The sequence below is a fragment of the Salmo trutta genome, chromosome 16 (assembly GCF_901001165.1).
Source record: "Salmo trutta chromosome 16, fSalTru1.1, whole genome shotgun sequence".
In the NCBI taxonomy this organism is placed as follows: domain Eukaryota; kingdom Metazoa; phylum Chordata; class Actinopteri; order Salmoniformes; family Salmonidae; genus Salmo; species Salmo trutta.
In genome coordinates this window covers 32,419,088-32,491,176 of record NC_042972.1, presented here as the reverse complement: position 1 = coordinate 32,491,176, position 72,089 = coordinate 32,419,088, and the positions used below count along the sequence as shown (strand labels likewise).

The window sequence follows — 72,089 nt, the reverse complement described above, 5'->3', positions numbered from 1 at the left end:
CATGACTACATGGAACTCTATTCCACATCAAGTAACTGACGCAAGCAGTAAAATTAGATACAAAAAAAAAACATTGGCACAGACACATGCATACACACACACACACACACACACACACACACGATAACATATGCACTATACATTCACATTCACAACATTAGTACTGTTGATATGTGGCAGTGGTGGAGTAGGGGCCTGAGGGCACACAGTGTGTTGTGAAATCTGTGAATGTAGTGTAATGTTTTTAAAGTTGTGTAAACTGCCTTAATTTTGCTGGACCCTAGGAAGAGTAGCTGCTGCCAAAGCAGCAGCTAATGGGGATCCATACTAAATACAAATACAAATCTTGTGACTAGGGTCATAACCTGGCCTTGCGTATGATCTTCACAAGGGGCATCACTTAACTAATTAATCACCATTGATTTAAGTAACAACTCTTAATTTACACAATAAGGCCTTTGACTTGAGCATGGTTTTGGTGTGAGGCAATAGGCATCATTTTATTAATTAATTAATTAGTTAATTTATTTCACCTTAATTTAACCAGGTAGGCCAGTTGAGAACAAGTTCTTATTTACAACTGCGACCTGGCCAAGATAAAGCAAAGCAGTGCAACACAAGCAACAACACAGAGTTACACTTGGAATAAACAAACATACAGTCAATAACACAATAGAAAAAAATATATATACAGTGTGTGCAAATGAAGTAAAATTAGGGTGGTAAGGCAATAAATAGGCTGTAGTGGCAAAATAATTACAATTTAGCAAATAAACACTGGAGTGATAGATGTGCACATGATGAATGTGCAAGTAGAGATACTGGGGTGCAAAGGAGCAAAATAAATAAATAGATAACAATATGGGGATGAGGTAGTTGGGTGGGCTATTTACACGTGAGCTATGTACAGGTGCAATGATTTGTAAGCTGCTCTGACTGCTGATGCTTAAAATTAGAGAGGGAGACATGAGTCTCCAGCTTCAGTGATTTTTTTGCAATTCGTTCCAGTCATTGGCAGCAGAGAACTGGAAGGAGAGGCGGCCAAAGGAGGAATTGGCTTTAGGGATGACCAGGGAAATATACCTGCTGGAGTGCGTGCTACGGGTGGGTGCTGCTATGGTGACCAGTGAGCTGAGATAAGGCGGGGCTTTACCAAGAAAAGACTTATAGATGATCTGGAGCCAGTGGGTTTGGCAACAAATATGAAGCGAGGGCCAGCCAACAAGGGCATACAGGTAGGTCACAGTGCTGGGTAGTATATGGGCTTTGGTGACAAAACGGATGGCACTGTGATAGATAGACTGCATCCAATTTGCTGAGTAGAGTGTTGGAGGCTATTTTGTAAATGACATCACCGAAGTCAAGGATCGGTAGGATAGTCAGTTTTACGAGGGTATGTTTGGCAGCATGAGTGAAGGATGCATTGTTGCGAAATAGGAAGCCAATTCTAGATTTAATTTTGGATTGGAGATGCTTAATATGAGTCTGGAAGGAGAGTTTACAGTTTAACCAGACACCTAGGTATTTGTAGTTGTCCACATATTCTAAGTCAGAACCGCCCAGAGTAGTGATGCTGCGTGTCCGTGCGTGTGGACATGCGTGCATGCCTCCACGCGCATCTGTGTGTTTGTGTTGTGTGTGTGTGTGGGATGCTGAGAAGCGCGGTAGACAGTTATCATGCTGAAGTAATGGATGTCCAATACAGGCGATAAGCAGAATCGCAGCAACCCAATAAGGACTATACAGCCCAGCCATTAAGTACAGCAGAGCGGCCAAACACAGTGGACAGATGGGAGTGATCCTGGCATAGTCATGTAGTGAGTTCTCCACCCCGACAGTGTAATTAATACAAATTATTAATATCCAACGGAGGCCACCGTGGGGTTAGGACCACCGGTAGCCTATAGGCCTACAGTACTTGTTTTCCCAAGATATTCAAAGTGACTTTTAAATACATTCATTGTCTTCCATCACAGGCTTTATCACAGGATTCCATGCTCGCCAGAGAGGTAGAATGACAGGACAGTGTGCTACGTTGGTGAGCCTGGAGAAATTGAGATGATTGTGTTATGGGTCAGCTGGTGTGCTTCCTGGGTTAATTGAATCAGACATGCCCTATGTGCCAAGCGAAGGAGAATTCAGTACATGTTTTCCGACCCCTATACTCATTCATTATCTGCATTACTTGACCACGGATGGCACCTAACCTCGTATTAGGAAAATACTATTTCCATTTCAACTGCCTGCCATTAAATGTGTTTCATCTGTTTTGGGTTGCTTCTGTCAGTGACATTCACATTGGATTGGCAATGAAAGGGAGAGAGAGAGAGAAGAGCAGCAGGGAGTCCCAGTCCTTTTTGGTTGAAGTGTTCATTATCATACTATATTGGGTTGTTTGTTTCTAGGAGACAACGTTCATCTCCTCCTGAACGACACATTGAGATGCAAGCCGCTGTAAAACTGTTCTTGGACTTCACAGTCAATATTGTATTGGGGCCTGCAGGAAGCATATCACCACTGCCATGAAGTGGCAAATGCCAGATGGGCTGGACCACTTTTTAGGTTGGGTGGGCTGGTCGAAATTGAATATTTTTTTTAATATAAAAATAAAACAATGAAAACTGTGACATGGCCAGCTGCCCATGGGCCTGTTAAGATTATTATTATTTTTAGCGCAATTTCTTCGTTATTCTAATCTATAACGAGCCTTTGGCTGTTTGATGGGCCCGGTTTTCTTATAGGTTGAGCTGAGGTCACACAAACACATTCAATGTCAAACTCAACATCAGCAAAGAGACCTGCTCCAACTCTGTCATCAGTTAGACAGCCAAGATCCCGGATCGTAAAAAAGTAGAAGAGTACATTGTCACCTCACTGAATTTTTATTTTTTTTGGCTTAAACCATGATTTGCTTTAATCCCTGCCTATAGGTCTCTGGGTAGTAGTCTCTGGGTAGTTGTCTCTGGGTAGTAGTCTCTGGGTAGTAGACTCTGGGTAGTAGTCTTTGGGTAGTAGTCTCTGGGTAGTAGTCTCTGGGTAGTAGTCTCTGGGTTGTAGTCTCTGGGTAGTAGTCTCTGGGTAGTAGTCTCTGGGTAGTAGTCTCTGGGTAGTAGTCTCTGGGTTGTAGTCTCTGGGTAGTAGTCTCTGGGTAGTAGTCTCTGGGTAGTAGTCTCTGGGTAGTAGTCTCTGGGTAGTCGCCTACAACTGCAATGTTTTTTTTTACTGTTGGCAACTAGCAGCAGTGGTGTGTATTCATGGATGCCAAAGGAAGCCAGGCATCCCCAAATATTTGACCAATAAAAACATATATTATTATCTTATATATTATGTTATCTTTCATCTCTTTGTGTTTTCATAATTTTCCTTCAATTCGCAAGTGGCTGGATCTCCCCGGAGAAATCACCCGAGCAAGGGAGACAGAGTATGTGTAGCCCATGTATTGGATGCTGTCTGGACCAAAAGAGTATGACATGTTGCCACCATAGCATTTGATTGACTGGTGCCAAGAAGCGTTTGGCCTCCCTTGATAATTTTTTAAAATAAAATAATTACCCCAACAGTATCGGAATGCCGTAATAAAGCCATGCAGGCTGTGAATAAAGAGCAGATCGATACCTGGGCTCCCATCCATCTGCCTGAGGCGATCAACAGAAGAGAGTGCCACTGTCTGGCATCTATATCACAATTTCTCCATTAGACTAAACTCATCTTTTATCTTCAGTAGCACTAAACCTACATTAAACACAAACTCAGTCATTTGATTCATGTCATTGGTGCAAATGAACCTTCATCTATCTTTCACTATTCCTCCTAAGGGCTTTTCACACTACTGAGCCGAGCCAAGCCAAACCAAGCTGTACTGAGCTGGCCTGGTTACGCATCTACCATATTTGCTGAAACCATGCTGAAAAGGACAATTGTGTGAGAAGAAAATTTCCAAGCCAGCAAAGTTTGGTTTCGGTCAGCCCTATAGTGTGAAAAGAGTAATAGACCTTCCATAGTAGCCTAGCGGTGTTGCTGTTGTGTTCAGAGTGCCATAAACATTCTATAACATGAAAGAGCCCAAAACCTTATAAGTAGCTATAACTTTATTTTATCCCCCTTTAAAGTTGTTGCTGCAAGGCCTAATCCCTCGTCATCTCAACACAGCTCATGTCTACTTGTCATGGCCTCTTTGTTTGGAAACATCATGAGCTAATAGGATAAGATAGAGCCAAGGTCTCTGCCCCCCAGAAACACGAATGGACAGAGAAAGAGAGAGAGCACCGCCAGTGACTCTCCTCTTCTTCCCTTCAGCCCCCCTTTTCTTTTTTTTCTTTTTTCTTTTAGGTCGGCGGAATTTACGAGTCCATTACGAGCCTGCGTGCAGTGCCTACAACGATCAGCACTCTGCTAATCTCTTTATCTGCCACCGCAAGGAACGGTCCGCGCAGGACAACAGATACACTGCCCGGGAGACAAACGGCCTATCGAATTCCCATTTCAGCTGAACACACAAGTACACAAACACTCTTTCTGCAATTTGATACATCTCAGCAGTTTAAACACCTTAACCACTCTCTTTTGAATAGATTTCCATCTACTTAGGGGATCAATTTAAACCATTTGTTACTCTTGCAATCGTCCTTATTGTATCAGCCGCGGGGGCAGGATCTCATTTGTGGGCAACAAAGCGTTATGAGTGCTAAATGACATACAACGCCACAGTATAGGAACTGAAGGCCCTACTCCCTTGGCTGGGGAAGACTGGTCCTCCTCACCACATGGAGTGAACAACAGAACCAGTGAGAAGAAATACAACACTAATAGGAAATGTTTATCAAACTGTGAAGGCGTTATTTACTACATGAATCCAGCAGCCCCACACTGAGTTGTATCATGCCAAATGGAGTCATCACATTATCCACAGGGACTATTTTCTCTTCTCTCTCTGATCCATCTGCTACTGGGGTGTACTGGGGAGTCACAGCTGCAGGTCTGCCATTAGCCCCACTGTTGCCGGCCAGCCAGTCTTACATATGCTGCTTTTAGGCTGCTTTACACTAACGCAGCAGGAGTGGCATTACTGTGAGCCTCCATAATGTCTGGTAGTGGCAGAACTAGCCTGTGTTTCACATGCAAACTCCTTTATGGCACTCTGTGTGGTTATGGGGGAGAGAACCTTAAGGTCTAAACTGCCTGCTGAACCAGTCATTAGAGGGATCTGCAGGCTATACTACACACGAATGGAATGAATATTACAGAAACTGCTGTGACTATTATAGTAAAGCAACTCTTACGTGTGGAGCAGTGGAGGCTGCTGAGGGGAGGACGGCTCATAATAATGGCTGGAACGGAGCGAATGGAATGGCATCAAACACATGGAATCCACGTGTTTAATGTATTTGATACCATTCCACCTATTCCGCTCCAGCCATTACCACGAGCCCATCCTCCCCAATGTTTTTTTATTCTTCTCCTCTGTCCAAGGCTGATCGCCGCTGACCGTGTGTTTGTGTTTGCTGACCGTGTGTTTGTGTTTTATGGTGCCATGACTGTTTAAATAAGCATGTGACGAATCGATGTGAGTGATTGGCAGGACATGTGTAGGCATGTGTTCGTGCTGCGCTGTGTCGACTCACTGCACTCCTGCCTGCCTGACTGCTCCCATGGGGCACTCTCTGAAAAGATCTGGTTCATACCCTGCATACATTTTCATTTACTCTACCTCTCCCTTCATCAGTGAGACGTCAGTCATGATGTGGGGCATGTCCAATGTCAGCAAGGATACCCTTCAGTTTATCTGAAAACGTGGCACTAGATGATAACACTCTGAATCCTACCCTATGCCCAATGGTCTTCTCTAAGGTATGGTACATGGCATACAAATGATCCCAACCAGATGTATGGATGTTGGCATTGCAAAAGGAAATCATGCCTGTCCACCTCATGACTTACTTTACTTAAGCCCTTGACTTCTATGGAGCACAGGCTGTTGATAAATGTCCTCCGTCTCACTCGGTTTAGGACAAGTTTTTTCAGGTCACACCAGTTGAGGCCTCTCTCAGTCATTTCTGCTTGGACGTCTTTCTTCCATGTGTTTCTGGGTAGCCCTCCTCACGAGATAGGTGTATATGAGACAGGGAGATAGGTTAGCTCCCACTATTGTAGCACTTAGCTAACAGTTCCCATAGGGGATTTAATTAGAGGTGGACCTCTGTCTCTGGCGTAGAGATAATGACTGAAGAGTTAACATTTAACATTTAAGTCATTTAGCAGACGCTCTTATCCAGAGCGACTTACAAATTGGTGCGTTCACCTTATGATATCCAGTGGAACAACCACTTTACAATAGTGCATCTAAATCTTTTAGGGGGGGGGGAGTTACTATACAGGAGTTACTATACAGGAGTAGACCATTGTGGTTCAGCAAACCAACAAGCCAACTTTCAAAGGCATGCATATAATGGGAAACCTCACTAACACCAGTGTTATGTCACTGACACTTTGACAGGATATCATTCCATTCCTAGAAACCTCAAATTGACTCACCGTTGGTTACACACAGTGGTCTCCCTTTACGGCCCTTTGCACACTCTTGGCATTCTTTCAACCAGCGTCACCTGGAAGGCCAAAATTCACCCAACTTATTGTGGGAAGCTTGTGGAAGGCTACCCGAAACATTTGACCCAAGTTAAACAATTTAAAGGCAATGCTACCAAATACTAATTGAGTGTATGTATGTAAACTTCTGACCAACTGGAAGTGTGATGTGATGAAAGAAATTAAAGCTGAAATGAATAATTCTCTGTACTATTATTCTGACATTTCACATTCTTAAAATAAAGTGGTAATCCTAACTGACCTTACTAGGATTAAACGTCAGGAATTGTGAAAAACTGAGTTTAAATGGTTTTGGCTAAGGTGTATGTAAACTTCCGATTTCAACTGTATACAGTTGTATAACTTGGGTCAAATGTTTCGGGTAGCCTTCCACAAGCTTCCCACAATAAGTTGGGTGAATTTTGGCCTTCCTCCTGACAGAGCTGGTGTAACTGAGTCAGGTTTGTAGGCCTCCTTGCTCGCACACACTTTTTCAGTTCTGCCCACAAATGTTCTATAGGATTGAAATCAGGGCTTTGTGATGGCCACTCCAATACCTTGACTTTGTTGTCCTTAAGCCATTTTGCCACAACTTTGGAAGTAAGACCCATTTGTGACCAAGCTTTAACTTCCTGACTGATGTCTTGAGATGTTGCTTCAATATATCCACATAATTTTCCTACCTCATGATGCCATCTATTTTGTGAAGTGCACCAGTCCCTCCTGCAGCAAAGCACCCCCACAACATGATGCTGCCACCCCCGTGCTTCACGGTTGGATGGTGTTCTTCGGGTTGCAAGCCTCCCCCTTTTTCCTCCAAACATAACGATGGTCATTACAGCCAAACAGTTCTATTTTCGTTTCATCAGACCAGAGGACATTTCACCAAAAAGTACGATCTTTGTCCCCATGTGCAGTTGCAAACCGTAGTCCGGCTTCTTTATGGCGGTTTTGGAGCAGTGTCTTCTTCCTTGCTGAGCGGCCTTTCAGGTTATGTCGATATAGGACTCGTTTTACTGTGGATATAGATACTTTTGTACCAGTTTCCTCCAGCATCTTCACAGGGTCCTTTGCTGTTGTTCTGGGATTGATTTGCACTTTTCGCACCAAAGTACTGTAACGCCCTGGCCATAGAGAGGGGTTATTGTTCTTTATTTTGGTTAGGCCAGGGTGTTACATTGGGTGGGCGTTCTATGTTCTTTTTTCTAGGTTGGTTTGTTTCGTTGATTTTGGCCATGTGGCTTCCTATCAGGCACAGCTGTAGTTTGTTGTTGCTGATTGGGAGTCACACATAAGTAGCCTGTTTTTCCTTTGGGTTTTGTGGGTGATTGTTTTCTGTTTCGTTCATTTTTGACCAGACAGGACTGTTTGCTGTTGTTGCTGTTTAGTGTTTTGTTTATAGTGGTTCATTTCATTAAATATTCACAATGAATACACATCCTCCGCTGCACCTTGGTTTTATTACGACAGCCCTTACAGAATCACCCACCAAAAAACGGACCAAACAGCGGAGGAAGGAGCAGCGCAAGGAGAAGAACCAGGAGAGGCACCAGAAGAGGAGCTATCGGGAGTCGTGGAATTGGGAGGAATTGCTGGACGGTAAAGGACCATGGGCTCAAGCTGGGGAGTATCGCCGCCCGCAGTGGGAGATCAAGGCGGCGATAGCTGAGAGGCGCTGGTATGAAGCGAGGGAGCGCAACAGGCACGAGAGGCAGCCCCAAAAAAATTTTGTGGGGGGCACACGGGGAGTGTGGCAGACTCCCCGTGCCAACTCCCCGTGCTTACGTGAAGCAGCGTGGTACTGGTAAGGCACTGTATTATGCTGTGAAGAGCACGGTGTCTCCAGTGCGCGTTCATAGCCCGGTGCGCTATAGGCCAGCCCCCCGCAAGTGCCATGCGAGTGCAGGCATCGAGCCAGGACGGATTGTGCCAGCTCAGCGCGTCTGGTCTCCGGTGCACCTTTTTTCGGTTCAGGTTATCCTGCACCGGCTCTGCGCACTGTGTCTCCAGGGCGCTGGGAGGGCCCAGTTTGCCCAATGCCTGCGCTCCGCCCGTGCCGGGCCAAAGTGAGCATTCAGCCTGGAGTGTGGGTAAAGAGCCTACGTACCAGAACTCCAGTGCTCCCCTACAGCCCGGTTTATCCTGTGCCTCCTCCTCGGACCAGGCCTCCAGTGGGTCTCCCCATCCTGGTCAGTCCTGTGCCTCCTCCACGGACCAGGCCTCCAGGGGTCTCCCCATCCTGGTCAAGCCTGTGCCTCCTCCACAGACCAGGCCTCCAGTGGGTCTCCCAAGCCTGGTGAGTCCAGTGCCTGCGCCCAGAGCCAGGCCTCCTTCATGTCTCCCCAGCCTGGTGAGTCCTGGGCCAGAGCCGCCAGAGCCACCCGCCAGTCCGGAGCCGCCAGAGCCGCCCGCCTGTCCGGAGCCGCCAGAGCCGCCCGCCTGTCCGGAGCCGCCAGAACCGCCCGCCTGTCCGGAGCTGCCAGAGCTGCCCGCCAGCCCAGTGAGTCCTGTTCCTGCGCCCAGGGCCAGGCCTCCTTCATGTCTCCCCAGCCTGGTGAGTCCTGTGCCTGTGCCCAAGGCCAGGCCTCCTTCATGTCTCCCCATTCTGGTGAATCCTGGGTCAGTGCTGCCGGAGCCGCTCGCCAGCCCGGAGCCGCCGGAGCCGCCAGGGTCGCCTGCCAGCCGGGCGCAGCCAGGGTCGCCCGCCAACCGGGCGCAACCAGAATCGCCTGCCAGCCGGGCGCAGCCAGGGTCGCCCGCCAACCGGGCGCAGCCAGGGTCGCCCGCCAGCCGGGCGCAGCCAGGGTCGCCACCTAAGTGGGCGACGCCGAGGGTGGAGCGGAGGCCACGTCCCGCACCTGAGCCGCCGCCGTAAGAAGGCCCACCCGGACCCTCCCCTTCAGTGTCAGGTTTTGCGGCCGGAGTCCGCACCTTTAGGGGGGGGGTACTGTAACGCCCTGGCCATAGAGAGGGGTTATTGTTCTTTATTTTGGTTAGGCCAGGGTGTTACATTGGGTGGGCGTTCTATGTTCTTTTTTCTAGGTTGGTTTGTTTCGTTGATTTTGGCCGTGTGGCTTCCAATCAGGCACAGCTGTAGAGTGTTGTTGCTGATTGGGAGTCACACATAAGTAGCCTGTTTTTCCTTTGGGTTTTGTGGGTGATTGTTTTCTGTTTTGTTCATTTTTGACCAGACAGGACTGTTTGCTGTCATTGCTGTTTAGTGTTTTGTTTATAGTGGTTCATTTTATTAAATATTCAAAATGAATACACATCCGCCGCTGCACCTTGGTTTTATTACGACGACGGCCGTTACAAGTACATTCATCTCTAGGAGACAGAACGCGTCTCCTTCCTGAGCGGTATGACGGCTGCGTGGTCCCATGGTATTTATACTTGTGTACTATTGTTTGTACAGATCAACATGGTACCTTCATTTTAACCAGGGATATTTGTTGTGTGTGTATAGTTGATGATGCCTGTGACCTTAGTGACCATGGGGAGAGGAAGTAAAGTGGAGATGTTGGGCTGTAACCCAGGCAGCAGAGCACCACAGACTCATTCACTCACTCACTGACTCATTTACTAACACACACCCAACACAAACACACACCCAACACAAACACACACACACTTTGACCTTTCTTAGGTCTAGGCTCTTTATTTATCTTTCCAAACACACGCACGCACACACACAGGCACACGCACGCACACACACACACACATAACCACACATGCACAAGCACACACACTTTGACCTTTCTTTGTCCATTGTTTATTGTTCAGGGGTTGAAATTACATGCATACCATGCTGTTTTTTGGTTGCTATTTTAGTGTCCTGACTTCCGCCGAAGTCGGTCCCTCTCCTTGTTCGGGCGGCGTTCGGCGTCACGTCACTGGCCTTCTAGCCATCGCCGATCCACTTTTCATTTTCCATTTGTTTTGTCCTTGTCTTAGACACCTGGTTTCAATCCCCCAATTACTTGTTCATTATTTGTTCCCCCATGTTTGTTTGTGAGTGATTGTTTATTGTATTGCGGTCTGTAATTGTGGCCTGGGATTTATTGGCGTGTTTGTTATTTATTGTTGAGTAAAATTGCTTACATTACTCATATCTGCTGTCCTGCACCTGACTCATCCACACCAGCTACACACAGACGCATTACATTTACTGCATCATTTTCCATGAGGCTATTTTGTTTGCTTTCCATGATTTAAGTGCAGGAATGTTTCAAATCAGGTTTTCAAATAACATTCATTAGCAATTCAAAGAATGCGCCTGAAAGATATAGGTCTATGTTTTCACCATAACCATAATCTATGAGGGCAAGCATTGTTAATAGATCAGTAAATGATTGCCTCTCTATGGTTTCTTGTTTCTTTAACAAAGCTCCTTCAAATCAAGTGTCATTCTTATCTGTGACAGATTATTTCACCCCGATACCATGTTTCCTATCTGTCAAGGGGTCCACTGTGATTCAATAAAGTTTGATTTATCAGTTACTGTTGAATTACAGCTGATGTAAACCACATCAACTACTTGTTATATGGGTTTTTAATAACAGAAGTAGTGATTGTGTTAACACTGTAAGTGATTACTTGTTATTATCTTACTTTTATAACCAGCTATTTTTTGTGACACTTCACATAACTTAGAAATTAAACTGTATATATCATAGACTGAGCGACCCAATACATAACTGCTCTGGCCATAACTATCAGTCGTACAAAGCTATTGGTTCAGAAGGTGTGAAAGAAAATATGTTTATAAGTTTGGAAACCATACCCTCCCTCTTTCCCTGCCCAATTTTGCTGAAAGACCTTAAAACAGTGACAGGAAAGAGTAAATCAAGAGGACACACACACCCACGCGCACAGCACAGGGATTCTCCCACTTTATCATATACAGTGCCCTCCATTATTATTGGGACGGTGAAGCCTGTTTTTCTTCTTTTGGCTATATACTCAAAGTGTGGATTTGAAATCAAACAACGACTATGAAGTTAAAGTGCCGACTGCTAGCTTTAATTTGAGGGTATTTTCCGTTTAGCACTTGTTGTACATAGTCCCCCCATTTTAGAGGATCAAAAGTATACAGACAAATTCACTTATATGAATTAAAGTAGTAAAAAGTTAAGCATTTGGTCCCATATTCATTGCAGGCAAAGACTACATCAAACTTGTGACTCTACAGACCTGTTGGATGCATTTGCTGTTTGTTTTGGTTGTGTTTCAGATTTTGTGCATAATAGAAACAAATGGTAAATAATGTATTGTGTCATTTTGTAGTCACTTGTATTTTAAATAAGAATATAATATATTTCTAAACGCTTCTACATTCATGTGGATGCTACCATGATTACGGATAATCCTGAATGAATCGTGACTAATGAAAGTTACAGATGCACAGATATCATAGCCCCAAGACATGCTAACTTCTCACCATTAAAAACAGGGAAGTAAGCATTTTTGGGGGGGTATGATATTTGTTCTTCTATAACTTTCTCTGTTCACGATTGTTCACGATCCATTCAGGATAATCTGTAATAATGGTAGCATCCACATTAATGTAGAAGTGTTTAGACACATATTCTATAATTATTTACAATAAAAGTGACTCCAAAATATGACAATACATTAGTTGACTATTTGAATCAGATGTGTAGTGCTAGGGCAAAAACCAAAATGTGCAACCCTTGGGGTCCCGAGGACTACGTTTGGGAAACCCTGGGTTAGCATGTCTTGGAGGTATGATCTTTGACCCTCTGTACCTTTCTCACTCATCATTATTCACGATTCCTTCTGGATTCCTTAATTTAAAAAAAATCATGGTAGCAACCACATTAATGTAGTGTTTAGAAACATATTCTATTCGATTACAAACAATACACCATAATGACAAAGCAAAAACATATTTCGTTTTTTGCACATTTACAAAAAAAAAACTGAAATATGACATTTACATAAGTATTCAGACTCTTTACTCAGTACTTTGTTGAAGCACCTATGGCAGTGATTACAGCCTCGAGTCTTCTTGGGTATGACTACAAGCTTGGCACACCTGTATTTGGGGAGTGTGTGCTTAGGGTCGTTGTCTTCTTGGAAGGTGAACATTCGCCCCAGTCTGAGGTCCTGGAAGAGTGACCAGCCACTCCTCAGTAAAACGCACATTTTTAATGAATTAATTTATTTTATTTCACCTTTATTTAACCAGGTAGGCCAGTTGAGAACAAGTTCTCATTTACAACTGCGACGTGGCCAAGATAAAGCAAAGCAGTCCGACACAAACAACAGCACAGAGTTACACATGGAATAAACAAACGTACAGTCAATAACACAATAGAAAAAAATCTATATACAGTGTGTGCAAATGAGGCTGCTATGGTGACCAGTGAGCTGAGATAAGGCAGGGCTTTACCAAGAAAAGACTTATAGATGACCGGGAGCCAGTGGGTTTGGCGACGAATATGAAGCGAGGGCCAGCCAACGAGAGCATACAGGTCGCAGTGGTGGGTAGTATATGGGGCTTTGGTGACAAAACGGATGGCACTGTGATAGACTGCATCCAATTTGCTGAGTAGAGTGTTGGGGGCTATTTTATAAATGACATCGCCAAAGTCAAGATTCGGTAGGATAGTCAGTTTTACGAGGGTATGTTTGGCAGCATGAGTGAAGGATGCCTTGTTGTGAAATAGGAAGCCAATTCTAGATTTAATTTTGGATTGGAGATGCTTAATGTGAGTCTGGAAGGAGAGTTTACAGTCTAACCAGACACCTAGGTATTTGTAATTGTCCACATATTCTAAGTCAGAACCGTCCAGAGTAGTGATGCTAGACGGGCGGGCAGGTACGGGCAGCGATCGGTTGAAGAGCATGCATTTAGTTTTACTTGCATTTAAAAGCAGTTGGAGGCCCCGGAAGGAGAGTTGTATGGCATTGAAGCTCATCTGGAGGTTAGTTAACGCAGTGTCCAAAGAAGGGACAGAAGTATACAGAATAGTGTTGTCTGCGTAGAGGTGGATCAGAGAATCACCAGCTGCAAGAGCGATATCATTGATGTATACAGAGAAATGAGTCGGCCCGAGAATTGAACCCTGTGGCACCCCCATAGAGACTGCCAGAGGTCCAGACAACAGGCCCTCCGATTTGACACACTGAACTCTGTCTGAGAAGTAGTTGGTGAACCAGGCGAGGCAGTCATTTGAGAAACCAAGGCTGTTGAGTCTGCTGATAAGAATGTAGTGATTGACAGAGTCAAAAGCCTTGGCCAGGTCGATGAATACGGCTGCACGGTATTGTCTTTTATCGATGGCGGTTATGATATCGTTTAGGACCTTGAGTGTGGCTGAGATGCGCCCATGACCAGCTCAGAAACCAGATTGCATTGCGGAGAAGGTACGGTGGGATTCGAAATGGTCGGTGATCTGTTTGTTAACTTGACCTTCAAAGACCTGAGAAAGGAAGGGTAGGATAGATATAGGTCTGTAACAGTTTGGGTCTAGTGTCTACCCCTTTGAAGAGGGGGATGACCATGGCAGCTTTCCAATCTTTGGGGATGTCAGACGATACGAAAGAGAGGTTGAACAGGCTAGTAATAGGGGTTGCAACAATTGCAGCGGATAATTTTAGAAAGAGATGGTCCAGATTGTCTAGCCCAGCTGATTTGTAGGGGTCCAGATTTTGCAACTCTTTCAGAACATCAGCTATTTGGATTTGGGTGAAGGAGAAATGGGGGAGGTTTGGGCAAGTTGCTGTGGGGGGTGCAGGGCTGTTGACCGGGGAAGGGGTAGCCAGGTGGAAAGCATGGCCAGCCATAGAAAAATGTTTATTGAAATTCTCAATTATAGTGGATTTATCGGTGGTGACAGTGTTTCCTAGCCTCAGTGCAATGGGCAGCTGGGAGGAGGTGCTCTTATTCTCCATGGACTTTACAGTGTCCCAGAACTTTTTTGAGTTTGTGATACAGGATGCAAATTTCTGTTTGAAAAAGCTAGCCTTTGCTTTCCTAACTGCCTGTGTATATTTGTTCTTAACTTCCCTGAAAAGTTGCATATCGCGGGGGCTAAAACAAACTTATGAAGGAGGCTTCTAATGTTAACATGCACAAAACCAAGGCTTTTACGGTTACAGAAGTCAACAAATGAGAGCACCTGGGCAATGGGAGTGGAGCTAGGCACTGCAGGGCCTGGATTAACCTCTACATCACCAAAGGAACAGAGAAGGAGTAGGATAAGGGTGGGGCTAAAGGCTATATGAACTGGTCGTCTTGTGCGTTTGGAACAGAGTTCCAAGGTCTGGGTGTAGCTGGTGCAGAGGAGTCAGGCACAGGACAGCAGAGATGACTAATAAAAGTAACTTTACTCAAAATTACCAAATACATGTAGTAAAACCAAGCCCATACAAAAGGACCGAAATACATAAAACAAACACGCACAAAAACTCAGGCGAAAAAAATAGGGTTAAATAATGAACATGTAATTGGGGAATTGAAACCAGGTGTGTAAAACAAAGACAAAACAAATGGAAAATGAAAAGTGGCTAGAAGTCCGCTGACGTCGACCACCGAACGCCGCCCGAACAAGGAGAGGGACCGACTTCGGCAGAAGTCGTGACACAGATCCATACCACATTGGGTGAGGTGGGTTGCAGGAGAGTATGTTGAAACTGACGTTAAAAATATATAGTATACATATAATATATAAAAAATATATACGAAATATATATGAAGGAAAAATATATATCTATACACGGGACACGACCGCCCACTTGGAGTTTGCCAAAAGGCACCTAAAGTCTCTCAGACCATGAGAAACAAGATTCTCTGATCTGATGAAACCAAGATTGAACTCTTGGTCTGAATGCCAAGCATCACGGCTGGAGGAAACCTGTCACGGTGAAGCATGGTGGTGTCAGTCTCTCAGTCCCTGCCGTTGAAAACATCCCCACAGCATGATACTGCCACCACCATGCTTCACTGAATGCTCAGTTTGGCCGGGCGGCCAGCTCTAGGAAGAGTCTTGGTGGTTCCAAATGTATTACATTTAAGAATGATGGAGGCCACTGTTTTCTTGTGGATCTTCAATGTTTCCCACATTTATTGGTACAATTCCCTAGGTCTGTGCGTCAACACAATTCTGTCTCGCAGTTCTACGGACATTTCCTTTGACATCATGGCTTGGTTTTTGCTCTGACATGCACTGTCAACTGTGGGACCTTATATAGACAGGTGGGTACCTTTCCAAATCATATCCAATCAATTGAATTTACCACAGGTGGACTCCAATCAAGTTGTAGAAACATCTCAAGGATTATCAATGGAAGCAGGAAGCACCTGAGATCAATTTTGAGTCTCATAGCAAAGGGTCTGAATACTTATAAATAAGGTATTTCTGTTTTGAATTTTTAATACATTTGCAAAAATGCCTAAAAAACTGTTTTCACTTTGTCATTGTGTGTCAGGAATCCCACTTCCTGAGTCTGTTTCTGCCTGAGATGACTGTTTTTGGTTTGAGTGTTGTCTAAGGTTCCTGAACGCACCCTGTCTGGTTGCCAGGCAACGAAGTTAGGCGGGAGATCTATTTATTACCCGCACCTGCATCTCATCAACCTTCTGCACACCTGGTCCTGATCTTCACCTCTTCTTAAACCCTGAGCTGACATCCATTCCCTGCCAGATCGTTAGCAACGAACAGTATGTTGTGCCAGTGTATCAGCCTCATGTTTCCTGAGCTAGTTTTGTTGTTTTGTGCTTGTTACTGGTTTCTCACTCCCGTTTACTCTGTCTACAGTCATTCTCCCGGAACATTCAACTCCCTTGCCTGGCCATCGGTGGATACAGTGACTTCATTGGATCTACCCATTTACTCTCATCAACTCACCTCCGCTGCGGCTCCGTCTCCTGGATCACTCAAATTACACATCAAGACTACCAATAAATACTCACCTTCATTTTACTCACCTTGTCCTGGTCTGCTTCTGGGTTCTGTCTTAGAGAATTGTGACATTGTGGGGTGTTGTGTGTAGATTGATGAGAGACATTTTTTTATTTAATCCATTTTAGAATAAGGCTGCAATGTAACAAAATGTGGAAAAAGTCAAGGGGTCTGAATACTTTCTGAATGCACTTTATAAGTTAATTTGTCCCAATACTTTTGCTCCCCTAAAATGGTTGGACTATGTACAGAAAGTGCTGTAATTTCTAAACGATTCAATATGGATAAAATTAAAGCTGACAGTCTGCGCTTTCACTTCTTAGTCAGTGTTGGATTTCAAATCCAAAGTTTTGAAGTATAGAGAATAAAAAATGCTTCACCTTCTCAATAATTATGGAGGGCACTGATAGTGGAATGCTTCAGTATCAGACCATTGTGCATGGTATGATAGAGCCAAACCACAGCACCGAGCAGCATGCTTATGTACCTCTTCGATGCATGGCCTGACAGCCAACTGTGTGAAGGAGTGATTTTGCTGGCTCTTGGTTTGACTGTGCTGTCATTGTTTTTGAATGGCTCTAAATAACAGCTGTTCCTACGAGAGGGTGGTCATTGTAATATCATCCATGGGATTGTTCTATGAGGCTGCTTCACGGAAAGTCCTCCATGCTCCTACAGCAAACAACTGAAAAGCATCCATGTTTAGTCTAATGTTAAAATCCCCTGTAACATACTGTGCACAAATAAATGGCATTTGGTTGGGTCAGTAATTCCCTTTAATGAATGTTACAACCAGGAGAACAAGGCATTGTAATAAAGGGAAGTTATTGACTGGGTTCACATCCTCCCCGTTCATTCATTTTCTTTCTTTCTATTGTCTTTCTTTTCTTATTTTTTCCTTTCTTTTGTTCCTTCTTTTGTTCTTTCTTTCTCTGAGACACACACTTTTCCTCACTCTCTGGTTATAAATGCTGATTTGCAAGTGGACATAATTACTGCATGTGGTGTAGCAGCCACATGAATGGGTCCATCCATTAATCATCCTCCTCCTCCCACAACAACCTGCTCTGTAACACCACAGCTGGCTGCACACAGCACAGGTGTTAGACAACACTGGCCTCAGATCAGTCTGTGGAGCTGGCACATTGACTAGAACACCTCACATTCCAGCCCTGAGATCATCACTGGCCTATTAACCCTCTTTCACATCCGTTCCCCTTCAGGAGGGGGCAAAGATTGCTGTGTGTGTTCGTGTGTGTGTTAGAGAGAGTGTGTGTGTGGAGGAAACCCCCCCATCTCAGAGCCCAAAACATATTTTCATGTGCCCCACATCTGCAGTCACTTGTTATCAGGAGATCCATTTTTCTCTCACACCACAGAGCAGGGCTGCTCGCTGAGCCCACCTCCCTCCCCTTTATTGACTCAATATGAAAACACTCTTCTTGGACAAACAAATGGGGTCAGAGGTAATGGTACTTAATGTTTTTCCATCATCAGAAAACAATCTGGCTGCTAGTAGGCTACACTACAGCCTGAGTTGGGGGACTGTTGAAAACAGTTGTCATGCCTATTGAAATTAAGGGATTAGCTTTAAATTATATGGACTGGTCATAATGCATGATGCCCCTGATTGAAAAGTACAAATAGGATAATTCTGCAGAAATACAGTTGTGGTAGAATTCAAGTATGTTTAATCAATGTGTAATAGGATCAGAGTGGGTGACTTATTTTAGGCAGGTCTAACTTGGTGGAACCCAGTGTGGTGCCTCTAGTTTGAGCCTGGGAGCACTAGACTGGACTGTAGATCGTTTTTTTTTTTACCAGTCAGGTCTACAGTTGCATGTTTTCCTTCTGTGTCTCTTCTTGTAATGCTGCCAGTGCCAGCAATGAGACTTATTTAGGTATTTTGCATGTTGAATTATATCTGCAGTAATCCCCAAGCCGGCTTTAATGTGCCCAGATTTTTTGACCATTCAATGTTTTGAGAGAGAGCAAGAGGAAGATGGCACCCCATGGTCCTTTCTCAGGCAGAGGCAGTTTATACAATATCCTCCCATGTGCACTGTCACAGCAAGGAGGGATGTCCTGGGGGTTGGAAACGCTGTAATCCTGGCATTCTGAGTTTTCTCTTTGGTGGTCCTGGACAGAAATCTACATGCCTTCTGTGCGGGTTTAGCCTCTCTCTGAACTGCATGTGACAGTGAGATTGCTAGGATTACCTCTGCAGCTGAACATGACTGAGTATTTGTGTGTGTGTGTGTGTGTGTGTGTGTGTGTGTGTGTGTGTGTGTGTGTGTGTGTGTGTGTGTGTGTGTGTGTGTGTGTGTGTGTGTGTGTGTGTGTGTGTGCGTGCGTGCATGTGCGTGTGTCCATGATTCACACCTTGAGAGATACAGAGAGAGGTAAAGTCAGTTCAGTACTCATGGATTATAATAGCTGCTGTGGTGTTACAGTAAGACTAACCTGACATTACAGGCGTAAAAGAAACGCCTGAGTGGGGTCCCCACATCCGGTTTCCAGGTGAAAAGGTTTCTATCTACACCGCTGAGGGTGCATTAGGACAAGGCAGTTGAAAGATGGTACATTCACGATAAATATGCCAAATGTGGTTTATAAGTAGGCCTACTGTATAGAAATGTGTACCACAATAGGAAATAGGGAGTTCTCCTAAACACAACGCTTCCTTGTTGTAATGGAATATAAATGATTTTTGGTGTATCCTATCCTGTGACGTTACATCGTCATCATTTGAGTTTTAACACTCCAAAGGGTTAAATGTGCTCATTTTGTCCATTAGTTGCTAAGGAAGTGAAGCCTCCTTGTGCAGGAAACAGGGAGAGCAATTTCCTGTTATGCAGAAATGTTTTAAGCAGTCGCTGTCCTCCAATCAGACTTCTGTCCTCCAATCAGACTTCAGATGTATAGGCAGGAAACAATGTTCAAATGGCAGCAGTCTCTGGGATCCCACACATTCTGTTTTCAGCTGGACGTCTCAGAGCCTCATGTGGAAAAGAAAACCATCCATTTTCCACACACAAAACGTTCATCAGCTTGGACAACATGAAATCCATCAGTGGTTTTTATATCATGCATGTTGTCAATTCCAGTTTGTCAATACATTTAACATAGGCTATCTGTCTGATGAGGGCTCAGTTGTTTTTATATCATGCATGTTGTCAATTCCAGTTTGTCAGTGCATTTAACATAGGCTATCTGTCTGATGAGGGCCAAAAGGCAATGCGTTCTGGGTCAATGAGTCTTACAATTTCCTTGGGTTACAGTAGCCTACCCCATATTTGGAATGCAAAATGAAAAGATACTCATTGTGTATGCCTCTTCATGCAATGGCCATGTGCTTTTCTATTTAAATGAACCGCTCTCATTAGAAGGCTACTCAATTAAAATAATACATTCAACTTTCTTCCTCGATGTGTGTTGTTTTAAGGGCAAGTCAGTCCTCCTCAGGAAACGCCAGGGGAGCACCTCCCGCGCTCAGCTCCCAACGCATCACCACACACAATGCGCGCTTCACCAGTCGAGGACCGCAGCTGGAAAGTAACTTCACCCAATAAAAGCGACATAAGAAAACTAAAGTTATTATTTTACCTTGCTTGTCTCTGAATAGCTTGCTTTCTGTTTCTTGGGATACGTGTTGTTGTATGGAATGTACGAGTTGTTGCTTTCTCACAAGGATTGATAAATGATAAACGTTTTGGATGTTCGCGCGGATGGTTCACGAAAATGAACACAGGTAAGATCACTTTAATTTGGACAAATGTGCAAATCGTGTAGGTCTAGACAACGTTTTGGTCAGTTCATAATAAAACGCTGATTGTCTGATTTGTTTTGAACCTATAAAAAAGAGTGTAAGAATGTGTCCTACCCATATCAAAAATGGAAAGGGACTGTGTGGAGGTAGGGAGACATACTTCCCACTAAGCATGGACCAACGCCGACGTCTTTGGATGTCTTTTTTTGGTCCTGTCCAAACCGGTTGTCTTTTTTTGGTCCTGTCCAGACCAGCCTTGATTTCAAGTAGATTTTTGGTCGTGTGTCTGGAACATTCATAGACGTCTGAGTGGTGTAACCCATTTAACCCTTGTGCTTCGCTGGGAAAAGAATATGTCCATTGTGGTATGGGTTAGATTGACATGCACAGTTTAAACACACTCAAGACAGTCAAAGAATCATGTAAAAACAGCCAAAACGAAATTTTGTCTTGTCAGACCTTTCAGAAAGAAGAAATACACGAACATTTGATTTCAAAACCTCTATATTTAAGAACTATTTGTTAACATTTTTGAGTGTCTGTGTCAGAGATCTGCTGCTCTCGCACTGAGAATGAGAAGCTTGGGAAAGCTCCTTTCCACCCAAACATAATTATGAAAGTGCAACCAGAACCAGTCAAAACAAAATACATCAAAGACGTGTTTATTTTGGACCTGTGCAAATACCTATACACATTAAAGTCCCCGGGTCAAATGACCCACATCATGTTTGTATACAAAATCTACACAGACATTCCACAACACATCAGTGTGTCCACATTTTGAAGTTAGGTTCATGACCCTAAATGAGGAAAAGTTATTTAATTTCATGGAGATAAAGAGACTAGCAACTCAAAAGTGGAAATGGGTCAAATTGAACTGCAACATAATAGGAGGGTTAACAAACCAAACATTGAAATTCTGTAGAAGGTGAAGTAGAAACCCAAACTGGTCTGTGCATCAATACCTGTATATAGTAAAATACGGTATACTGCCCAGCTCTAGTATTGTACAGTATAATGTATTGTATTGTACCCTACATTACTCGACTCTACTAAACTGTACTGCACTCTACTCTGCTGAATGAAACTCTACTATACTGAATTAAACTGTACTTTACTGTATTCTACTCTACTGTACTCTACTCTACCCTACTCTCTGAATAGAACTACTGTACCGCACTGTACTCTACTGTGCTCTACTGTGCTCTACTGTACTGAACTGTACCGTACTGTACAAACTTGTAAACATAGCCTAGATGTCTATGATTCGCTCAGGTCTGGTCTGGTTCCGGCCAACAAAATTGTGTACTTGTTTGGGGGCGGAGCTCATTAGAATCACACCCAGCATGCTGTGCACGGGTTTGTTTCACATTTTGGTCATTCAGCAGACTTACACTCAGTGCATTCAACTAATGTAGATAACAACATATCACAGTCATAGCAAGAAAAAAAATCTCATTGTAGTTGAAGTCGTCTGTTGGTTTATTCTGTAAGTTGGACTACTTTAAGTATCATTGCTGCCAGATTTAAAACTTTTGAAAAAGCTAACATAAATGTATGTGACAGATGGGAGCAATAACAAATATTCTATGTTGCAATCTTCAGTTGGGCCCTCTTTCCTATATAAAACAGATGTACAAATGATTATTGTGATATAATGCTAACTTCATTGATAATTAATGTGCTGTTGGTATTTGGCCATAGAGTCAATAACCAACATTTTAAAAATACCTATTTTCAATTTCCATAAAATACGTTTTTTCAATGTCTGTAATGACATCTTTTCAACTTTCATTCATAACTGAAAATGAACATGATTTCAACATCTGGAAAATACGTTTTTTCAACATCCAGAAAATATGTATTTTAAACATATTTTGGAAGTCTCAACATTATTTTGCTTACTGATTTGTGCAGACTACAATAGTTGGTGGAAGTTGACGAGACCTGGGATCATAATGCCACAGACTGGGGTAGCCTATAGCCATTGCTGGCAAGCCTAATAGAAAGCAAATTGTTGCTTAGATATAGAATTGGTCATGCAGTTCCAATCATATTATTTCAACCATTGAAGTCCCAAGTGTAAAACAGTCACTAGGTCTGTAGTGTATATCTGAGACTGTGAAAAACTACAATGCAGTAGTTATCTGTGATGCAGTGTTTAGGGAAAATTGCTGTTGATGGTCTAAAAATAAGCTACATGACCAAAAGTATGTGGATATCTGCTCGTCAAACATCTCATTCCAAAATCATGGACATTAATATGGAGTTGGTCCCCCCTTTGCTGCTATAACAGCCTCCACTTTTCTGGAAGGCATTCCACTAGAAGATTGAAGATTGTGGCTTGCTTCCATTCCACCACAACAGCATTAGTGAGGTTGGCCACTGATGTTGGGTGATTAGGCTTGGCTCGCAGTCGGTGTTCCAATTCAACCCAAAGGCGTTCGATGGGGTTGAGGTCAGGTCTCTGTGCAGGCCAGTCAAGTTCTTCCACACCGATCTCGACAAACCATTTCTGTGTGAACCTTGCTTTGTGCACGGAGGCATTGTCATTCTGAAACAGGAAAGGGCCTTCCCCAAACTGTTGCCACAAATTTGGAAGCACAGAATTGTCTAGAATGTCATTGTATGCTGTAGCATTAAGAATTCCCTTCACTGGAACTAAGGGGCCTAGCCCGAACCATGAAAAACAACCCCAGACCATTATTCCTCCTCCACCAAACTTTACAGTTGGCACTATGGATTCTGGCAGGTAGATATTCTTTTGGTAATGCCATTATGGATTTATGACAAGTTTGCCAATGGTCATTAGACCAATTAGTGAAAATAATATCAGAATTGGGCTGCCTGTCTAAACACAGCCTATGATGCATGTCACATTGCAACTTTATGGAGAGTCTGATTGGTTCTTCATGGTCCAGCTAGGGGTGCTGTTTTCCTCAGGGGATGGTGATCATATAGTTGATTGATCTGTTGAGGTCATGTTTGACCAGTTGTGCTGTCATGTGTTTTATTTTGTTGTTTTGTCCTTTGATACTCACACCTTCAAAGGAGCAAAAACAGTCTGAGAGGGGCTTCTCTCCAGTGAATCGCAGGAAGTGACTTGGGGGAAATCCTTTAATAAATCCTTTAGTGTTGTAACTTTTGTCCCTCTAAGAAAAGTGTCAACTTGCAATACCTTTCCCAGGTGCCCTATCTGTTTGAAGGCTATCACAGCACAAAGATAGTTAGAAACAACTTAGGCTATGCTTTTCATAATGATATGAGGTAGTATGATGAAAGTTGTTTTAAAGATAGCCTACAGCATTTAAATCTCTTCTGACGCTATATGCATTGTTCCTTGAACTCCTAGTTAATCGTTTTTTTGTGCAGACCGCTAACCTCATGATTCCTCCCCTGTATGTTTTGAATATTCAATTTCTGATTGAAGTTGCTAATGATGATCTCTTTTGTTTTGTTTTCAGATTTTAAGAAGCCTCCTCTTGCTCCTAAACCAAAGCTTGTGAGTCACCTCTCCTTTAAGCTGCCATCCCCACTCATGTCCCGGCCCTGCTCCTCAGCCAGGGGCCCCAAACCTCCCATTGCCCCCAAACCCAAAGTACCACATGACTTTGAGGGGCGTGACTCTTCCCTGTTCTCCAACAACAGCCAGGAGGGGTGCGCCAACGGGGACCTGCAGCCCTCAGACGAGGAGCTGGACCAGGAGAACGAGCTGGAGGACTCTCTGAGTGGAGGGGAGGGGCTAGAGGAGGAGCCAGTGGAACCTCAGTATTATTCAGATGCTCTCAGTTCAGGGGTCAACGAGAATGGGTATGAAGACCAGAGGGAACAGGAGGAAAAGATGATGCAGGAGGAAGAGGAGGACTGGAGGTTAACTGACAGCGTTCAAACAGAGGAGGTGGGTTCTTTGGAAATGCTGACGGTTAATAATGCTGGATTCACAATTGACTCAGTGGACACGGTGGAGATGATCGATTCGGACATCAATGATGACATCGATGCTGAGGGCAGCTATGCAGGCGAGGCGCTGGCCGACAAAGATGGCCTCTCAGTGTGCGACCTCTCCATAACCAGCATTGAGGAGGAGGAGTCAGCATGCTACCCCTGTGATATTGGGCCTGGGAAAGAGGAGAGGGATGTAGAGGAGGAGAGGGAGCAGGAGGTGGAGTGCCGAAGAGAGAAAGAAGAAGAAGCAGCTGATAGCACAGCAGACGAATTAACAGAATCTCTTTCTGAGGAACCCATAGCTCTCCTCATCAAAGACAACAAAGAGGACCTTGTTACCCAAGCGCCTTCATCCTTCAAGGAGGATGAGGAGGAAGCAGAGGAATCCTTACCTAACCCTGGTAGTCCTCAGGAGGACGATGGAAATAATGTAATTGGTCCCTCAAATGAGAGAGTAAAAAGGTACCAACCATTTTCCATCATTGACGAAGACCCCATGACTATTCAGTACAAAATGGAAGGAGGTGAGTGCCAACAAAGCCACCATAAAGCAAATCAACTCTTTGACACAGAGGAAAAAGCAGCTGACCCCAGCCTGGAGCCTTATTACATCTCAACTGAGGACATTGTGAACCCAGAGCAGAGCCCCACAGAGGGCAAAGTTCACGGATTGGCAGAGAGTGAAAGCACTCCGGAGGAATCTTCACTGGCCACCACAGAGACCATGGAACCCAGTGAGTATGCAGCCATAGGTGACGATGACTCACTGTCTGATGACTCTGACGACATGGGGAAGATTGAGTGTGTCTCCTCTGAGGACTACGTTGAGATAGATGACGATGATAATAATGACAGGGAGAACATGACAGGTTCATGTCAGAGAAGGATGCCTGGATTCCAGACGGTGGAGGCTTTCTTTAACCAGAGTAACAACCAGCCCCGTTTCAGGCTGGTGTCCATCTCTGTGCCAGAAGACACAGATACCTCCCAGGCCTTGTTGTTCTCTGACAGCCAGCTGCGCTCCCCAGATGACTCTGATGTGTTCAGGGATGAGGAGGACCTAGAGGGCCACATCATTCCCTACCTGGATGAGACAACAGACACAGAAGAGAACCTCAGTGATGAGCATGTCTACGAAGAGGCCGGCCTGGACTCAGAGGGGGAGAATTTCCTGCCTTTTGACAGGAAGTCCATTGTCACCAGGTCCCGGTCGCTGTCAGGGAAAGTGCCTGGTTATGTACCTGAGACGGTCCCTGAGGAGGCGGGCTCAGAGTTCCATGTTCAGAACTACTGCAAGGTGGGATTGGACCGGAGGGGACCCGCGTTGAGCAGCAGCCCCATGTTAAACTCAACCCGGGCCAAGAGCTCATCCAAACCACATCGCTTTCTGCTGTACCCCCGCTCCTTCTCCATGGAGGGACGGGACCTGCCCCTAAGTGTGTACAGGGAGGGCCAGGGTTCCCCGGGGGAGAGGAGGGAGGACAGCCTCTCTCTGCCGTGTTTCACGGGCTCCTCTGGAAGCTTCTCGCAGCAAAGCGCCCTGCCCTCCAGCGGCCTGTCCACCCCTACATCAATGGTGGACATCCCTCCTCCCTTCGAGCTGGCCTACATCACCAAGAAGCCCATCACCAAAAGCTCTCCGTCCCTGTTCATCGAGGGAGACTCCCCAGACAGGCAGAATAAGAAGAAGTCCTCCTTCAAGCGCTTCCTGATGCTGAAATTCAGGAGAAAGACGGAGAGCAAGCTGCTGGTGGATGTCAACATGTCCTCCTCCAGGTCCTCCTCTGAGTCCAGCCACCACGGCCCCGCCAGGGTCCTTGATTCAGACAGGCGCAGCACAGGCAGCTCCCCGCAGCTCAAGTCCTGGACAGTCAGTAAGCCCCAGCGCTCTCCAGAGTCCCCATCCACCTTTCTGTTCTATAAGGACGGGAAAAGAAAAAGGGGTTCTGTGGCCTTCCTCAACCGCAGCGTGGCCCGGGTAGAGTCCTTCGAGGATCGCACTCTCGCCCCCTTCACCCCCCTCCCCCTGACTAAACCCCGCTCCATCTCCTTCCCCAACGCTGACACATCAGACTACGAGAATATCCCCGCCCAGACTCTCAACTCTGACTATGAGAACATCCAGATCCCCTCTCGGAGGCCTGTACGACCGGGGACCTTTGCAGAGTTTTTTGATCATCCGAGTCGGGCGCTGTCTTCTGCCAATGACACCGATGGTTACGTGGATATGAGTAGCTTCCCTGGGTTTGAGAGAAATGCTCAATCGTCTGAGCAGGAGCCTGAAAGGTATGGGGACATTTTTGTTTATACCTTGAACGTTACTACTGACTTGGATTTTAAGTTGTATAGTTTGCACTTGTGTGTTATTAGTGTGTGTATGCATGTGTGTGTGCAAAATTTAAAACCTGTAGTTCAGACTTGATTTTGCCTTAGGAAAAATGTATCAACCTCTGCAAAAATGTCCATTAATTATAATCCACATAATAATTCCCATTTATTTTTATTTTTTTAATTTTTATTTCACCTTTATTTAACCAGGTAGGCAAGTTGAGAACAAGTTCTCATTTACAATTGCGACCTGGCCAAGATAAAGCAAAGCAGTTCGACAACATACAAAAACACAGAGTTACACATGGAGTAAAACAACATACAATCAATGATGCAGTAGAAAAAGATAAGACTATATACAATGTGAGCAATTGATGTGAGATAAGGGAGGTAAAGGCAAAAAAGGGGTGACCAGAGAGATATACCTGCTGGAGCGCGTGCTACAGGTGGGTGCTGCTATGGTGACCAGTGAGCGGAGATAAGGGGGGACTTTACCTAGCAGGGTCTTGTAGATGACCTGGCGACGATTATGAAGCGAAGGCCAGCCAACGAGAGCGTACAGGTCGCAGTGGTGGGTAGAATATGGGGCTTTGGTGACAAAACGGATGGCACTGTGATAGACTGCATCCAGCTTGTTGAGTAGGGTATTGGAGGCTATTTTGTAATGACATCGCCGAAGTCGAGGATTGGTAGGATGGTCAGTTTTACGAGGGTATGTTTGGCAGCATGAGTGAAGGATGCTTTGTTGCGAAATAGGAAGCCAATTCAGATTTAACTTTGGATTGGAGATGATTGATGTGAGTCTGGAAGGAGAGTTTACAGTCTATCCAGACACCTAGGTATTTGTAGTTGTCCACAAATTCTAAGTCAGAACCGTCCAGAGAAGTGATGCTGAACAGGCGGGCAGGTGCAGGCAGCGATCGGTTGAAGAGCATGCATTTAGTTTTACTTGTGTTTAGGAGCAGTTGGAGACCACGGAAGGAGAGTTGAATGGCATTGAAGCTCATCTGGAGGGTTGTTAACACAGTGTCCAAAGAAGGGCCAGAAGTATACAGAATGGTATCGTCTGCGTAGAGATGGACCAGAGATTCACCAGCAGCAAGAGCGACATCATTGATGTATACAGAGAAAAGAGTTGGCCCAAGAATTTAACCCTGTGGTACCCCCATAGAGACTGCCAGAGGTCCGGACAACAGGCCCTCTGATTTGACACACTGAACTCTGTCAGAGAAGTAGTTGGTGAACCAGGCGACGCAATTGTTTGAGAAACCAAGGCTACTGAGTCTGCCGATGAGGATGTGGTGATTAACACAGTCAAAAGCTTTGGCCAGGTCAATGAATACGGCAGCACAGTATTGTTTCTTATCGATGGCAGTTACGATGTCGTTTAGGACCTTGAGTGTGGCTGAGGTGCACCCATGACCAGCTCTGAAACCAGATTGCATAGCGGAGAGGGTGCGGTGGGATTTGAAATGGTCGGTAATCTGTTTGTTGACTTGGCTTTCGAAGACCTTAGAAAGGCAGGGTAGGATGGACATAGGTCTGTAGCAATTTGGGTCAAGAGTGTCACCTCCTTTGAAGAGGGGGATGACAGCAGCTGCTTTCCAATCTATGGGAATCTCAGACAACACGAAAGAGAGTTTGAACAGGCTAGTAATAGGGGTTGCAATAATTTCGGCAGATCATTTTAGAAAGAAAGGGTCCAGATTGTCAAGCCCAGCTGATTTGTAGGGGTCCAGATTTTGCAGCTCTTTCAGAACATCAGCTGAATGGATTTGGGAGAAGGAGAAATGGGGGAGGCTTGGGCGAGTAGCTGTGGGGGGTGCAGTGCTGTTGAACGCAGTAGGGGTAGTTAGGTGGAAAGCATGGCCAGCCGTAGAAAAATGCTTATTGAAATTCTCAATTATATTGGGCTTATCGGTGGTGACAGAGTTTCCTATCCTCAGTGCAGTGGGCAGTTGGGAGGAGGTGTTCTTATTCTCCATGGACTTTACAATGTCCCAGAACTTTTTAGAATTTGAGTTGCAGGAAGCAAATTTCTGTTTGAAAAAGCTAGCCTTGGCGTTTCTAACTGCCTGTGTGTATTGGTTTCTAACTTCCCTGAAAAGTTGCATATCGCAGGGGGCAGTTCGATGCTAATGCAGAACGCCACAGGATATTTTTGTGTTGGTTAAGGGCAGTCAGGTCTGGGGAGAACCAAGGGCTATATCTGTTCCTGGTTCTAAATTTCTTGAAAGGGGCATGCTTATTTAAGATGGTGAGGAAGGCATTTAAAAAAAATAACCAGGCATCCTCTACTGACGGGATGAGGTCAATATCCTTCCAGGATACCAGGGCCAGGTCAATTAGAAAGGTTTGCTAGTTGAAATGTTTCAGGGAGTGTTTGACAGTGATGAGTGGAGGTCGTTTGACCGCTGACCCATTACGGGTGCAGGCAATGAGGCAGTGATCGCTGAGATCTTGGTTGAAAACAGCAGAGGTGTATTTAGAGGGCACGTTGGTTAGGATGATATCTATGAGGGTGCCAGTGTTTGCGGCTTTGGGGTTGTACCTGGTGGGTTCATTAATAATTTGTGTGAGATTGAGGGCATCAAGCTTGGATTGTAGGATGGCTGGGGTGTTAAGCATGTCCCAGATTAGGTCACCTAGTAGCACGAGCTCTGAAGATAGATGGGGGGCAATCAGTTCACATATGGTGTCCAGAGCACAGCTAGGGGCCGAGGGGGGTCTATAGCAGGCGACGACGGTGAGAGACTTGTTTTTGGAGAGGTGGATTTTTAAAAGTAGAAGTTCAAATTGTTTGGGTACAGACCTGGATAGCAGGATAGAACTCTGCAGGCTATCTCTGCAGTAGATTGCAACACCGCCCCCTTTGGTCGTTCTATCTTGTCTGAAAACGTTGTAGTTAGAGATGAAGATTTCAGAGTTTTTGGTGGACTTCCTAAGCCAAGATTCAGACACAGCTAGGACATCCGGGTTGGCAGAGTGTGCTAAAGCAGTGAATAAAACAAACTTAGGGAGGAGGCTTCTAATGTTAACATGCATGAAACCAAGGCTATTACGGTTACAGAAGTCATCAAAAGAGAGTGCCTGGGGAGTAGGAGTGGAGCCAGGCACTGCAGGGCCTGGATTCACCTCTACATCCCCAGAGGAGCAGAGAAGAATAAGTATGAGGGTACGGCTAAAAGCTATAAGAATTGGTCGTCTGTGACGTCCAGAATAGAGAGAAAAAGGAGCAGGTTTCTGGGGGCGATAAAATAGCTTCAAGGTATAATGTACAGACAAAGGTATGGTGGGATGTGAATACAGAGGAGGTAAACCTAGGCATTTAGTGATGATGAGAGAGATATTGTCTCTAGAAACATCATTGAAATCAGAAGATGTCATAGCATGTGTGGGTGGAGGAACTGAGAGGTTGGATAAGGTATAATGAGCAGGGCTAGAGGCTCTACAGTGATATAAGCCAATAAACACTAACCAGAACAACAGTGGACATTGCATATTGACATTAAGGAGAGGCATGCTTAGCCGAGTGATCAAAGGGTCCAGTGAGATTCAGACAGCTAGCCGGGCCATAGGTAGCAAGCTGGTGGAAGATGGAGGGAGGTCTGTTTTTAGCCACCTCGTGCGTTTCCGTCTGTGGGTTAGTGGGGTTCCGTGTGGAAGGGGGGACCTGTCCAAGTTGGCAAAATAGTTAGTTATAGTGGCCCAAGAAAAGTGTCCGATAGACCTATTCTGATCGCAGCCGATAAGACAGCTAACGATTAGCCGGCCGCAGATGGGCGATCATTTTACGTCGCGACCAGTTGGATAACTCCCTCGGGCAGATAACGTCGGTGGTCCAGTCGTGAAGGCCCGATGGGGCTCTGCATCGGCAGTAAAACGGGTCAGGATAGGTGATTGTAGCCCAGGAGACACTTCAGCTGGCTAGCTCAGGAAAAGCCCACGAGTGGCTGACGGAACTCTTCAGCTGGCTAGCTCCGGAATAATGTGTGTTAATTCCGGGACCGACGTTGCCAATAGTCACTCAGGTAGCAGCTAGTTAGCTGCAAGATCCAGGTGTAAATGTCCAGAGCCTGCGGTAGAAATCGGGGAAAGGAGAGAGAATAGGTCCGGTATGCTCTGGTCTGAGTCGCGCTGTACAAAAACTGGCGATAGCTTTTCGAGCTAATGGATAGCTGAGGACAGCTAACCGTGGCTAGCTGAACTCCAGCGTTAGCCAGTGAAAATGGCTAACCTCTGGCTAGCGTCTGTTGTGGATTTCAGATGAGGTAAATAATACTTTCTTTTTTAAATTGGTGAGGCGGGTTGCAGGAGAGTGCTTTGAGGTTGAGTTTTTAGAAGAAAAAATGTAAAAAGATATGTGAAGAAAAATATGTAAATATACACTGCTCAAAAAAATAAAGGGAACACTTAAACAACACATCCTAGATCTGAATGAAAGAAATAATCTTATTAAATACTTTTTTCTTTACATAGTTGAATGTGCTGACAACAAAATCACACAAAAATAATCAATGGAAATCCAATTTATCAACCCATGGAGGTCTGGATTTGGAGTCACACTCAAAATTAAAGTGGAAAACCACACTACAGGCTGATCCAACTTTGATGTAATGTCCTTAAAACAAGTCAAAATGAGGCTCAGTAGTGTGTGTGGCCTCCACGTGCCTGTATGACCTCCCTACAACGCCTGGGCATGCTCCTGATGAGGTGGCGGATGGTCTCCTGAGGGATCTCCTCCCAGACCTGGACTAAAGCATCCGCCAACTCCTGGACAGTCTGTGGTGCAACGTAGCGTTGGTGGATGGAGCGAGACATGATGTCCCAGATGTGCTCAATTGGATTCAGGTCTGGGGAACGGGCGGGCCAGTCCATAGCATCAATGCCTTCCTCTTGCAGGAACTGCTGACACACTCCAGCCACATGAGGTCTAGCATTGTCTTGCATTAGAAGGAACCCAGGGCCAACCGCACCAGCATATGGTCTCACAAGGGGTCTGAGGATCTCATCTCGGTACCTAATGGCAGTCAGGCTACCTCTGGCGAGCACATGGAGGGCTGTGCGGCCCCCCAAAGAAATGCCACCCCACACCATGACTGACTCACCGCCAAATCGGTCATGCTGGAGAATGTTGCAGGCAGCAGAACGTTCTCCACGGCGTCTCCAGACTCTGTCACGTCTGTCACGTGCTCAGTGTGAACCTGCTTTCATCTGTCAAGAGCACAGGGCGCCAGTGGCGAATTTGCCAATCATGGTGTTCTCTGGCAAATGCCAAACGTCCTGCACGGTGTTGGGCTGTAAGCACAACCCCCACCTGTGGACGTCGGGCCCTCATACCACCCTCATGGAGTCTGTTTTTGACCGTTTGAGCAGACACATGCACATTTGTGGCCTGCTGGAGGTCATTTTGCAGGGCTCTGGCAGTGCTCCTCCTGCTCCTCCTTGCACAAAGGCGGAGGTAGCGGTCCTGCTGCTGGGTTGTTGCCCTCCTACGGCCTCCTCCACGTCTCCTGATGTACTGGCCTGTCTCCTGGTAGCGCCTCCATGCTCTGGACACTACGCTGACAGACACAGCAAACCTTCTTGCCACAGCTCGCATTGATGTGCCATCCTGGATGAGCTGCACTACCTGAGCCACTTGTGTGGGTTGTAGACTCCGTCTCATTCTACCACTAGAGTGAAAGCACCGCCAGCATTCAAAAGTGACCAAAACATCAGCCAGGAAGCATAGGAACTGAGAAGTGGTCTGTGGTCCCCACCTGCAGAACCACTCCTTTATTGGGGGTGTCTTGCTAATTGCCTATAATTTCCACCTGTTGTCTATTCCATTTGCACAACAGCATGTGAAATTTATTGTCAATCAGTGTTGCTTCCTAAGTGGACAGTTTGATTTCACAGAAGTGTGATTGACTTGGAGTTACATTGTGTTGTTTAAGTGTTCCCTTTATTTTTTTGAGCAGTATATATATACACGGGACACGACAAGAGGAGGGTGAAGGACGTCTGAACTGCTACGCCATCTTGGAATAATCATATTATTAATCATTATTGCTTTAGTGAACTGGCTCAAATGAAGATACTACGTCTGTAGGAGTGAATAAATCATTGAGGATGGACATAACAATTAATTTGGGCAGTTCATAGTTTTTCTGCCTTGGATGGCTACCAATGGGATACGGTAGGGGAGAGTAGGGTAAATTGAGCCAAAGGGGTAGGTTGAGCCACCCTTGTTTGTTGGAAACCATACACATTATTTGACCAAATATTTTGGAAGAGGTCATCATTTCATGTAGTCTGTGAAGGAGGAAACCACATGGAAAAAGTGGTAAGCAAGTTCTGTAAAAAAAATGGATTTTCACCAAGTCAAATGAATTTATTGTGTTGAGGTTTCATGATGCTTGTGTCTAAACCTAGCTCCAACTGCACTGTTGGAGCTACTGTAGGAACGAAAGCATTTTGCTACACCCGCAATAACATCTGCTAAATATGTGTATGTGACCAATAACATTTGATTTGATAATTTTACAATTGTTCTATACATCAGTCTTTAAGCTTCAATATGAGGTCCTAAACCTAGCATGGGCTAATATGGTAAACATTTTTTGCCTTGAGGCAAGTTAAGCCAATGGTTGAGCCAATAGCAAGTTGAGAAAATTGAAGTGTTTTCTTCGCAGGTGTAATATGCAAGGCTTTATCGCTGGGATATAAGGTAACAATAGGGCCTGGCCTATGTTAAAAGTGTTTGAAAAAGTACAAAGTATTTGTTAGGTGTTAAGCCTGTGTTAAAAGATGCTTAAAATGATTAAAACAAAAAAGTGATTGTGATTCTGTTGAATTGTATTTGGGAAATAAAGATAGACATGGTTTTAAAAAGGTAGTGGTAATATTTTGTTCAGTACAGAACTTTGTAGGCGGCTTAACTTACCCTGTACCGCTGCTCAACTTTACCCCATACCCTTTTTTTTGGACAAGCTATGTTTTCAAAACAGTAATGTTTACATGAATTCTGATTATTTCCAGGATACACAACATCCTGAATTTTATGTAGGTATATTTGTCAGAAAGAATACTATTTTTCTCTTGACGGAGTGATGCTGAATGAAATTATATTTTCAACTTACCCAACTCTCCCCTACCTACAAGTCCCATTGTTGGTGAGGCTGGACAGTGGACAAGGGATTCTGTATTGTTGGACAAGCTGAGTCCATAGTGAAGTGAACTGTGTGAAATGCAGAGTATTCTCTTCACACCTCCACTGTTGTTATGGTATTTTGCGGGGTTGTTCTCCAGTGCTGGGCTGGCATTAACCCCCCCCTGCACCCCCACAGTACTGCACCCTTATTATACAGACCTCCCCAGATGATTAATTGTCAGAGCATTTTGGAGTCATCCCTCTTCCCTCCAGCCAATCAGAAACAGGATTGGGAGATGCAATCTCAGTGTTCTGTGTGGTCTATGATGTGTTGCCCTCAGCATAGTGGCCACGTTTATTATTCTGGAGGTGCATGGGAGGTAATCAGAAGGGTGTTTTGATACACAGGACTCTGGGAATCCTCTGAATTGGTGATGCTGTTGCATGTTGTTGCATCCTAAGCATCCAAATGATGTTCAGTTCACATTCAAATTATACATTGGCACTAAGACATTTCAAATGAAATTGTTTGCAAATAAAGGGTCAGAGTTCCACTGCCTGTACCAACCAAACGTCTTACTGTATTTTGCTCTAACATTTGAACTGATATGGGTTTAGACTGCCTGCACATGTTGACTGTCTTTATTGTGCATAGCAGACTATTTGGCTGTTGATCAGTTTGTAGTGGTCAGAAGGATCAGACTGTAGTTTCTGCAGGAGGTTGGTCAGCAGTGGTCCGGGGCTCTGTCTGTAGGTGTTGGGTGGAGGTTGGTCAGCAGTGGTCCGGGGCTCTGTCTGTAGGTGTTGGGTGGAGGTTGGTCAGCAGTGGTCCGGGGCTCTGTCTGTAGGTGTTGGGTGGAGGTTGGTCAGCAGTGCTCAGGGGCTCTGTCTGTAGGTGTTGGGTGGAGGTTGGTCAGCAGTGGTCCGGGGCTCTGTCTGTAGGTGTTGGGTGGAGGTTGGTCAGCAGTGGTCCGGGGCTCTGTCTGTAGGTGTTGGGTGGAGGTTGGTCAGCAGTGCTCAGGGGCTCTGTCTGTAGGTGTTGGGTGGAGGTTGGTCAGCAGTGGTCCGGGGCTCTGTCTGTAGGTGTTGGGTGGAGGTTGGTCAGCAGTGGTCCGGGGCTCTGTCTGTAGGTGTTGGGTGGAGGTTGGTCAGCAGTGGTCCGGGACTCTGTCTGTAGGTGTTGGGTGGAGGTTGGTCAGCAGTGCTCAGGGGCTCTGTCTGTAGGTGTTGGGTGGAGGTTGGTCAGCAGTGCTCAGGGGCTCTGTCTGTAGGTGTTGGGTGGAGGTTGGTCAGCAGTGGTCCGGGACTCTGTCTGTAGGTGTTGGGTGGAGGTTGGTCAGCAGTGCTCAGGGGCTCTGTCTGTAGGTGTTGGGTGGAGGTTGGTCAGCAGTGGTCCGGGGCTCTGTCTGTAGGTGTTGGGTGGAGGTTGGTCAGCAGTGCTCAGGGGCTCTGTCTGTAGGTGTTGGGTGGAGGTTGGTCAGCAGTGCTCAGGGGCTCTGTTTGTAGGTGTTCGGTGGAGGTTGGTCAGCAGTGCTCAGGGGCTCTGTTTGTAGGTGTTGGGTGGAGGTTGGTCAGCAGTGCTCAGGGGCTCTGTTTGTAGGTGTTGGGTGGAGGTTGGTCAGCAGTGCTCAGGGGCTCTGTTTGTAGGTGTTGGGTGGAGGTTGGTCAGCAGTGCTCAGGGGCTCTGTCTGTAGGTGTTGGGTGGAGGTTGGTCAGCAGTGCTCAGGGGCTCTGTCTGTAGGTGTTGGGTGGAGGTTGGTCAGCAGTGCTCAGGGGCTCTGTTTGTAGGTGTTGGGTGGAGGTTGGTCAGCAGTGCTCAGGGGCTCTGTCTGTAGGTGTTGGGTGGAGGTTGGTCAGCAGTGCTCAGGGGCTCTGTTTGTAGGCTAGGTGTTGGCTGGAGGAAGGCCTGGGTGTGGAACCTGTGAGGTCATTGTCAGGTCATCCGTAGGAGGAATCGTACTGCCTTTGAGCGCCCACTTCCCTGTTTATGGGAAATGCCGGACAAGAGAGGGGGTGGAGGACTTTATAGGGCTTACAGTATATACAGTACTGTACCTCAACTGACGTGCACCAAGTTGAGATGTAACAGTAGGGTGACCTAACACCTCCAGTAGCCTTGGTGCCAGTCTGCTTAAGCCAATATGTGGTTGTTTTGACATGTTTGTCGTGTTTAATGCAGAAACAGTCAAGCACCGTGTTACACCTCTTGTGATAGCATTAACAGCACAGCACTGAACATGATTTGTACCCAGTCTTCTATACATGTATATTCACTATTTTAGCCACTGTAGAATACTTACTATCCAATAAACCAAATCCTTCAGTATATTTAAGGTCATTGAGCAGTGTCCACTCACCCTCCCACTATCAGCAGAAGGAACAAATAGGCTAACAAAGAGCCTGGGGAAGCGGGTAAGAATAATTGTTTATCTCCTTTTGTAATTTGCCACTGTGGATTTAGCCTTCGGCTGTCCTAAAACAGCATAGCACAAATGCTGCAGAGACTGGGATGCTATTGCCTTGAGTTGCCAGAGTGCGGAAGTTGTAACATGCTGAGATTAAGAAGTGGTTTTGGTGGGAAATTATTTGGAGGTTGAAAACAGAGAACTGACTTAATGGTCCGATTTGGTCCACGGCACTAGCATTAACTGGGAAGGTACTAATCTGCTATATACAGTATCAGTCAAAGTTTGGATACACCTACTCATTCAAGAGTTTTTCTTTATTTTTACTATTTTCTACATTGTATAAATAATAGTTAAGACATCACATTATGAAATAACACATATGGAATGAAGTAGTAACAAAAAAACTGTTAAACAGATCTAGAAATATTTTATATTTGAGATTCTTCAAAGTAGCCACCCTTTGCCTTGATGACAGCTTTGCACACTCTTGGAATTCTCTCAACCAGCTTCACCTGGAATGCTTTTCCAACATTCTTGAAGGAGTTCCCACATATGCTGAGCACTTGTCAGCTGCTTTTCCTTCACTCTGCGGTCCAACTCATCCCAAACCATCTCAATTGAGTTGAGGTCGGGTGATTGTTGGAGGCCAGATCATCTGATGCAGCACTTCATCACTCTCCTTCTTGGTCAAATAGCCCTTACACAGCCTGGAGGTGTGTTGATGTTGAGATGTGTCTGTTACTTGAACTCTGTGAAGCATTTATTTGGGCTGCAATTTCTGAGGCTGGTAACTCTAATTAACTTATCCTCTGCAGCAGAGGTAACTCTGGGTCTTCCTTTCCTGTGGCGGTCCTCATGAGAGCCCGTTTCATCAAAGTTCTTGAAATTTTCTGTATTGACTGACCTTGTCTTAAAGTAATGATGGACTGTTGTTTCTCTTTCTTATTTGAGCTGTTCTTGCCATAATATGGACTTGGTCTTTCACCAAATAGGGATATCTTACATTTACATTTACATTTTAGTCATTTAGCAGACGCTCTTATCCAGAGCGACTTACAGTAGTGAATGCATACATTTCATACTTTTTTCCCCCTGTACTGGTCCCCCGTGGGAATCGAACTCACAACCCTGGCGTTGCAAACACCATGCTCTATCACCATCCTCCATCTTCTGTATACCACCCCTACCTTGTCACAACACAACTAATTGGCTCAAACTGATTAAGGAGGAAAGAAACTCCACAAATTCACTTTTAACAAGGCACACTGGTTAATTGAAATGCATTCCAGGTGACCACCTCATGAAGCTGGTTGAGAGAATGCCAAGAGTGTGCAAGGCTGTCATCAAGGCAAAGGGTGGCTACTTTGAAGAATCTAAAGTATAAAATATATTTAGATTTGTTTAACACTTTTTGGCTACTACATGATTCCATATGTGTTATTTCATAGATTTGATGTCTTTACTATTATTCTACAATGTAGAAAATAGTAAAAATAAAGAAAAACCCTTGAATGAGTAGGTGTGTCCAAACTTTTGACTGGTCCTGTATATTAATATATTCTTACTGTTATAGTGGAACAACACATAATTTAATCAGCAGCTATGGTCCAAATGTACTGAAGAAAAATATAAACGTAACATGCAACAATTTCAAAGATTTTACTGAGTTACAGTTCACATGAGGAAATCAGTCAATTGAAATAAATGAATTAGGCATCTGTTGGTCACAGATACCTTAAAGAAAATGGGCTTCACAATGGGCCTCAGGATCTCGTCACGGTATTTCTGTGCATTAAAATAGCCATTGATAAAATACAACTGTGTTTGTTGTCCATAGCTTAACCACAACCCCACTATGGGGCACACTGTTCACAACGTTGACATCAGCAAACTACTCGCTCACACAATGCCAATCACGTGGTCTGCGGTTGTGAGGACAGTTGGATGTACTGCCAAATTCTCTAAAACGACATTGGAGGTGGCTTATGGTAGAGAAATGAACATGAAATTATCTGGCAACAGTTCTGGTGGACATTCCTGCAGTCAGCATGCCAATTGCACGCTCCCTCAACTTGAGACATCTGTGGCATTGGGTTGTGTGACAAAACTGCACATTTTATGTGGCCTTGTATTGTCCCCAGCACAAGGTGCAACCTGTGTAATGATTATTCTGTTTAATCAGCTTCTTGATATGCCACACCTGTCAGGTGGATGGATTGTCTTGGCAAAGGAGAAATGCTCACTAACAGGGATGTAAACAAATTTGTGCACAACATTTGAGAGAAATAAGCTATTTATGTGTATGGAACATTTCTGGGTTATTTTATTTCAGCTCACGAAACATGGGACTAAAACTTTACATGTTGCATTTATATTTTTGTTCAGTGTAGTAATTTCCTATTTGTGAGAAGCAAAGAATGGAACCCCATACATGTTGTTACATTTTTTGGAGAATCGTCTAATGTACATTTCAGTGGTGTTAAACCCATTGGAGCATGCAGTGAAGCACAGCATTCACACTGTCACAGCAATAAGAAGCACCGGGGTCTGCCACGCTGCTAACTCACGGATGTGTTGTCATTAGAGCCTTAGCGCACACTCCCCACTGAGCCGCAATCATTAGCATATCCACCCAGGCTCCCAGCAGAAGTGCATCTGTCAGCATGTACCATCCCATGGCCTGGGTATGGCTGTGTCGCTGGAGGCACTATAGAAGGTTTATTGGTCTCTCCCCACACTGTATCTATTGTCTATCTATTGTCATCATTTCACATTCATGCTATCCACAGTTCTGATGGTCCTCCACATACTGTAGCTTTGCTATTATTACAGCAGTATTTTAACATGGAGGCATATAAAGTCAACTCAGATGGTTGAGTGCAATTCATCTGCGTCACATATCTCACAGATAAAGCATTATGGAGAGAGGAGAGTAGGACTACCCTGACTAAGAGACAAATTATGCGGAGGAAACTGAAATACACTGTGTACAAAACAGTAGGAACACATTCCTAATATTGAGTTGCACACCCTTTTGCCCTCAGAACAGCCTCAATTCGTAGGGGCACAGGGAGTTCCACAGGGATGCTGGTCCATGTTGACTCCAATGCTTCCCACAGTTGTGTCAAGTTGGCTGGATGTCCTTTGGGTGGTGGACCATTCTTGATATACACAGGAAACTGTTGAGTGAAAAACTCAGCAGCGTTGCAGTTCTTGACACACTAAAACCGGTGCCCTGCACCTACTACCATACCCCGTTCAAAGGCACTTCAATCTTTTGTCTTGCCCATTCACCCTCTCAATGGCACACATGCACTATCCAGGTCTCAATTGTCTCAATGTTGAAAAATCCTTCTTTAAAGTGGATTTAACAGGTTACATCAATAAGGGATCATAGCTTTCACCTGGATTCATCTAGTCAGTCAATGTCATAGAAAGAGCCTAATGTTTTGTGCACTCAGTGTATTGAAACAACTTTATAGACTTTAAATCAATGAAAAAGCTGTATGAAGATAAGAGTTCATGTTGTGGTCTGTAGATAAAGACATGAATGATTGAAACGGCATACATACAGGCGTTGGAGTGGGCAGATAGAATCTTCATTACTCTAACACCGTCATTGTTCTCTTCCTGAACAAATGGTTTTTAATTCCTTTCTCTAAGAGCCTTTGAGTTTTATGAGCCATTCATCAGCTGGCGACACCGTGGCCTATGAGAGATCACTCTGGGGTTGATTAATCCTCCTTTCCATTGATCTGACATGTTCCTCTTCATTTCCTATAAAGAAGCATTACCAGATCTCTCTGTGTTGGTTTGGAAATGGACACTAGCTGAAGACAAGCTGTGTCTCACTGTGTCTATGGACTTCATATTCATCTGAAGAATGTTTTTTATTATCTTTTATCATTTTTTATCTGTCTAACAATTAGAGTTTTGTCTTTTATGGATTTGATCCACTGCCCATCCGATGAATTCCAGTTTCATAATGCCTCCCTGTAAATGTCCTTTGGTTTAGCAATATCTTTGATAGGTTTACTACTGCCCCTCTCTTGCTCCCTCTCTCTCTCTCTCTCTCTCTCTCTCTCTCTCTCTCTCTCTCACTCACTCACTCACTCACTCACTCACTCACTCACTCACTCACTCACTCACTCACTCACTCACTCACACACACACACACACACACACTCTCTCAGTCTCTCTCTCCCTCATCATCTGCCAGATTTCAGTTTACCAACAAAAATGTTATGGTATTGCACTGTGTGTGTGTGTGTGTGTGTTTGTTGATGTACTGTACAAATGAAGAGATTCATTCCAAAACGCTATATATCCATTTTCAGAAATGTTGGTAAATTAGCTTTAGCTTTTGTTAAAGAACTTATGAAAGAGATTGGTGTGTTTTTACATTATCTAATCATGGCATGGGGTTGTTTAATGACAGACATGTACAGTATTTGTTTGAAATCTATCACTTGATGGTTTCATTTCAGAGAGACAAATAATCATGTTTTTTTACAAGACTATATAAGTAGTACTGCTACGTTTTACACAGTCAAATGTAACAAATAACTACATTTTTTATAGAGAACTGAAGAAATGATACATTGTGACATTAATATTATTATTTGTATTATTAATAATCAATACAGTGTATGACATCTTTATATAAACATTTACATTTGACATTTTGGTCATTTAGCAGATGCTCTTATCCAGTGTGACTTACAGTTAGTGCATTCATCTTAAGATAGCTAGATGGGACATATCACAGTCAAATATACAGTATACAAGCATTCCATTCCAGCTAAACAATGGATATACACAGAGTTGCACCCCCACCATGGACTCTACCAGGTGTCCAAAGCGTTCCACAGGGATGCTGGTCCATGTTGACTCCAATGCTTCCCACAGTTATTTCTAGTTGGCTGAATGTCCTTTGGGTGGTGGACCCTTATTTGAATTTAAAAAAAAACGTTTACCCCTTTTTCTCCCCAATTTCATTATATCCAATTGGTGGTTACAGTCTTGTCTTGAAACACAGAAACCGGTGCACTTGGCACCTACTACCATACCCCGTTCAAAGGCACTTTAAACCCATCACCCATCTTTTGTCTTACCATTGACCCTCTGAATGGCATACATACACAATCCATGTCTCAATTGTCTCAAGGCTTAAAAAAACCTGTCTCCTCCCCTTCATCTTCACTGATTGAAGTGGATTTAACAAGTGACATCAATAAGGGATCATAGCTTTCACATGGATTCACCTGGTCAGTCTATCTCATGGAAAGAGTAAGTGTTCATAATGTTTTGTACACTCAGTGTATAGTGTTTTGCAAAAAAAAAACACATTTCAATATACATCTAAAATCTATGAATAAAAAATCTGAGAAGAGTAATATTTTACACACACGTGATGATACCCATAATCAAACATTTCTAGCGAAAAAACACAAATGTGTTTTGGAAATAAACTCTCATATGTTGATACGTATGTGTGTGTTTGTTGACCTGTGTGTGTTTGTTGACCTGTGTGTGTTTGTTGACCTGTGTGTGTTTGTTGACCTGTGTGTGTTTGTTGACCTGTGTGTGTTTGTTGACCTGTGTGTGAAGTGTGAACTACAGTATACTGATACTCTGATTCGGTCCTGTCCATTCAGTGCCTACACAGAAGCCTACACTGTGTGCTCCCTAGCTGTTGGTCCCCCTGGAGGGTCATCGGGTGAGGCGAGGGGAGGGACAGCCGAGGAGGAGGACCAAGGACGTACCTCTGAGGAGGAGGAGGACGGAGGAGAAGATAACACATATGGCAGACAGGTGAGACTTCAAAACCTTTGAGACTGCTTGAGTGTTAAAAAATGAGTTAAGATATTGCTATTGTATTATGTTTGCTATTCAACAGAGATTTGTTAGTGATAATGTTGTTCTTGACAGAGCGACGGTCGATCCAGAGCCTTCTATATTGCCAAAGAGCTGGTGGACACTGAGAGATTGTGAGTATCACATAGAACAGGTATTCCCAAGCTGGGGTACGCGCAATGCCGTAGGGGGTACGCCAAATAAAAATGTGATTCTCATTTTCTGCAGATTTTCAAACAGTACATTTATATTTTCCAACGGGGCTATAAATTTGGGTGAGGTTTTTTCTCGCCTGAGTAGCCTCGTTTCACTACCAAAAATAAAATGAAACCTTCTAGTGTTCAGCGAAATAACACCACAATGTCAAATACAGGTAGCCTAGTCAAATAATTAACATCCAATCACATTAACCGTTACTCTCTCGGGGAATTCCACTAATGGTCCGTATGTAGCCAAACGTAGATGCTGCTCATGTTTAAATCTGTACTGATGGCGCAAAAGCCATGACAGGAAGACATAGTGGAGTGGTAACATGCGTGCAAGCAGTTGCTCCCGGCGCAACTTGGGTACACTGCAGCATCCACCGAGAGGCTCTTGCTGCCAAAGGAATGCATGACAGCTTGAAATATGTTTTGGCCACTACAGTGAAAATGGTTAACTTTGTTAAAGCAAGGCCCCTGAACTCTCATGTATTTTCTGCACAATGCAATGATATGGGCAGTGACCATGTAACGCTTTTACAACATTCAGAAGTGTGCTGGTTATCATTGGCAAAGTATTGACACGTTTTCTTTACTGACCATCATTTTAACTTGTCTGACCGCTTGCATGATGATGAGTTTCTCACACGACTGGCCTATCTGGGTGATGTTTTTTCTCGCCTGAATGATCTGAATCTAGGATTACAGGGACACTCTGTAACTATATTCAATGTGCGGGACAAAATTGAGGCTATGATTAAGAATTTGGAGCTCTTCTCTGTCTGCATTAACAAAGACAACACACAGGTCTTTCCATCATTGTATGATTGTTTGTGTGCAAATGAACTCAAGCTTACGGTGTCACGACTTCCGCCGAAGTCGGTCCCTCTTCTTGTTCGGGCGGCGGTCGACGTCACCGGCCTTCTAGCCATCGCCGATCCACTTTTCATTTTCCATTTGTTTTGTCTTTGTTTTACACACCTGGTTTCAATTCCCCAATTACATGTTCATTATTTAACCCTCTGTTTTCTCCATGGTTTATTGTAAGTTCGGTCCGATGTTTGTGGGCTTGGTATTACTTCATGTATTTGGACATTCTGAGTAAAGTTCATTGTGTTACAATTGTGTTCTCTGCTGTCCTGCGGCTGACTCCTCTGCACCAGCTACACCCAGAACCTTACATACGGACAATGTCAAATGTGATATAGCGAAGCACCTGAGTGAGTTGGGTGCGCAATTACACAGGTACTTTCCCTAAACGGACGACACAAACAACTGGATTCATTATCCCTATCATGCCCTGCCTCCAGTCCACTTACCGATATCTAAACAAGACAGCCTCATCGAAATTGCAACAAGCGGTTCTGTGAAAAGTCACTGACAGATTTCCGGATAGGTCTCTGCTCAGAGATTCCTGCCTTGGCAAATAACGCTGTTAAGACACTGATGCCCTTTGCAACCACGTACCTATGTGAGAATGGATTCTCAGCCCTCACTAGCATGAAAACTAAATACAGGCACAGACTGTGTGTAGAAAATGATTTAAGACTGAGACTCTCCAATACAACCCAACATTGCAGAGTTATGTGCATCCTTTCAAGCACACCCTTCTCATTAACCTGTGGTGAGTTATTCACAATTTTTGATGAACAAATAAGGTTTTAGATGTAAGATGGTTAAACAAAGAGCAAAATCATTGATTATTATTATATTATTATTTGTGCTCTGGTCCTATAAGAGCTCTTTGTCACTTCCTACGAGCCGGGATGTGACAAAAACTCACACTCATTCTTATGTTTAATAAATGTATCATGCAAAAAACAACATTTGAGAGTGCGCTGACCCTGGTGCTAGAGGGGGTACGCAGCTGGAGGTTGAATGTTTGAAGGGGTACGGGACTATAAAAAGTTTGAACCACTCACATAGAACACTAATGATCAGCATCACTGTAACTCTGTAACATTGTTGTGTCCCTTTCACCTTGTTCTTTCACCTTAATAACCTGGAAATTGATGCATTTTTACATTCGTCTGCACATGGAAACCTGACAGTGCCTCTATTTTTCTCTCTGCAGACATGTGAAAGCCCTCAAGCTTCTCCAGGAGGTAAGTATCAAGAAGTCTTTGAACTTGACATGTTTTTATTGATGAATTTCCCCTTACTTTCATGGGGCAAAATCTGCTCCAAGAAAGCTACCTGTCGTCTTTTAGTGCCCCTATGAGCTGGGTAGGAGAGAGATACAGAAGATGTGGAGTAAGGGTTAGGATGGTAATCTAGTGATATGTTTGGTACTTGGTACAGCAGTATGTAGTTGAAACACTAGCAGCCATGAGTTCAAATGGCAAACAGTACTTTTTGGTCTGTGGAAAGTCAAATCGTGTGAATCACAGACAAGATAGAATCATTGGGATGGTTTTGAATGATGTAATGGAGGGTTACTGTCACGATAATTTTTTCCCAATGTTCTAACTTAACTGTTTTATAGCTTTGACCAATTCACCCGAGGTTGTAAATCCCAGGTTCAAAATAAGAATTAGGCAAAGTCTCAGATATTGCAAAAGGTAAGTTCTTTATTCAGAGAGTACTCTGAAGTCAAAAATGCAAACACAGTCATTTTATAACTCCCACCCCCACCTACATACACACACACACACACACACACACACACACACCCACACACACACACACACACACACACACACACACACACACACACACACACACACACACACACACACACACACACACACACACACACACACACACACACACACACACATACATACACATAGTTTATCACTTTTCTACCAGCCTGGCAGTTTCTAGCCATTCCTCTCCTCCCTAGATTAGAGGGGCCTTGGAAGGGCCCTCTTTCCTGTTGTCAGTTTTTTCAGAGTTACAACCAGGTCATGTGTAGTTCAATTGTCCTTTGTTTTCTCAACCATACATTTCTCACCCTTAACTTGTCTCACACACACATTATTGGATTATAGTCTTAGAATTCTAATACATTTCACACCGTTAAATACGTTTCAGGGTGGAATTCTTTAGTCATTACTTTAAACATATAAATTCCTTTATCGGTTACCTACAGACTGGAGAACATTGCTGTCTGCACTAGCTGTGGAAGAGTTTTTAGCAGCAGAGTAACTATCCTATTTTAGGGGAGGGTAAGTGGTTCATTGCACATTTCAAGAAGAAGGCAAGGGATTTGGAATGTAACCCTTCTGGGGTCAAAGTTCATCTCGGTGCACTTCTCTCTGCATTACATCACAATGTCTGTCACCCCTCTCCTGAGAAACCAGGGTGGGGTTGGTATGGCGCTTCAAAAAGTGGGTCAGCTCATCATGGTTAATGGATTGACACAGCAATTTTAGTGTGTATTATTTCTGGGTGAAAAGAAGAGAACCTGTTGTTGTGATCAGAGACGTAATCGTAAGATGTAATGAAAATTCCATCACAAAATGTGGCAATGCCCCTATTGCAGTCATTGAATGGGTACTGCACTATACTTCTGTATATGTAGGCAAGTAAACATACATGTAACATAGCAGGCCTACATCTTATGGCTTATGAAGATAATCTAGTGCTCTGGCTCTGTACATTATAGGAGCTAACTGGCTGCCTCATGCAGTCATTAGCAGTCTGTCTAAAAATAGACATCATGACCGACAGACAGACAGACCGACATAATGCTCAGAAATGCACATTTTTGTTGTGTGAATGGAGGACTCTTCCAGCCGTAGGGCTGGCAGCACTGATTGACTTCATAAAATGAGTGTGTGTCATGTACAGTATGTTAATAACTCATATAATCAAATCATGTTCATCTCTGTGTCAGGACTTCAGGGAGGCGGTGGGGGGTGCAGTAGGGGATGAGGGAGATCCTGTGCTGGAGGAGGAGAGGCTGAGGGAGATCCTCAACAAGCTGCCTGATGTTTACACTCTGCACCGCAGAATCCTCACCGAGTTAGAGAACCGCATCCGACAGTGGTGAGACACTGCAGACCCTACACCACACACACACACACAGCCGACACACACAGTACACATGACCGACAGAACACACATTAATGCAGCACAGAGGTCATTCATCAGATCAGATGGACCATGTGTCTGCTGCATACTGAGCACAGTGTCTAGTGTGCAATCCCTCGTTTTTCTTCATCCCATTCATTCTCTTCCTTCAGGGAAGAGAGCCAGAGGATTGCGGATGTCATCCTATCCAGGAAGTTGGAGTTTGCGGTCTTCACGGCCTACATTGGTCACTACGACCGCAGCATGAGCCTGCTGGACGAAAGCTGCCGGACCTCGCCTGCCTTCTCTGCCATCGTCAGCCAGTATGAGGTCAGACAGAAGGGCTGTTTAAAGTCAAGTCAGGACTGTTCATAGCAATCAGACTGTGTTTGAATAAGACCAGAGAAGACACGGGAGGTTTCTCTTAGGTTTCTCTCTGTATGCAGGCCCTGAACCCACAGTGAGCTATTTGTTAGCCAGTTTCAGCTTTCCGCATGTTAGATGAGTGTGAGAATGTCATGCTATGCCACCTAAAACATATCCTGTGGTAGGGAACTGCAGGCCATCATTCTGTCTCCGCTGAAGAGTGAACTTTTCTGTGGAATATCATTCTTACTTTTAATCAGATGTATGTTGATTACATTGTTTAATTTCCAGCTCTTATTCTATACAGTATGCACCCACCCATACACATGACAGATAATAACTAATGACTAATGACAGATAATAACCCAGTGTCTTAGAAATTAGCACAAACCCAGTTTACATCATTTACTTGTTTTATTTAAACTCAATACAATAAAAGACATATTAGCTGTATGCTTTGAGAAACCCACTTCACTTGGTTTTAAAAAGGACACATATCAGAAATAGACTTAAAAGTACCAAACTAAAGATAGATAAAACCTGATATACAATATCAAAGAACAAAAAAATACACTTGTAAAAAACAACTAAATATGCTAAATGTAGGCATAAACTTCAAGTTATCTGATATTGACCGTTTCAGTTTGATTAGCATACTGTAATTCACATCATCAGACTGTGACTGTTTGACATCTGGTCCTGCTGCTCTGCTCCTCTTCTTCAGTAACAATGTTATAACCACAATGACTGCTAGAACCACAATAACTGCTATAACCACGATGACTGCTATAACCACGATGACTGCTATAACCACAATGACTGCTATAACCACGATGACTGCTATAACCACGATGACTGCTATAACCACGATGACTGCTATAACCACAATGACTGCTAGAACCACAATAACTGCTATAACCACGATGACTGCTATAACCACGATGACTGCTATAACCACAGTGACTGCTATAACCACGATGACTGCTATAACCACAATGACTGCTATAACCACAATGACTGCTATAACCACAGTGACTGCTATAACCACAGTGACTGCTATAACCACACTGACTGCTATAACCACGATGACTGCTATAACCACGATGACTGCTATAACCACAATGACTGTTATAACCACGATGACTGCTATAACCACAATGACTGCTAGAACCACAATAACTGCTATAACCACGATGACTGCTATAACCACGATGACTGCTATAACCACGATGACTGCTATAACCACGATGACTGCTATAACCACAATGACTGCTAGAACCACAATAACTGCTATAACCACGATGACTGCTATAACCACGATGACTGCTATAACCACAGTGACTGCTATAACCACGATGACTGCTATAACCACAATGACTGCTAGAACCACAATGACTGCTATAACCACAGTGACTGCTATAACCACAGTGACTGCTATAACCACACTGACTGCTATAACCACGATGACTGCTATAACCACGATGACCGCTATAACCACAATGACCGCTATGACCACAATGACTGCTATAACCACGATGACTGCTATAACCACGATGACTGCTATAACCACAATGACTGCTTTATCCACGATGACCGCTATAACCACAATGACTGCTATGACCACAATGACTGCTATAACCACAATGACCGCTATGACCACAATGACCGCAATGAGCGCTGACACAATACTAAAGGAGAAGTACAGGAGGTGTCTGGTCTCTGTTAAGACGTTACTGTACATGCAATATCAAGCCATGTGTATGTGTGTATAATAGTTCCTTCTGAAATTGTATTATAATGTTCTCATGGAGTTGCTATATGATAATGAGTATGTAATTATGTATTGGCACTTATCTATGCTTGTTGGTTGGGTGGTTGTTGTTGGTTGGGTGGGTGGGTGGGTGGTGGTTGTTGTTGGTTGGGTGGTTGTTGTTGGTTGGGTGGTGATTGTTGTTGGTTGGGTAGTGGTTGTTGTTGGTTGGGTGGTGATTGTTGTTGGTTGGGTAGTGGTTGTTGGTTAGGTAGTGGTTGTTGTTGATTGGGTAGTGGTTGTTGTTGGTTGGGTGATGATTGTTGTTGGTTGGGTAGTGGTTGTTGTTGGTTGGGTAGTGGTTGTTGTTGGTTGGTTATTGTTGTTGGCTGGGCGGTTGTTGTTGGTTCGGTGGTTGTTGTTGGTTGGGTGGTTGTTATTGGTGTTGGTTGTTGTTGGTTAGGCGGTGGTTGTTGTTGGTTGGTGGTTGTTGTTGGTTGGGTAGTGGTTGTTGTTGGTTGGTTAGTGGTTGTTGTTGGTTGGGTGTTGGTTGGTTGATATGGTGGTTGGGTAGTTGTTGGTTGGGTAGTGGTTGTTTTTGGTTGGGTAGTGGTTGGTGTTTGTTGGGTAGTGGTTATTGTTGGTTGGGTAGTGGTTGTTGTTGGTAGGGTAGTGGTTGTTGGTTGGGTGGTTGTTACTGGTTGGTTGTTGTTGGTTGGGTAGTGGTTGTTGTTGGTTGAGTAGTGGTTGATGGTTCGGTGTTGATTGATGTTGGTTGGGTAGTGGTTGTTGTTGGTTGGGTGGTTTTTGTTGATTAGGCGGTTGTTGTTGGTTGGGTAGTGGTTGTTGTTGGTTGGGTAGTGGTTGTTGTTGGTTGGGTAGTGGTTGTTATTGGTTGGGTAGTGGTTGTTGTTGGTTGGGTAGTGGTTGTTGTTGGTTGGGTGGTGATTGTTGTTGGTTGGGTAGTGGTTGTTGTTGGTTGGGTGGTGATTGTTGTTGGTTGGGTAGTGGTTGTTGTTGGTTGGGTGATGATTGTTGTTGGTTGGGTAGTGGTTGTTGTTGGTTGGGTAGTGGTTGTTGTTGGTTGGGTGGTGATTGTTGTTGGTTGGGTAGTGGTTGTTGTTGGTTGGGTGGTGATTGTTGTTGGTTGGGTAGTGGTTGTTGTTGGTTGGGTAGTGGTTGTTATTGGTTGGGTGTTGGTAGATATGGTGGTTGTATGGGTTGGTCTATAATGTGAGAGGAGATGATCAATGTTTTTTTTCCACGGCAGAAGCACTTATACAGAGGCACTGTTACAACAGGTATGGCTGGCCACTTTCTAGAGGCAAGATATTTCAATGCCTTTCGAATGATAATCGTTGTCATGAATGTTTATGAAGACATTGTGTTTGGTCTAGTAGGCTACACTTTATGCTACTGCCAGATCTGGGACAGAGATGTATGATAATGGTTCTGGTGCCTGGAGTTAGATAGAGACCCTGTATTTTAGTGACAATTGACATCCTTTGCAGAAGTGTTTCGTAATCATGATGTCTTGACTTTCTAATGGATTTGGTGTAAAATGGATTATTTAAAATGAAATGAAATATACATACAAATAAATGAAAAGGCTAGATCAGAATCAGGTGTCTTACCTTTAACATAAAGAGTGATGTCTCTGTATTCTCTATTTAAGCAATTAGGCCGGAGGGGGTGTGGTATATGTCCAATATACCACGGCTAAGGGCAGTTCTTATGCACGAAGCAACGCGGAGTGCCTGGACCCAGCCCTTAGCCATGGTATATTGGCCATATACCACAAACCGCCGAGGTGCCTTATTGCTATTGTAAACTGTTTACCAATGGAATTAGAGCAGTAAAAAATATGTGTTTTTTCAAACCCGTGGTATATGGTCTGATGTACCACGGCTGTCAGCCAATCAGCATTCAGGGCTCAAACCACCCAGTTTATAATATTGATTATACACCTGTAATCTCCCTGATCCTTCTCAGTGAGCTCTGAGAGGAGGACAGAGGTTTCCAGGAGAGTTCTCAGTATCAAACATCTCCAATCTGTCTCTCTAGAGATCACTCTGGGTTAATGAAATATCAGGTCTCTTTCCATCCTAGAGTTTAGTCCATGTGATGCTGTCAGGTTTAGTCTGAGGGTCAGTACAGGAGCAGGGCATGAGAACAGACTGGCCTGGTGATCTAACTACTGTATATCCAGCTGGGTTTCAGCTCTAAATCAGCTTCTGGTTCTCACAGGCAGCTCGTTTGAGTTTCAGCCACAAGTCACAAGATCAAGAAGTGGACAGATAATGTTAATACTGTACGCAGGCATATTTTGAAATCAAATGTATTACACGTATAAGATCTTATTCTGTTTTTCCTTCTGATGAAGAAATAGGTTTTCTTCAAGTCATCATCCTATAAGTTTAGATGAAGTGTTACCTCATCAGTAACATGTTGGAAATGTCTGAATGTCAATTAATACAGTTCCTGTCTAATTTGCTTTATTTGGCTTTTAGTAAGGACAAAGTAAAGCTCTTCATACATACATTAAGCTAGATCCATTGAGCAAGATAACTACATTCATTCACAAAGCAGAACAACCTAAAGGAGTCTGTTTTATTAACCACATCAACATGTATTGTAATTGCCAGGCTTTGAATGGTTGAGGTGTTGGTCTGTAGTCGTCTTCTTCAGTAGCACCACTGTAACCACAGAGTTGAACATGATTGTAGAAACCACAGCAAAGGGGAAGTTGTTACGCCCTGGCCATAGAGAGGGTTTTTTTGTTCTTTATTTTGGTTAGGCCAGGGTGTTACATTGGGTGGGCGTTCTATGCTCTTTTTCTATGTTGGTTTGTTTTGTTGATTTTGGCCGTGTGGCTTCCAATCAGGCACAGCTGTAGAGTGTTGTTGCTGATTGGGAGTCACACATAAGTGCCTGTTTTTCCGTTGGGGTTTTGTGGGTAATTGTTTCTGTTAGTGTTTTGCACCTGACAGGACTGTTTGGCTGTCAGTTTTCTTGTTTTGTTTCGTATAGTGTTCTTTCTGTTATTAAATTCAATGATGAACACTAACTCCGCTGCGCCTTGGTCTACTCTCTCTCCCGACAGCCGTTACAGAATTACCCACCACAAGCAGACCAAGCAGCGGAGTAAGGAGCAGAGCAAGGTTAAGAACCAGGAGAAGAGTTATCTGGAGTCGTGGACTTGGGAGGAAATCCTGGATGGGAAAGGACCATGGGCTCAAGCGGGGGATTATCGCCGCCCGCAATGGGAAAAAGAAGAGTCGAGAGCTGAGAGGCGCTGGTACGAAGAGAGGGAGCGCAACAGAGACGGGAGGCAGCCCCAAAAAATGTTTTGGGGGGGCACACGGGGAGTGTGGCGGAACCAGGAAGGAATTCTGGGCCAACTCCTCGTGCTTACTGGAAGCAGCGTGGTACTGGTCAGGCACCGTGTTATGCGTTGAAGCGCACGGTGTCCCCAGTACGCGTTCAAAGCCTGGTGTGCTAAATACCAGCCCCCCGCAAGTGCCATGCGAGGGCAGGCATCGAGCCAGGACGGGTTGTGCCAGCTCAGTGCGTCTGGTCTCCAGTGCACCTTTTCGGGCCAGGGTATCCCGCGCCGGCTCTGCGCACTGTGTCTCCAGGGCGCTGGGAGGGTCCAGTTCGCCCAATGCCTGCTCTCCGCCCGTGCCGGGCCAAAGTGGGCATTCAGCCTGGAGTATGGGTAAAGAGCGTAAAGTCTAGAACTCCAGTGCTCCCCCACAGCCCGGTTTATACTGTGCCTCATCCTCGGACCAGGCCTCCAGTGGATCTCTCCAGCCTGGTCCGTCCTGTGCCACTTCCCAGGACTAGGCCTCCAGTGGGTCTCCCCATCATGGTTAAGCCTGTGCCTCCTCCTCGGACCAGGCCTCCAGTGGATCTCTCCAGCCTGGTCCGTCCTGTGCCACCTCCCAGGACTAGGCCTCCAGTGGGTCTCCCCATCCTGGTTAAGCCTGTGCCTCCTCCTCGGACCAGGCCTCCAGTGGATCTCTCCAGCCTGGTCCGTCCTGTGCCACCTCCCAGGACTAGGCCTCCAGTGGGTCTCCCCATCCTGGTTAAGCCTGTGCCTCCTCCTCGGACCAGGCCTCCAGTGGAACTCTCCAGCCTGGTCCGTCCTGTGCCGCCTCCTAGGACTAGGCCTCCAGTGGGTCTCGCCAGTCCAGAGCCGCCAGAGCTGCCCGCCAGTCCGGAGCCGCCAGAGCCATCCGCCAGTCCGGAGCCGTCAGAGCCGCCCGCCAGTCAGGAGCCGCCAGAGCCGCCCGCCAGTCAGGTGCAGCCAGAGCCGCCTGCCTGTCCGGAGCCGCCAGAGCCGCTCGCCTGTCCGGAGCCGCCAGAGCCGCCGCCTGTCCGGAGCCGCCAGAGCCGCCCGCCTGTCCGGAGCCGCCAGAGCCGCCCGCCTGTCCGGAGCCGCCAGAACCGCCCGCCTGTCTGGAGCCGCCAGAGCCGCCCGCCTGTCCGGAGCCGCCAGAGCCGCACTCCTGTCCAGAGCCGCCAGAGCCGCCCGCCTGTCCAGAGCAGTCAGAGCCGCCCGGTGAGTCCTGTGCCTGCGCCTAGGGCCAGGCCTCTTACATGTCTCCTCAGCCTGGTGAATCCTGGGTCAGTGCCGCCAGGGACGCCCGCCAGCCGGGCGCAGCCAGGGACGCCCGCCAGCCGGGCGCAGTCATCGCCGCCCGCCAGCCGGGCGCAGTCATCGCCGCCCGCCAGCCGGGCGCAGCCATCACCGCCCGCCAGCCGGGCGCAACCAGGGTCGCCCGCCAGCCGGGCGCAGCCATCGCCGCCCGCCAGCCGGGCGCAGTCAGGGTCGCCCACCAGACCTTCAGCGCGGCCAGGTGCGCCACCTAAGAGGGCGACGCCGAGGGTAGAGCAGAGGCCACGTCCCGCACCTGAGCCGCCGCCGTAGAAGGCCCACCCAGACCCTCCCCTTCAGAGTCAGGTTTTGCGGCCGGAGTCCGCACCTTGGGGGGGGGGGGGTACTGTAACACCCTGGCCATAGAGAGGTTTTTTTTGTTCTTTATTTTGGTTAGGCCAGGGTGTTACATTGGGTGGGCGCTCTATGCTCTTTTTCTATGTTGGTTTGTTTTTGATTTTGGCCGTGTGGCTTCCAATCAGGCACAGCTGTAGAGTGTTGTTGCTGATTGGGAGTATAGTGTTCTTTCTGTTATTAAATTCAATGATGAATACTAACTCCGCTGCGCCTTGGTCTACTCTCTCTCCCGACAGCCGTTACAGAAGTATTGAAGGGGTCAAGTCTCTGTCAAAATCATTCAGATCGTAAGCATGAGCTATCCATGAGCGTGTGAGCTACCGTGCATATTGGAAAAGTGCAAACGTCTCTGGATATCTGCATGCTCTAGTTTATATTGCATGCATTGACGGCATTCCCTTGCAGTACATTATAAGGAGTCGATTGTAGTGTATTTGAAATGTCTTCATTGACATCCATACTGTAGCTACCATGGAGCATGGTGCATTCTGGGTATAGGAGTGTATTGATCTTCAGGCTGTTAATTGTGTAGAATAAGAGTCCTATTGATGCTTATGCCACCTTCAGAAGTTGATACTCCAGCCTTATAGAGGATGAGTGTTGAATGAATCTGGGATGGGAGAAAGAGCCCCTCTCTGCCCATTCCCTCTAACGGATCTCCCATCAGAAGCTCCTGTGTGTATCATGTACAGTCACCATGATGAAGCTCCTGTGTGTATCATGTACAGTCACCATGATGAAGCTCCTGTGTGTATCATGTACAGTCACCATGATGAAGCTCCTGTGTGTATCATGTACAGTCACCATGATGAAGCTCCTGTGTGTATCATGTACAGTCACCATGATGAAGCTCCTGTGTGTATCATGTACAGTCACATGATGAAGCTCCTGTGTGTATCATGTCCAGTCACCATGATGAAGCTCCTGTGTGTATCATGTACAGTCACCATGATGAAGCTCCTGTGTGTATCATGTACAGTCACCGTGATGAAGCTCCTGTGTGTATCATGTACAGTCACCATGATGAAGCTCCTGTGTGTATCATGTACAGTCACCATGATGAAGCTCCTGTGTGTATCATGTACAGTCACCATGATGAAGCTCCTGTGTGAACTGAAACAGATGAAGTTGATATGGTTGGTGTTACTGTACAGTCACCATGATGAAGCTCCTGTGTGAACTGAAACAGATGAAGTTGATATGGTTGGTGTTACTGTACAGTCACCATGATGAAGCTCCTGTGTGTATCATGTACAGTCACCATGATGAAGCTCCTGTGTGTATCATGTACAGTCACCATGATGAAGCTCCTGTGTGAACTGAAACAGATGAAGTTGATATGGTTGGTGTTACTGTACAGTCACCATGATGAAGCTCCTGTGTGAACTGAAACAGATGAAGTTGATATGGTTGGTGTTACTGTACAGTCACCATGATGAAGCTCCTGTGTGAACTGAAACAGATGAAGTTGATATGGTTGGTGTTACTGTACAGTATGCTACAACTGTGTGTGTGGGAAAGGGAAAGGGGGATATCTAGTCAGTTGTACAACTGAATGCATTCAACTCAAATATGTATTCCGCATTTAACCCTCTGAATCAGAGAGGTGCGGGGGGCTGCCTTAATCGACATCCACGTCTTGTGTGTTCTGTGTCTGTGTATGTGTTAGTGCTGAGCAATCAGTGCTTTTTGAGGTCAGTTTGGTTTCGGGTTCATTTATAAAAAAGTAATCACCGTTTTTCAAGTTAGATGTAGATTATATTTAGGCATGAAATGCACTATGCATTATGTGGGTTGAATGCTGTAACAACACAGAATAAAACAATGAATAAAAGTACCATGATGGTAGTGACTGTTCATTACTGCTTATCACTTATTAACCATCATTTATTCACATTACCTCACTTTAATAAAATATTTCAGTTGTTATTACATTTGTTTTGTTTGATGACTTTATTATTTCATCCCAAGTCATCATCTCATTTCTATAGAGCTTCTGCTTAAAGCTGTCTGACAAAATCACTATTTTAGTAGTTGTTCAAAGTAAATAAGGCATACTTTATGACTGCTGAATACCAACTATCAATCACTTAGGTCATGTATTTTCAGGTAGAGACACCTCACGAAGCAACTGCTCTGTATCCCTCTCCATCGTGCTTTATTCTGTCTCTTCTCTCCATGTCTGTCCCACAACGACTGGACCAGTACTCGCACAGAGTTCTATGGTCATGGTAGTTCATTTCCATGTTTCCTGTGCTAAACAAGTCTGTACTACACCGCACAGTTCGAGCTTGATCGGATTTCTCTCTAGAGAAACTGCGCATTGAGCGCACAGAAAAATACATACAAAATGTAATTCAAATAATTGAACTGACGTCAGTCAATTAGTTGTTTAAAAAATGAAAAATAACTGACATTTGGTTAATCGCTCGCCGCTCGTGTGTGTGTGTGTGTGTGTGTGTGTGTTAGGTTGCATTGCTGCTGGCTAGCTCTCCCTTATCAAATCAACATATTTCTCTGCCAGGACTTGATTTGTGATCCATTCTGTTTGTGTGGGTAGTATGAAATAGTGTGTGTGTGTGTGTGTGTGTGTGTGTGTGTGTGTGTGTGTGTGTGTGTGAGTACGAGTGTATGGGGATGTTTCTGCAGGGGACTGTGAATGCTGACCAGCATTGTTGAGTTATTGGTCCTGGCTCGCCACATAAGTGACTTGGGATTCTGCTGAAATATCTCCTTCCACCATCTCTTTTTCTCTCTTTCTTTTCTCTGTCTCTACTCTACTTCGTCTGTCAGTGGAAAAGCTAATTTGGTCAATGTTTCTCTTAAGACATTTCGGGATGGTATGGACATAGGAAATAGTTTTGTGTGATGTGTAGGCTATCAGTAACATGGGTGTAGGTGAGGCCCAGTACTGAGTGTGTGTCTGTCTGTCCCAGCAGCAGAGTCCAGCAGGGAACAATGTCTCTCTCAAACACCAGCTTCTGCAGGTCATCGTACGGGTGGCTCAATACCGCATGCTCCTCACCGGTAAGTGTGTGCGTGCGTGTGGGTGTGTGTGTGTGTGTGTGTGTGTGTGTGTGTGTGTGTGTGTGTGTGCGTGCGTGCGTGCGGGTGTGCGTGTGTGTGGGTGTGCGTGTGTGTAATATGTCATAATGTACACATTTATACATCAGACATTCTTCAGATGAAAATGATCTCATTATGCCTGATCGTACCGGGGTTTTATCAATGGTGATGTGTCTTTCACTTTGTTTGAGTCTTTTCTCTATTGCTGCTGCTTGTTTTCCTCCTGCTCCAGATTACCTCAACAACCTCTCCCCAGACTCCAAAGAATACGAAGACACACAAGGTACAGTGGGGCTCTGCTGTAAGCCCTAGTCATGTCTAGTACCTATTTACTCTGCGGTGTGTTATTCTCAAGAGGGCTATGTCAGTTCTGTTTCTATGTGTTTATAAGGGATTTATTTAGCATTCTTACCTTACTAGGGAGCCATTTTGTCTGTTTTTCTGTGTGTTTGTGTTTGTGTGTGTGTGGGTAAATCACTAGGTAACCATTTTGACTCTCTTGTCTCTGTGTGCTGTTTGTGTAATTCATGAGTGGGTTAGCCACTGTGCTATCTCTGGCCACTAGGAAAGCCACTTCCAGCCCAGATGGTGTGTGTGTGTGTGTGTGTGTGTGTGTGTGTGTGTGTGTGTGTGTGTGTGTGTCTGTGTCTGTGTCTGTGTCTGTGTCTGTGTCTGTGTGAGAGAGAGAGGTTATCTCTCTGTGTGTGTATGGGGGACAAGGCTGGAATGAACACCTCATGAAAGATGAGAATCTGGTGAACATGTCCCTCTCTGGTTCTCTGTGTGTCTGATGTTTTTCATTTTGCGTTAACGACAACTCTTTGCTTCCGTCTTGTCACTGTCTCCTCTCTCAGCTGCTCTGGTGGTAGTATCAGACATTGCAGATCAAGCCAATGACAGTTTGAAACATGGGGTGAGTTTCAAGACGAGTGTCTTTCAACATAGTGTGTGCCTGCCTTTGTGTGTTTGTTGTGTGCGTGTGTTTGTTGCGTGTATGTTCGTTGTGTGTGTGCATGTAAGAGAGAGAGAGAGAGTGCACACATGCAGTGTTGTTATTTGGTAGTTATTGTTCAACATGGCATGTCTCTCCCTCCTCTCTCTTTCTCACTTCCTCAGGAGAACCTGCTTCGTCTTGTCAACATAGAGTACAGTGTTGGAGGCCAGAGGGATCTGCTCCAGCCTGGCAGGGTGAGCTCCGTCCTGTCTGCCTGCCTGATAACACCATTGTTTCTGCCCAGAGCCCCGGGCAATGGTACACCCTCTCCCCCCTCCAACCTCTACCTCTCCATCCTGCCCGTGTCGCCCTTTATATAACCAGTCAGCTGGGAATCCCCTGGCCCTCTCTCTGTCTGGGTGGAGAAGCGTGGACACCTCTTGCTTCTCATATGTGGCACACTGTCCTTAATTGCCATTTCATCTACTATATATCTGACCCTGTGTGTGTGTGTTTTGTACTCAGGTGTTTGTGAAGGAGGGCACTCTGATGAAGGTCAGCAGGAAGTGCAGACAGCCACGCCACCTGTTTCTGGTAAATGTCACTTCCTGTTTGGAGGGAGGGTAGGAGACTCACTGTCACAAACCTGTAGATAACGGACAGAGCTTTTAGGCCAAAAATCTAACATAAACAATTTCTCAAATTTGAACTTGGTCACCGCGCTTGTCATTATGACTACACAACTATGCACCATCTTGTTGCAATGTAAATGTAATCTGAAAAGGATAAGCAGCAGGTCTGTTCTGTTTGCTCTATATCTATGGCCCTCCCAGACCCAGACCCTGCTATTGAGAGCAGGGTTTCCTGGCAGGATGTTTCTGAATGGCAGCTTCCTGAGCTGCTCTTTACTGACTGAACGGGGAAGGTCAGGAACGCTCCTCATACACCCACACACACACTAGACCTGCTTCTCTCTGTGTAATACACCCACCCACACACTAGACCTGCTTCTCTCTGTGTAATACACCCACCCACACACTAGACCTGCTTCTCTCTGTGTAATACACCCACCCACACACTAGACCTGCTTCTCTCTGTGTAATACACCCACCCACACACTAGACCTGCTTCTCTCTGTGTAATACACCCACACACTAGACCTGCTTCTCTTTCTGTTTAATACACCCACACACTAGACCTGCTTCTCTCTCTGTTTAATACACCCACACACTAGACCTGCTTCGGTCTCTGTTTAATACACCCACCCACACACTAGACCTGCTTCTCTCTCTGTTTAATACACCCACACACTAGACCTGCTTCTCTCTCTGTTTAATACACCCACACGCACACTAGACCTGCTTCTCTCTCTGTTTAATACACCCACACGCACACCAGACCTGCTTCTCTCTCTGTTTAATACACTCACACACACTAGACCTGCTTCGCTCTCTGTTGAATACACCCACACACACTAGACCTGCTTCTCTCTGTTTAATACACCCACACACTAGACCTGCTTCTCTCTCTGTTTAATACACCCACACACACACTAGACCTGCTTCTCTCTGTTTAATACACCCACACACACACTAGACCTGCTTCTTTCTGTTTAATACACCCACACACACACAAGACCTGCTTCTCTCTCTGTTTAATACACCCACACACTAGACCTGCTTCTCTCTCTGTTTAATACACCCACACACACTAGAACTGCTTCTCTGTCTGTTTAATACACCCACACACACACTAGACCTGCTTCTTTCTGTTTAATACACCCACACACACACAAGACCTGCTTCTCTCTCTGTTTAATACACTCACACACACTAGACCTGCTTCGCTCTCTGTTTAATACACCCACACACACTAGACCTGCTTCTCTCTGTTTAATACACCCACACACTAGACCTGCTTCTCTCTCTGTTTAATACACCCACACACACACTAGACCTGCTTCTTTCTGTTTAATACACCCACACACACACTAGACCTGCTTCTTTCTGTTTAATACACCCACACACACACACAAGACCTGCTTCTCTCTCTGTTTAATACACACACACACACACACACACACTAGACCTGCTTCTCTCTCTTTTTAATATACCCACACACACTAGACCTGCTTCTCTCTGTTTAATACACCCACACACACTAGACCTGCTTCTCTCTCTGTTGAATATAGTCACACACACTAGACCTGCTTCTCTCTCTGTTGAATACAGTCACACACACTAGACCTGCTTCTCTCTCTGTTGAATACAGTCACACACACTAGACATGCTTCTCTCTCTGTTGAATACAGTCACACACACTAGACCTGCTTCTCTCTCTGTTGAATACAGTCACACACACTAGACCTGCTTCTCTCTCTGTTGAATACAGTCACACACACTAGACCTGCTTCTCTCTCTGTTTAAACCTGATGCTAGTTTGTCCAATCATAACTGTATTTAGAGATCTATTTTGTATGTATATCAGTAGATATTAACATGGATGTCCTTCTATTGTTTTACCATGCCATGTTCATCTAAAATTGTTTCATTCCTAATTTCTTAGATTAAACCCACCTCCCCCACCTAGAATCTGTCATCTTTAAAAAAGAACATACTTGTCTTTAGCACCCACACAACCACACTCAGGATATGGTAGTAGGGGCGACATGTCTGAGGAGGAGGAGGGTGTTATTTATATAGCCATAAGTCCAAACAGAGTAACGACTTCAGACAGGCCATTCTTTAGCAGCCTGGCAGTGAAAGCCCCCTCTGTAACTATGCCAACAGAACACTCTGATTCTGCCATCTCAAAGTGAGAGAGAAGGATGTCGGCAGAAGAAGAGAAAGAGCTTAAATCAAGGAATGGGTTAATATGATGGAAAATTACAGAATTAAAGGGGACTTCCTTATTTTTTCAAATGTACAGCCCTCTCAGTGATGGTAAACGATGATCGACAATAGAGTTAACGAAAGAAAAATCTGTTATGTGAAAATGAAAAGATAATCCCAAATGCCTATTCTTGAATGACCAATGACCTTTGTTTACATCTACCCAGAATGAGTCAACTTTAAGGTTTTCTAGGTCACTGTTGTCCAACTACAGGGATTTGCACTAAGACGATTCACTCAATCATATTTTGGAAATATTATCCAACCGGATAAAACCTAATTTAAAGTATTATAGGATAAACTATAGGAACCACGTTAACATTTAAGAATAAAACACTGCAGTCAGTCCACTCATGATCACACACAACTAGAATCCATTTAGGTTTTTTCTGAGATAAAATCTGCAACATCTCTCACTCTCTTAAGGAGATGGAGTTACGGTGTGCTTAGGGCCCCAGTGGAAGGATGAGTCATGCTTAGAGTTTTAACTGGTCAAGTCATGCGGTCAGAAAAACAGGAAGAAATTTTGACATTGAGACACATTTAACCAGTGGCAACCCGCCATTCAGGGCAGGTGGGGCAGACATTTTTTGGGCTTGCCTGTTTTGCATGTTATTTTGGCATGAATACGTGTTACGTATCAGTTTGCAAACAAACAAATATATATATCATTGAGATAATAAAGCTGCATACAAACACGGTCTCTTTTTTGTTTTCTTGAGTAAAGCAGCTCCAAAATGCAGGTGTTTCAGCCTAGCTAAGTACTTTCTGTGGTGGTGGGGAAAGCCAGCAGAAAATACAGAGCGTTGCGACGTGATTGGCTCAGTGTTCTGTCACTCATGGGGACTTTATGTCATTGCCAAGTGTAAGAGGAGACATTGAAAATTCTAGCCCTCCGGCTACTGCCATAGAAGTGCCCATCCAAGAAGGCTCAAGGACATTGGCACAGTAGCTTTGATTGGACTTAATGTCAACGTCATACTTTCACAGTCTTAGCTAGCAGTCATCATCATGAATCAAGTCGACAATCTACTGGCAAATCCTTCTTAATCCTTGTCATATGAAGTTAAATAATGAAGAGAAATTATAGATAAAATGTATCGGTGCTCATCGGCCATTGAACATAAACATTACACAACAAGTTGTAAATAGCAAATTCAACGAGTGGTTTGGAAGGAACCAGTGACAGTGGCTGTGTGGTCCAAAATCCAAGTTTAAAATGATAAACATTCGACATTGGTCATGTTGTCAATAAAGCAGGGTTTGTGCAGCGCTCAAAACAACTGTTAACTCGTCCTGTTCAAGTGAGCCGAGCACACCAATGTGAGTCAAAAAATGTATTGTATGCTGCTTCATAAATGATGTAATATGCCAGTGAGATATGTATACTGTAGCTAAGAAAGTTATATTAAGTGTATGTTGTGAAGTAAGATGTTAGTAGCCCATGTGCCTCACCCTAATAATTTGGTCTATTTTCCCCTCTTAATTTCGCCTACTGTTCTGACTGTTCTACTGTAGCCTATAACCTGTTTTAGAGAAATGTAATCATCTAATATTGTAAGAGCTTTCATTGTCTGCTTATATGACCCTTTATTTATCCTACGGTTCTGACTTGGTGGTGCACATGTAGCCTATAACCTGTTTTAGAGAAATGTAATCATCTAATATTGTAAGAGCTTTCATTGTCTGCTTATATGCCCCCTTTATTTATCATACGGTTCTGACTTGGTGGTGCACATGTAGCCTATAACCTGTTTTAGAGAAATGTAATCATCTAATATTGTAAGAGCTTTCATTGTCTGCTTATATGCCCCCTTTATTTATCATACGGTTCTGACTTGGTGTACAGAGAGAATACTGTAAGAACAGACCATGTTCTGAATTCTGTCGCTGTACATTTCAGAAGTGCTGAACAAATAGTTATATTGATTATGTCCGTCCTAGCTCGCTCATTAATGTCTTAATTAAAATTACAGATTGCCTCTTATTCGCTTGTCTTCCCCTTATGTCATAGTTTGTACATCTCAATTGTCAGTAGAATCCACACTTGTTTAAGCAAGTCAGCCATATCAGCTATGTTTTTTTAAAAGACAGTAAATGAGGCTGAATGAACTTTTTCACTGCCAGACAAGGCTCTGCTGAAAGCCAGATAGGCTCCGCTGAAAGCCAGATAGGCTCCGCTGATAGCCAGATAGGCTCCGCTGATAGCCAGATAGGCTCCGCTGATAGCCAGATAGGCTCCGCTGATAGCCAGGTGTAGCAGTGGTAAGATGTTGGGACTGCTGTTGGGACAGATTTATGCAGGCCCTAGCAGGTGGTGGGCACCGTTTGTTATAGTGCAATGAATGTATTGTTTAGTGTTGTGTAGTGGCTTTGCTGGCATGCATTCCACTTTTATTTATTTTTTGCCCCACCAAGATTTCTATGCTAAAACCGCCACTGCATTTAACTGTAAAATGTAATGAAATGATGATAAGTAAAACAGCCCAACTCCTCGTTGAGGAACAGATGGTTTCCTCTTAGTTTAGGGCACCACCATGTGGTTATTTAACATGCCGAAATAATGTACAATGTATTTTTAATCAAATACATTTTTATTTGTCACATGCGCTGAATACAACAGGTGTAGACCTTACAGTGAAAGGCTTACTTACAGGCCCTTAACCAATGATGCAGAATTAAACAAGACAAAATGAAAACACAAGAATGAAGCTATATACAAGGAGTACCATAACCACATCAATTTGCAGGGACATGTGGTAATAGAGGTAGATACAGTATGTACATGAAGGCAGAGGTAAAGTGACTAGGCATCAAGATATATAATACTAAGTAGCATGCTATTTGGATTGGAGAGTACTGACAATAATAAGTCATTTCTCCATGCACTTGTCCTGTCCAACAGCTGAATCAGTGAAATATTTGTATACAGTATTATCTTGTTCATTGGCTCTGAAGATACAGAATGAAAGTATGTGTGATTCTGAGGTTTGTTAGTGAATTCTGAGTGTGTTTGTGTGTTAACAGATGAATGATGTGCTGCTATACACCTACCCTCAGCAGGACGGGAAATACAGACTGAAGAATAGCCTCCCACTGACTGGGATGAAGGTCAGAGTCCTCCATCTCTCCCTCTCCCGTTTTTCTCTCTCTCTCCCGTTTTTCTCTCTCTCTCCCGTTTTTCTCTCTCTCTCCCGTTTTTCTCTCTCTCTCCCGTTTCTCTCTCTCTCTCCCGTTTTTCTCTCTCTCTCCCGTTTTTCTCTCTCTCTCCCGTTTCTCTCTCTCTCTCCCGTTTCTCTCTCTCTCCCGTTTTTCTCTCTCTCTCCCGTTTTTCTCTCTCTCTCCCGTTTTTCTCTCTCTCTCTCCGTTTCTCTCTCTCTCTCCCGTTTCTCTCTCTCTCCCGTTTTTCTCTCTCTCTCCCGTTTCTCTCTCTCTCTCCCGTTTTTCTCTCTCTCTCCCGTTTCTCTCTCTCTCTCCCGTTTTTCTCTCTCTCTCCCGTTTTCTCTCTCTCTCCCGTTTCTCTCTCTCTCTCCCGTTTTCTCTCTCTCTCCCGTTTCTCTCTCTCTCCCGTTTCTCTCTCTCTCTCCCGTTTTCTCTCTCTCTCCCGTTTCTCTCTCTCTCTCCCGTTTCTCTCTCTCTCTCCCGTTTTTCTCTCTCTCTCCCGTTTCTCTCTCTCTCTCCCGTTTTTCTCTCTCTCTCCCGTTTCTCTCTCTCTCTCCCGTTTTTTCTCTCTCTCTCCCGTTTCTCTCTCTCTCTCCCGTTTTCTCTCTCTCTCCCGTTTCTCTCTCTCTCTCCCGTTTTTCTCTCTCTCTCCCGTTTTTCTCTCTCTCTCCCGTTTCTCTCTCTCTCCCGTTTTTCTCTCTCTCTCCCGTTTTTCTCTCTCTCTCCCGTTTCTCTCTCTCTCCCGTTTTTCTCTCTCTCTCCCGTTTCTCTCTCTCTCTCCCGTTTTTCTCTCTCTCTCCCGTTTCTCTCTCTCTCTCCCGTTTTTCTCTCTCTCTCCCGTTTCTCTCTCTCTCTCCCGTTTTTCTCTCTCTCTCCCGTTTTTCTCTCTCTCTCCCGTTTCTCTCTCTCTCCCGTTTTTTTTCCATCACCATTTACCAAATTTCTCTCTTCTCTTTGTCTATATCCCTCACCCCCCTCACTTCTCCCTCTCCCTTGTCCTCTCTCCCTTGTCCTCTCTATAATTTTGTCTTTGTCTCTATGTTACACCCTCTCACTTTTATATCTCTCCTTCCTTTCCTCTCTCTCTCTTTCCTCATCCTCTCTTTCTCTCTATACCCTTCTCAAACCGATCTGTCCTCTCGCTCACTGATTCCTGATGGGTCTGTGTAATGTGTTGTTGACGTTCCAGATCAGTAAACCTGTCATAGAGAATGTACAGAACGCTCTGAGTATCGAGGGAGCAGACATCTCCATCACCTTGGCAGCCAGGTGGGTCACACTAACACACACTCACACCTTGGGTGGCATGGTCGGTATAATGATTGTAGTTCACAGTTCCCACGGTCACCAAATGCACTGTTTAAACAGTGAATTAAGTATAGTAAAGCTTCTCGTGCCAGGCTTTTTGGATCTTTTATAAGTAGTGTCAGTGTTGCTTTCCTGACCATCTGTCTAGACCACTCTGGGCCATTTATAGCCCTGAAAGTAGTGTAGTCAAACCCATCACTGGTATATGAGAAGTATGGTGAGAGGGCTTAATGACCTGTGCTCTGTGTGTCCCTGTGCAGCTCCTGTAGTGAGAGAGAGGACTGGTTCCACACTCTGAGTCGGACAGTGTCTGACCACGCCAGAGGACCTGCGCCATTCAGTAGCTGCTCTGGAGAGGTGAGGAAGACTTTGACTGGGAGACAGAGCATACACAGAGCATACACAAACGTGATGCTAGCATTGTTAGCAATAGCATTACAATGCTCCCCACTCAATGACAATAGCAAACCAATGCTCATACATTTACTGAGGTTATATTAACATTGCAGAGGGAGTATTTTCTCTTTTAAGTTGAGTATTAGTCACTGAGTAAGACTGTGAAGTCTAGTATGGTAGCCGTAGCTCTAACTATATTGTCCTGTCTCTCTTCCAGGCCAGAGAGCGTCTGTGGCTGTCCCTGGGGGAGAAGGCTCCTACTCTGGTGCCTGTGTCCCATGTGATGATGTGTATGAACTGCACCTCAGACTTCAGCCTCACACTGCGCAGACACCACTGCCATGCCTGCGGGAGGGTGAGTCTCTCACAGACAATGCATGGCTACGTCACCTAGGAGCAGTTTAGCGCAGTATGATGTGGCTGGAGTGTGTTTTCCACAGTCAGGCCTGACCTGTGTGTGTTGGGTGTTGTGATGTGGTCCTGCTCTACTCAGATTGTGTGTCGGAGCTGCTCCAGGAACAAATCCCCTCTGAAGTACCTGGAGGACCGCATGGCCAACGTGTGTGACCACTGTTACAGCGAGCTCCAGAAGAGAGGTGCATAACTCCTCCTCCTTTCCTGTACCGTGTTGTACTAAACTGTACTGTACTATACTGTATTGTACTAAACTGTACTGTACTATACTGTATTGTACTATACTGTATTGTACTAAACTGTACTATACTGTATTGTACTAAACTGTACTGTACTATACTGTATTGTACTAAACTGTACTGTACTATACTGTATTGTACTAAACTGTACTGTACTACACTGTATTGTACTATACTGTATTGTACTAAACTGTACTATACTGTATTGTACTAAACTGTACTGTACTATACTGTATTGTACTAAACTGTACTGTACTACACTGTATTGTACTATACTGTATTGTACTAAACTGTACTATACTGTATTGTACTAAACTGTACTGTACTATACTGTATTGTACTAAACTGTACTGTACTATACTGTATTGTACTAAACTGTACTGTACTACACTGTATTGTACTATACTGTATTGTACTAAACTGTACTGTACTATACTGTATTGTACTAAACTGTACTGTACTATACTGTATTGTACTAAACTGTACTATACTGTATTGTACTAAACTGTACTGTACTACACTGTATTGTACTATACTGTATTGTACTAAACTGTACTATACTGTATTGTACTAAACTGTACTGTACTATACTGTATTGTACTAAACTGTACTGTACTATACTGTATTGTACTAAACTGTACTATACTGTATTGTACTAAACTGTACTATACTGTATTGTACTAAACTGTACTGTACTATACTGTATTGTACTAAACTGTACTGTATATGCCGCTCTTGACTACTGGAGCATATTGAATGTGTATGAGTCCAGCTGTTAAGGTCAGGGCTTCTCTGTCTCCATAGGAGGAAATGTGTCTGGGACGAGTGGTACTGACAGTCCTCGTTCTAATCGCCGCTCCATCCGCCCGCTCTCTGCCGTCTTCCAGAACTTTCACCCTCCCAGCCTGTGGAGACGCAAGGGCACCGCCTCTCTGACCCAGGTAATCTCACACACACACACACACACACACACACACACACACACACACACACACACACACACACACACACAACCCACTAATATTCTACCAAATGAATGGTAAAAGCTATTGTCCACGCACTAAACAAACATACATTTTCCTCCAAAAGTGGCTCTTAGACGGGGGTTTTTCCAGCTTGATCTTCAATTCAAGCACCTTGGTTGTACTGAGGTAGTAGCAGTATGTTATGTATGTAAGTAATCTCTCTGTGTGTTCCTGTGTTGTCTCTAGGTGAGTGTGTCAGAGGAGGGCTCTATGAGTGGGACTCTGCAGCGCAGTAAGAGGAGCAAGAGGAACTGGAAGAGGCTGTGGTTCCTCCTCAAAGACAAGGTGCTTTACACCTACCAGGCCTGCGAGGTGAGGGGGAAACCACACTCCCCTTAAACCTGAACCCTCACACACACCTCTACCCAAACCACCTATCCCTGTAACTCTGTAATGTACACATACCCGACTCAGATGGAGAAAGAGCATAGAGTTTCTCTAGTAAAGATAATTCACCCTCTCTACTTTTTTAGTCAGCAAAACCTCCACAAACTGCATCCTTAAAACGATGCAGGTTAATGATCACTGTGTATTTCTCTCTCTGTGTCTGTCTCTCTTCCTCCTCTCTCTCCCTGTCTCTATCTCTCTCTCTCTCTCTGTCTCTCTCTTCCTCCTTCTCTCTCTGTCTCTCTCTGTCTCCAGGAGAAGGTGGCATCTGAGAGTTTGCCTCTGTTGGGCTTCACAGTGAAGCTGCCTGATAGGCCAGGTGGAGAGGAGACTACCAACGTCTTTGAGCTGTACCACAAGAAGACCCTGTACTACACCTTTAAGGCCGAGGACAACCACACTGCTAAGAGGTGAGCCCTGCACAGCACCAAAAATATATCACCACATCATCTGACCAAAACTGACTCTGGGCCATAGTTATAGTCTTTAGCTTTTTACGTGGTGAGGTAAAACTCCTGGCCACACTTACAGGCATCATTAAGTCATGTCATAGGCATGACTCACATTGGCAACAGCATCAACACAACAATCAGATTGTTATTACAATGTATTATAATTACAGTCAGCACTTTTCTTTCTACCCAGATGGGTCAACGCCATGGAGGAAGCCACAGTTTTATAGCAGTGGCCATCTTGGGTGGGTTGTTGAGACTGTATCTTTGGATGTGCATCACTCACCTTCCAGACTTACCCTGGGGACCTCACTGCCACTCTCCTGTTACACATAGCCTTCCTCAGAATGCCTGAATGTAAAACAAAAAGGGAAGAGGAAGAAGGAGGAATATGTTCATTTTGCCTTTAGTCAGCTGTGACGGCTGTGTCTTACTGTGTATGGACCGAGAGAGGAGAGAAGGAAACATGGTGTTCTTAAAGGAGGGGACACGCTCGCCTACTTTGTCACCCTCCAATGTCCCCGTCCCGCTGCTACAGAAGGTGTGACGCCCAGAGCCAAGTGAGGAGCTGGCACAGATATGTTCCATTCTGGAAAATTCCACCAAGACTACCTATGACCCACCCCCCCTCCAATTTTTCGTGGAATTAACTACTCTGGATTACTTATAAAAATGGAAGGAAAATGACATGCAAAAAAAATGCTGGATGTTATCAAAGCAAAGAAGAATATGTTCATTGATATCAAGCTATCACTACATTGACATGTTTTTGACACTAAGAGCCCTGACAAGGGGTTACATTTGGGGGTAAAGAAGAGAAAACAGAAACAGAACATTAGCAGTGAATGTTATTAAACTGCATGTCCTACTAGTGTGTAACCTACATGCAGAGGTTATGAAAATGATGAATCTGTTATTAATACACGTTGACCACATGCCAACGTGACTGCAGTCTTAATGTGATGTCAGAAGAATGAGAGTGGATCTCCATGTATTATTCTACCATCCACCAAGGTCTGAGGTCGTAAGGTCACTCCCCCCTCCTGGTAGACCCAGTATGTGCTTCCATGTTCACAGTGCAATACAGCCTTTCTAAACCAACACGGCGGTACTTTAAAAGATCTCCCTCTATTTACTGAATGGACTCCCTATTTCCATCGTTTTATCAGAACACATTTCTGCGCTGGACTTAGCCAGCTTCACGTGCCTGACATTTTGAAGCACTTGTTCTGCTCAAAGTATGACTGTTGTCTTGTATTGTTTTGCATTTAATGTGTTTCTTAGCTACGTATTTTCGCCATGTACTGTATTTTCTGAAATGGCCTTACATACAGCAATTAGTTAATGTAAATACATATGTAGAGATTTTGATAGGCAAAAATGATTTTGCTTTATTTGCACTCATAAAAGAAGAATGGAACTGAAAGAGCAATGTAGTGAAGTGCACTCTTCTTCTAAATGTTTTTATTTGATCATGTGTCTTGGTCAGCCTGTGCCAAACTCACTAAGCCCAGTGCCTGGAGTTCGTTCTCTGTGTTAGCAAACCATGGATATATCAATTATATCAGATCAATTACAAAAAAGAGGCTTGTCCTCAACGTTAAGTTGCATAATATGTCAAATTCCTATTTGTACCAAGCCTCAGCTCCACCTTATAATGGGAGTGGTTACCCTGATGTGAAACACTGCTATCAGCCATAATCACTGTAGTGGACTTTGAAATGGATGAGTTATTTATTTCAAACTGTTGGGGTTTCTCAAACAAGTAAAGTGACTAAGGTTGGATATCCTTTGTGTGTATCATTTTGTGTGATTTCTTCTCGCTACCCTGTGCTATTCCTATATTGGTCACTAGATGGCATATACACTGAACAAAAATATAAACACAACAAAGATTTTACTGAGTTACAGTTCATATGAGGAAATCAGTCAGTTCAAATAAATGAATTAGGCCCTAGTTTATAGATGTCCCATGACTGGGCAGGGGAAGAGCCATGGGTTGGCCTGGGAGGGCATATGCCCACCCACTGGGGAGCCAGGCCCAGCCAATCAGAATGAGTTTTTCCCCCACAAAAGGGCTTTATTACAGACAGAAATACTCCTCAATTTCATCAGCTGTCTGGGTGGCTGGTCTCAGACGATCCCGCAGGTGAAGAAGCCGGATGTGGAGGTCCTGGGCTGGTGTGGTTACACGTGGTCTGTGGTTGTAAGGCCAGTTGGATGTACTGCCAAATTCTCTAAAATGACGTTGGATGCGGCTTATGGTAGAGAAATTAACATTCAATTATCTGACAACTCTGGTGGACATTCCTGCAGTCAGCAGGCCAATTGCATCTGTGGCATTGTGTTGTGTGACAAAACTGCATATTTAAGAGTGGCTTTTTACTGTCCCCGGCACAAGATGCACCTGTGAAATGATAATGCAGTTTAATCAGCTTCTTGATATGCCACACCTGTCAGGTGGATGGATTATCTTGGCAAAGGAGAAATGCTCACTAACAGGGATGTAAACAAATTTGTGCACACAATCTGAGAGAAATAAGCTTTTTGTGCATATGGAACATTTCTGGGATTTATTATTTCAACTCATGAAACATGGGACCAACACTTTACATGTTGCGTTTATATTTTTGTTCAGTGTAGAATCAGGGGACATTCAGACTGACTGACATCTGTCATGTCTGTATCATGAGGGTACAGGAGAGTATATAGTTACAGTGCATGGACATCAGCGCGCTGCTATCCAAACATGCAAAAATCAACAAGCACAGCGACAGTTGAAAAACAGTTGATTTGATATGATATGAATGTAACATATTTACTGTTTGTGATGAAAGACCAAACCAGGTGTGAGAACACTCTGGCTGATTTAGGGTGCGTTCGTAAATTCACTCTGGAGTGCCAGAGTGCGCTCTGGGCGTTTGTAAATTCAGAGCATTGTCAGATTGTTTACACACACACACACACACACACACACACACACACACGCGCGCACGCACGCACATACACACAATGTTGATTGTTGCCCCAAAACTATCCCACCATCCACGGAGCGTTTCGCTCTCGGAGCGCTCAGAGCGCACACTGGACGCTCTGGCCGAGGAGAAGGGTTGATCCGAGAGTTCTGACCTCACAAAGAGAGTTAAGCACCCAAGCTAACTGGCTAATGTTGGCTAGCTTGCTAGCTACTTCTAGACACAAATGGTAGAACACCTCACTCTGACCATTTTACTCACCCTAGCAGAGCTGGTTAGTCTGTTTTCATGTTATCCAGAGCGTTGGGGACTGTAGCTGTGCTGCTGGCAATAATTTAAATACGCTTTTTTGCCGGCATTTACCGGCACCGGCCATATTCAACAGGTGTTGAGTGTTTGTAAATTCATCAGTTATTCTGCGCTCTGGCACACTCAGACAAGAGTGCTCTGAAATCGGAGTATATAGCCAGAGCGAATATACGAACGCACCCTTAGACTACCGCCCTTACTTCCACTGTGCCTAACAGGGCACTAAATAAGCAGAAGTTGCAATAGTACAATGTTCCCCAATGCTGGAAGGGGGGCCTGAGTGAAAATGAGATTACTGTGAAGGCTGCAGCAGTAAGGCAACAGAGCCTGGGTGATCCAGACAGATAGACAGACAGGCAGCAGGTTGCAGTACAGGAGAGTAGGGCAGGAGAAAGGGCAGCTCTGCTCTGTTTCTTACCTCTCCCCTGAGGTTTCGTGACCCAGAATAGTAAGGGGGAAAGTTTGTTTTCTGGGGTACCTGAAAGTTGCAGACACCTTGTTCTATATAGGTTGGATGATTCATCATCCAGTGCTCTCCTTTCTTCTATGTCCCAGGCTCCCTATCTTTCTCTTTACTTTCTTCAACAGCATCCCTCATTCTTTCAACTCTTCCTCATTATTTTTGTCTAGCTCTCTTTGTGTTTCACAACGTATCCTGTTTCTCAGTTGTAAGGCTGTTGGTTAGGTCCTCTTTAGTTCATGTAGGTCTCATCTTATTTTCATGATCTGACTAGGAAAAACTTCAGGCCCTACTCATACTGCATACCATTCCAGTGATGCTTGCTGTTCTTGACTAATGGCCATTCATTTGTTCCAATTCCTCTCCCCCCCCCCCCGTATCTGCCTTCTGCACCTGTTCCTATTATCCAGCCTGGGTTTTCTTAAAAAGTCTTCATTAACAGTCATACGCCATTATCCCATACTACCATACTGTTTCAATGAAAACACTGAATGGGAGATATTAGAAACAGAACAGGACGGGACAGTATGAAACAGGGGGATAGAGTAAGATATTAGAAACAGAACATGACGGGATAGAATGAAACAGGGAGATAGAGTGAGATATTAGAAACAGAAACAGAACGGGACGGGACAGTAAGAAACAGGGAGATAGAGTGAGATATTAGAAACAGAACAGGACAGGACAGTATGAAACAGGGAGATAGAGTGAGATTTTAGAAACAGAACAGGACGGGACAGTATGAAACAGGGAGATAGAGTGAGATATT

At 44.6% G+C, this 72,089-nt stretch overlaps 1 protein-coding gene across 3 annotated transcripts; it reads left to right on the top strand.

Moving 5' to 3' along the window:
* The first annotated feature begins 20,031 nt into the window (after positions 1–20,031).
* LOC115150560 (FYVE, RhoGEF and PH domain-containing protein 5-like) lies at positions 20,032–69,365 on the top strand. Of its 3 annotated transcripts, none has more exons than XM_029693991.1 (21): positions 20,032–20,262; positions 23,745–26,511; positions 41,754–41,910; positions 42,028–42,086; positions 44,227–44,257; positions 45,994–46,145; positions 46,343–46,499; positions 56,242–56,329; positions 56,601–56,651; positions 57,223–57,281; positions 57,485–57,556; positions 57,828–57,896; positions 63,221–63,304; positions 64,545–64,624; positions 64,924–65,020; positions 65,277–65,414; positions 65,553–65,655; positions 66,517–66,653; positions 66,924–67,049; positions 67,380–67,534; positions 67,770–69,365. In XM_029693991.1, the coding sequence occupies exons 1-21, from the start codon at positions 20,253–20,255 to the stop codon at positions 67,804–67,806; spliced, it is 4,629 nt and encodes a 1,542-aa protein (XP_029549851.1). In that variant the 5' UTR covers positions 20,032–20,252; the 3' UTR covers positions 67,807–69,365. The 3 variants fall into 3 exon arrangements, with proteins under 3 accessions (XP_029549851.1, XP_029549852.1, XP_029549850.1); XM_029693992.1 differs by having other exon boundaries at positions 56,239–56,329; positions 66,924–67,022; XM_029693990.1 differs by having other exon boundaries at positions 56,239–56,329.
* The last annotated feature ends 2,724 nt before the right edge of the window (positions 69,366–72,089 follow it).

Excerpts from the sequence above, each read along its gene's own strand:
- LOC115150560 (XM_029693990.1), top strand. Across the intron at positions 64,625-64,923 it reads TCCATCACCTTGGCAGCCAG|CTCCTGTAGTGAGAGAGAGG; the intron begins GTGGGTCACACT and ends GTCCCTGTGCAG. Across the intron at positions 67,535-67,769 it reads GACAACCACACTGCTAAGAG|ATGGGTCAACGCCATGGAGG; the intron begins GTGAGCCCTGCA and ends CTTTCTACCCAG.